This window comes from Pseudophryne corroboree, chromosome 1 (assembly GCF_028390025.1).
Source record: "Pseudophryne corroboree isolate aPseCor3 chromosome 1, aPseCor3.hap2, whole genome shotgun sequence".
NCBI classification, from domain to species: domain Eukaryota; kingdom Metazoa; phylum Chordata; class Amphibia; order Anura; family Myobatrachidae; genus Pseudophryne; species Pseudophryne corroboree.
The window spans coordinates 870,285,934-870,358,022 of record NC_086444.1 but is presented as its reverse complement, the minus strand read 5'-3'; positions in this window follow the sequence as shown (position 1 = coordinate 870,358,022).

Sequence of the window (72,089 nt, the reverse complement as noted above, 5' to 3'; positions counted from 1 at the left end):
CGCAAGGCCTGACATCAGTGACAACCCACTGGAAGATGTAGAACTTACGTTCTACACGGACGGTAGTTGTCATAGACAGTCAGACTCGGGAGACTTGTGTACTGGATACGCAGTCGTAGATGACCAAGGCACCATAGAAGCGGAACCGCTAGGCCCACCTCACTCAGCCCAGGTTGCTGAACTGGTCGCCCTAACCAGAGCATGTGAATTGGCTAAGGGCAAATCAGCCAATATCTACACCGATTCTAGATACGCATTCGGGGCAGTCCATGATTTCGGAGCCCTATGGCGCCTCAGAAATTTCATGACGGCAGCTGGTACACCGGTAGCGCATGCAGCTCACATAAAAAGGCTTCTAACAGCGATACAGGAACCCGACAGAGTGGCTGTTATCAAATGTAAAGCACATACATATAGCCAAGACCCAGTATCGCTTGGTAACAGCCGAGCAGACGAAGCTGCTAAATTAGCAGCTGGTACCCCCAGACAGACAGACACCACACAATTGATGGTATTTAATACCATCAACACACAGAAGTTGTGTGAAATGCAAAATTTGTGTTCCACACAGGAAAAGGCAGTCTGGAAGGCAAAGGGATATGGCCAGGAGTCCTCAGGACTCTGGACGGATGGACATGGTAAACCAGTGGCCCCCAGAGCATATCTTCCGTGTTTGGCTGAAGCAGCTCACGGGCTGACTCATCTAGGCAAGGAAGGGATGTGCAAGTTGGTAAGAGCATATTGGTGCGCCCCAGGATTCTCCTCTCATGCGAGTAAAAGAGCCATGTCATGCCTTACCTGTTTGAGAAAGAATATTGGAAAGGCAATACCTACAGAACCATCCCATATCCCACCTGCCGGCGGCCCTTTCCAGGTAATACAGATTGACTTCATTCAATTACCCCCTTGTCGAAATTTGAAATATGTACTTGTTTGTATAGATGTTTTCTCAAATTGGGTCGAAGCATTTCCGGCAGCCACAAATACCGCTATGTTTACTGCTAAGAAAATTGTGCAGGAATTTGTATGTAGATATGGTATCCCTAGAATTATCGAAAGTGATAGGGGTACCCATTTTACAGGTGTTGTCATATCGATTGGATTGATATTTAGATGCGGTCAGGCTTTAATGAAGTGCAAACATCGTACAAGGGTAATGAGTTTAAGGAGTGAGGAAACTGTAATTCCAATGGATTTGATTTATGACCCAACGGTAGAAACAATGATGTAATGAAAATGCGATTATACGGTCCGTTTCTTTCACCTGTTTTTTTCGTTTTCTCCAAGGTAAAAAGACCCACTTGGACGAGGAATTTGATGAGCCGGTATACAGACAACAGAGGGATTAAAGAAGAAGTTTTGACAACCTGATACACAGATTCTTGATGAACTATGCCATGGATCCCCAGTTTCCCTAGAAATTTTAAAATTACGCTAGCCCAACACTTTTGTAAATCTATGGACATTGACAGCTTTGCTCGCACCTTATGAGCAAAAGCACAAAGAAGACTGCATTCAACAGACACCAAACAAGACCTCAATCGACGAATGTACATTTACCTGACATAGAATACCACCGCATTTACCGTAATTATGTCTTTTCTTCATTTCTACAACCCTCAGGTAATGACACACATAGTCGATAGGGAATACAGGCACAGATATCAGCAATCACATATCTCCCCCATTCATGTATCATCTGTCAAAGTCAGAAAAATATCTCTATACACACTGCCATATTTGCACCTCACACTGGTCCGCGCTGCGCATGCGTGCGCTCTCCCGTGAAGGCGCATACCCGCTGTTGCGTGCACCCGCTGGTGCACGGTATGCGTATTTACGGTAAAGTTTGTGTAGTCGTAGCGTGCGACTCAATCGTTACATATTTTCACTAATAATGTATTTTATAGATCATGGTCCCTTTGATAGATTCTGAAAGTTTGGTTAACATAGCATGTTCCTGAACGGAGAGATTCCTCTTTGTATTGTACGAAGGGTCTAACAGGGGTCATACAGCAGTGTTTGGTACCCATCGGAAGAGTATTTAAATAGCAATATTCCGGTGTTGGTTTGGAGCGGATTAATCGCTCGTGCGAATAGTTATGGACATAAGAAGTTTATGTCCATTTACTATTATTTGTTCATACTTAATCATGCGGCGGGAAAACCAGTATCCCACCCACCCGAACAGTTGGAAACAGTCACAGCCCACCTGTATGAATCAACCTATGACCTTTTGTTATAATGCAGAGCCGAATTCCTGTGTCCAATGAACAATGAGATTGTAGGGACCATTGAATTGTATTGTGTGTGGGGCATAAATAGCGGGCCGACCATATCCAACTTCACTCTCATCAACGGTTCTCATTGCTGATAATCGGGAGCTGGATATCGAGGCGCATGCGATCGTTTCCCCTTGTGCGTAAGTTCTCTCCGTAATCATATTGTCTTACTGTGAGCCATTTCTCTCTCTCCCTCTCTTCTCTTTCTCTCGTATTTTCCCTTGATTAGACTTAATTGTATTGTATTGTATTTCCTGTGTAGTTATCTGGTTAGGTGGTTTATGTTATATTGTAGTGTATGCTTTGTACTGTGATTCTTTTTGCAAGTATAATAGTCATAATACATATAATAGGTTTCGGACCCTAAGCCCAGGTATCTGTGTATTCTTTTTAGTGTTAAGTATTCCCTGAGCGTCGGTGACGCTCAAGCAGCTTTTGTAGTTAATCAGGTTACACAAGGTTGCACTTACACTTTGTCTCTACACTAAGGTTTGCTGTGTATTTCATTGCCAAAGGTATAGATATAAAGGTTTAACGTTGTGAGCGTCTGCATCGCTGGTGATCTCCTCGTGGTCCCGAGTGCCGCTACGCTATAGCGAATCATTACGATAGCCAACAGCCAATAGCGTGCCTGCCTGTGATCACTTGGCCGTGAGTGAACGTGACGCCTGAGCGTCTCGATCACGGCTAAGCGATCGATACGCAACTTGCGTACCCTTACGGTACTTCTTACGTAGATAGCGTACAGTGTTCTAAGACCTCATATAGGGTTATATATACGATAAATATTTAGCTTCATCAATTGGCGGCTCGTCCTGTCCTTCACATATCTGCACTAGGTAGATCAGCAGACATTATCCCTCAGCAAAGGGCGGGAGGTTGTCTCGTAGTGCTGACGGGATAAGCGTCTGCTTCGCTTAGATAAAAGAGTGCTGAAGGAATCCGGGAACCGGAGGTAAGAACAAAACGCTAGTGTCTTTTAAAACTGTATTTTTCTGTCTTGCGTACACACGCACGCACACATATATATCTGCATTTCCTTTTCATTTTCGTATATCACTCTCCTGTCTGCCAGTTTTTTTTAGTTGATAAAAGTGCTAAAAGAGATTTGCTGTTATTTCATAGTTTAAGAATAGAGGTAACATAGTTAAAGTGTAGACAAACACACAGTTTTGCCTGGGAGATAAGGCGAAGTCAGTGTGGTGTGTGGTAGATGACCAGGGATCATCTACATTGATAAAAATATAAATTGTGTTACGGTGGATCTTTGCTTTGCGTACACGTGTCCCTAACAAAAGACTTGTGTACGCAATCCAAAGGCAGACGCACGCAGCGTACATTACGCAACGGAGCGTCCGGTTACGCCCACGTAGCTCAAGTCACGATAAGTTGATTTTTAACGCAACGCGATAAGTAACGCAAAGCGGTAAATAGCGCCACAGGCGATAAATAACGCAAGTCTATTTTTGGAAATCCGAAATTTAAATTAACAGATCCTGCTTCTAATTGGTAACACAGCTGGGCTAAAGAAAAATTTCTGCGCAGAAATAGAAATAGAAGCAAAAGTGTACATGTGATGAGTGAGTGTTTTTGTATTACATAAGTTTATATAACTTAGAGGTTGAACCAAAAAGAAAAGTCGAGTACTCGTGAGGGACATACGTGTAAGTGACGTGCACGGTGGCTAGGGAGGCATCCTTGGTTAAACATAATATTTGAGCATTAGAGTATAGCGGACCAGTATAGAACAAGACCAGGAGGTCGTACAGAACAAGACCAGGAGGTCATAGTAGACCAGCAGGTCCAGGTACAGTAAACAGGGAAGTCCGCTATACAGTTCAGAGGCACAACACCAAAAGAAGGGTTGGTGCAAGACCCATATAGGCCATACAAGCTCTGGCTGAAGGAATTCGCAGTCGTAAGTTTCGATTCCATTGGTCTTTCCGTACATAAGCTTAGTTGTTTGTGTACTGAACGACTGGACCGCACGTAATTGTGTACAGTAGTTAGTAATCTGACCTAGTACCATTAGAGTAAAGGGGTCACAAACGCTATTTGTACATTCTGACGTGATTTGTGTAATTTTTTATTTTTTCAAGAAGGGAAGTTCGCTGGTCACTCAGGAACTATCTGACAACCTCACCTTTACTGGAAAGAGTAAGTGTTCTGCGGATAACCCTCGCATGTTCCAGTAAACAAAGGTTTTTATAGGTGCCCTGGGTCGAGTGCGCCAGCACCATATCGGTGTGATCAGGTCGCATTGGTCGGCGTGGGCGAGTGAGTGGGGTACTCGGTAAACCGCCACCGTCAGCCTATTGTGAACAATCTGGTTTTCTGTAAGGGTTCGCTGAAGACCTTGATATAGAGATCAGAGGTAGAGCAAGCAACGCCTGCAGAGTTATGGGGGCCAGTTGTTCAGGTAGGGGGCGATCAACCTCGGTTCGGGTTGATCCTGTAAACCGTCCAGTAGGATCGGCCAGGTACGTAATGTGTGAGAAATATGGAAGTCACACAGAGGTTTTATGTGATGAATGGGAGAGAATGACGGTACAAGACCGGGAGAAATTCCCAAGAATAGGTAGCTTCAGCCCAGAGGTGTTACAAAATTTAAGGAGGAGGATATGTCTCATAAAATCAACAAAGAGACGAGTTCAGCATTATGATTATTTACAGTTGTGGCAACAGGAAGGTGAGATACAGAGAGGTTTGGCTCAGGCGGCAGGATCTGGCTCTAACAGAAAACTGATTGCCACGGCCCCGCCGCCACCATATATAGCAGGAGAGAAGTTGATTGCGGAGAAGGACGCACTAAGGTGTAACGCACAATCACTTAGTAACTGTGTAAATGTTAATGATAATGTTAACCCATTAACCCATACTAGTATTAACCCGTGCAAGTTGTACCCTGTTTTGAACTTTCCTCAGGAGTGTGATCAAGAGGACGAAGCGACAACGATTTCAGCGCTCTCTCTAGCAGCCACCATAGCAGAGACCACAGTAGGCACAGCTCTACCCACGAGATTAGTAAAGGCCCCTAGCGGAGGGATAGGTGAGGTCGTATCGACTGGTAAGTACGGCACCATGCATTATACTGAAACAATTTCACCACAAGCTGTAGAATCTACACAGAATGAGGTTGTTAGAATTACTCCTGTTAGGGTAATAGCAGTTCCCAATGGGAAAACAGATGTATCAGGAGCCACTCCCATAAGGAACATTGCCATGTACAGCCCATTTTCCCGAATGGAATTAAGGACCATAGTGTCTGAATTCCCTGACCCTAGAAAAGATTTAGTTGCCAGCCAAAAATACATCACAGACTTAGGAAACACTTTAGAGCCCAATAATAAAGATTGGCAGATATTGCTAAGAGCTTGTTTACCCTCCAATGTCGACTCAGCTCAATTTTTAGCTGATTGTGGACTAGATCTGGATGTACCTCTTACAGATGTGTACAACAAAGATAACGTAAAAAGGATAAACTTACAGTTAAAGGAGCATTTCCCAGCAGTTGTTAAATGGAACAAAATATTTTCCATTAAACAAAAAGAGTCAGAAACAGCTGCAGAATATTTTCACCGGGCACTATTAGAAATGGCAAAGTACACTGGTATAGAGGACATTAGGACAAATCCAAACCATCAAGAAGTAGCAGTATCTGTACTAATGGATGGTTTGAAGGAAACATTAAAGGCAAGGGTACAGACCACGCAACCATGTTGGCGAGGTCTGTCAGTGTCCACTTTGAGAGAGGCTGCTATTGATCACGACCGAAACATCACCAGACACAGGGAGTCGCAGAGTGATAAGCTAATGTCGGTAAGTATACAGGCCCTGACCACAAAGCAGCCTGCGTATGTACCACCAAACCCTGTGGGTAAGTCAACTATGGTAACATGTTATTCTTGTCAAAGACAGGGACACTATGCACGAGACTGTAGAGCAAAAAATTCGCAAAGATCATACCAACCCCCTAAACAACGACACAACACACGACATTGGGATCAGGGTCCACAGAGACGGAGTTATGAGCCACATACAGGGGAAACAAAAAGATATCCCCCGAACAGAGACTGGCATGCCTCTGGTAGTTCCCAGCTAACTCCCTCGCAAGTAGTTGCTGCCAGCGGGATACAGGCCGGTCACCATACCCAATAGGGGTGTGGCCATACCTGTAATCTGCAGCCAGTGAAATTGATTGCCAACCTTGGAAGTGAACCCGAGGTCGCAATTAATGTAGCTGGTAAAACTTTAAACTTTCTTGTAGACACAGGGGCGGCCAAGTCAGTGATAAATTCGACAGTGGGCATGAGAACCACTGGTAGAACAATTCCAGCAATGGGAGTAACGAGTAGTCCAGCACTACCCTGTTAGCAAACCAGCCGAGATTACAATAGGGCCTTTGCATACCAGGCATTCCTTTTTGCTGGCTGCATCGGCACCAACCAATCTCCTGGGAAGAGACTTACTGTGTAAAATGGGGTGCGTCATTTATTGTACTCCTGAAGGTGTATTCTTGGACATACCTGAGAATCACGCTCAGGAAGTGCGAGACATGTTGGACTCCCCATCAAAATTAATGTCACATACCATTATGACAAATAGGAATCCATCCCAAGTAGAAGAGATGACATCTCAGATACCAGAGTCACTTTGGACAAAAGACGGACAGGACACTGGATTAATGGCAAACGTAGCTCCAGTAGTTGTACAAGTAAAAGATGGTAGGATAGCTCCAAAAATCCCACAGTATCCTCTGAAGCCAGAGGTGGAGTTAGGAGTTTACCCAGTAATAGAGCGCTTGCTACAACAGGGCATTCTGGTAAGAACGTCCAGCACTGCCAATAGTCCCATCTTCCCTGTTAAAAAGAGTGGGGGGAGGGGTTACAGGCTAGTGCAGGATCTAAGGGGGATTAACAAAATAGTTGAGAGTCAGTTCCCCGTAGTGCCAAATCCAGCTGTCATCCTAATGCAAATCCCTCCCACTGCCAAATTTTTCACTGTTATTGACCTCTGCTCCGCTTTCTTTTCGGTACCTCTGCACCCTGACAGCCAATATTTGTTTGCATCCACATACAGAGGAGTCCAATACACGTGGACTCGACTACCCCAAGGTTTCATAGATAGTCCAAGTATATTTTCCCAGGCTTTGCATGATTGTTTACAGTCTTTCCAACCAGACAGTGGATCAGTATTGATACAGTATGTGGACGATTTATTACTGTGTTCAGATTCATTGGAAGCATCTCTGAAGGATACGAAACAGCTCCTGTTTCATCTTTCAGACACAGGACACAAGGTTTCCAAAGACAAGTTGCAATTATGCCAAACTAAGGTAAAATATTTGGGACACTGTCTAACACAAGGACTGAGACACCTGACCGCTGATAGAATCCAAGCAATTAGAGACATGACCCTGCCACAAACCCAGCAACAGATCAGAACGTTTTTAGGAATGTGTGGGTATTGCCGTAATTGGATCCCAGGGTTTTCCATTTTGGCGTTACCTTTGCAGGAAATGGTCTCCTCAAACAAACCTGATAGGATTTCGCATACAGACGAGTCCGAAACAGCATTTGAGAGACTCAAACAGTGCCTAACGCAGGCACCAGCACTAGGTATGCCAGACTATGGGAAACCCTTTGAACTATACGGAACAGAAAATGCTGGTTGCGCGGCAGGAGTACTAACCCAAAAACATGGTGATGCCAGCAGGCCAGTTGCATACTACAGCGCTCAGCTAGATACGGTAGCGCGATCCCTCCCCACATGCTTGCGAAGCATTGCTGCAATAGCATTGCTAGTGACAAAAAGCGAAGATGTCGTGCTAGGCCACAACCTCACAATCCATACACCACATGCAGTGTCAGCCTTATTGAATTCTGCCCAAACCAGACACGTCTCATCAGCGAGGTTTACAAGATGGGAATTAGCACTAATGGCCCCCGTAAACATCACCATAAGGAGATGCAGTGCATTAAATCCTGCAACATATCTCCCAGGTGTGCCTGGTCAGGCACAAAGGGTGGAAGGTGAGAGTGATGGGGAAGGAGGATTTAATACAAAGGAAGATACACATGATTGTATGGAATATTTGACCCAAAATTTTACCGCAAGGCCTGACATCAGTGACAACCCACTGGAAGATGCAGAACTCACGTTCTACACGGACGGTAGTTGTCACAGACAGTCAGACTCGGGAGACTTGTGTACTGGATACGCAGTCGTAGATGACCAAGACACCATAGAAGCGGAACCGCTAGGCCCACCTCACTCAGCCCAGGTTGCTGAACTGGTCGCCCTAACCAGAGCATGTGAATTGGCTAAGGGTAAGTCAGCCAATATCTACACCGATTCTAGATACGCATTCGGGGTAGTCCATGATTTCGGAGCCCTATGGCGCCTCAGAAATTTCATGATGGCAGCTGGTACACCGGTAGCGCATGCAGCTCACATAAAAAGGCTTCTAACAGCGATACAGGAACCCGACAGAGTGGCTGTTATCAAATGTAAAGCACATACATATAGCCAAGACCCAGTATCACTTGGTAATAGCCGAGCAGACGAAGCTGCTAAGTTAGCAGCTGCTACCCCCATACAGACAGACACCACACAACTGATGGTATTCAATACCATCAACACACAGAAGTTGTGTAAAATGCAAAATTTGTGTTCCACACAGGAAAGAGCGGTCTGGAAGGCAAAGGGATATGGCCAGGAGTCCTCAGGGCTCTGGACGGATGGACATGGTAAACCAGTGGCCCCCAGAGCATATCTTCCATGTCTGGCTGAAGCAGCTCACGGGCTGACTCATCTAGGCAAGGAGGGAATGTGCAAATTGGTAAGAGCATATTGGTGCGCCCCAGGATTCTCCTCTCATGCGAGTAAAAGAGCAATGTCATGCCTTACCTGTCTGAGAAAGAATATTGGAAAGGCAATACCTACAGAACCATCCCATATCCCACCTGCCGGCGGCCCTTTCCAGGTAATACAAATTGACTTCATTCAATTACCCCCTTGTCGGAATTTGAAATATGTACTTGTTTGTATAGATGTTTTCTCGAATTGGGTCGAAGCATTTCCTGCAGCTACAAATACCGCTATGTTTACAGCTAAGAAAATTGTGCAGGAATTTGTATGTAGATATGGTATCCCGAGAATAATCGAAAGTGATAGGGGTACCCATTTTACAGGTGATGTCTTTCAAGGAATGTGTAAGTTGATGGGAATTGATAGCAAGCTGCACACTCCGTACCGTCCACAGGCGAGTGCGAAGGTCGAAAGAGTGAACAGCACTATTAAAAATAAATTGAGTAAAGTGATGGCAGAGACAGGATTGACATGGCCAGAAGCTTTACCCATTGTACTGTACAGTATCAGAACCACTCCCAGGTCCCCTCTTAATCTGTCCCCCTTTGAAATCTTATTTGGTCGACAACCGCATGTCATGATTAACCCTCAGGATGATTTGAAATGTAACAATGAAGTAACTGTAAAGTACTTGATTAACATGAGTAAACAGTTAAGGAATCAAAATGATAATCTAAAGTTGGTGATTCCTGATCTACCTGATAGTAATTGTCATGACATTGAACCTGGGGATTATGTAATGATACGAAATTTTCTACGCTCAGGTTGCCTTATTGACAGATGGGAAGGACCATACCAGGTCTTATTGACTAGCACTACAGCATTGAAAGTTGCTGAGAGAGAGACTTGGGTCCATTCATCCCACTGCAAGAAGGTTGCTGATCCAGAGAAGTCCCGTGATAAGGAACAGACGGTAGAGGTTGTATCACTGGAGTGTCTGTTCCAGGAGGACTGAGGCGGCACCTGAGCCTTGAAGACCGAAAGCAGTTGTCGACTCCCCACTCCCTTTTATTGTTTTTCTCCACTTCCCATCCCCTCTCCCTTGAAAATTCTTTTTCCCCTTTCTCATTTTTCTTCGTTTCCTCCTCAAAGATGGACTTGCCCCAAGAGACTGTGATCCGGATTTTCCTGTTGACCATGATGTTGACCAGAGCAGTCTGTTCCGGCGAGAGTACCATGGAGGTCGAGAGAGGTTCTGGAATGGGTTCTGATGATAAAGATGGAGGCGTAGTTTTCCAAGATCAACCTAACCAACAAGCAAAGGCGAGTATCAGAAAACGATCTGATAGCATTGATCATAGAAGAAATTGTGACGGATTGTTAGCTGAAGAAAACTGTATCTGTAGGCTCTGTAACAATGTCATTGAGGATGGGTGCATAAAGAAATGCCAATCCAGTTTTAATATCCATATGGACCGGCATCCATTGAGTGATTATCACTCCTTAGTGGGTAATGTATTAAACAAAACAGATTGTTGGGTATGCTCTCAAGTACCTCAGGGTCATAGCAAATCAGGACTAGTACCATTTCCTTTAACGATAGGGGAGGTACTTGTGTTAAATGGTGGGAGACCGGTGGACCGGAGGTTTAATATCTCCAGCCCTCCTAGTTTGAAGCTCCACCAATACCACGTGGATAGGTCCCTATTATGTTTTAACATCTCCAATCCCAGAAAGCCGGGAAATTGGGAAGTATCATGGAGTAACCACACCATGACCTTTTCACATAGAGCAGATAGAATGCCTACAGATACAGAGCTTGTACGCCACATAGCCAGTAGAGGAAAATCTTTCCGGTATAGATACACCTTAGGAAATAGGATTACTAGAGTTGGAGAAGTATCACCAGGATACTGTGCACATATCGTACAACCTGATACGTGCATTAAGCAGATGGAAGAATTAGGGCTAGGAGATTTCACCTGGAAGGTGTGTAATATGGTAATGTCTTTCTCCGTCCCATATGTTCTCCCCGATGATGCATATTTCATATGCGGGAGAAAGGCGTACAAGTGGCTTGCCCCAAACTCGGAAGGATTGTGTTATATTGGAAAAGTATTGCCTGAAGTAATGACTGTAACACATGACAAAATGAAAGACATACACCGTGGTGCCCAAGCTCCTTATACTCACACTCATTACGAGCACCTCGTTAAAAGACAACTGTCAGAAAGGTTAGAGCATCCGGCCTCTGATCTGATCCATGAATCCACCGGGATTCAGGTTCTGGTGGCGTTAGATTTCACTCGCACCGCTCGAGGAGTGATGAATTATAGATACATTTCCGCACTCGCCAATTTGTTAGATAATATCACTGAAATGTATGATGACACGTTTAGATACACTGGAAGAGAACTTCAAGCTTATAAAACAGAACTGGTACAGCATAGAATGGTTCTTAATTACCTCACAGCAGTGACAGGCGGATATTGTGTTACATTGGCAACACAGTACGGCGTGAAGTGTTGCACGTATATCACAAATAGCACCGAGGATCCGGTCGAGGTCATAGACCAAAAGATGGACGATATTCTCCAATTGAAGTGGGAATTTCGCCGAAAACACAATCTCACTCTTGCTGCTGTAGGTAATGAGCTGACTGGTTGGGTGTCATGGTTGAACCCGCGAAATTGGTTCTCCGGTTTGGGAGACTGGGCTCAAGGAGTCATAATGGATGTTGGGAAGTTTCTACTATGTATCTTAGGTGTCGTTATATCGATTGGATTGATATTTAGATGCGGGCAGGCTTTAATGAGGTGCAAACAAAGTACCAGAGTGATGAGTTTGAGGAGTGAGGAAACTAATTAACCTGGATTTGATTTACGACCCAACGATAGAAACAATGATGTGATGAAAATGCGATTATACGGTCCGTTTCTTTCACCTGTTTTTCTGGTTTTTCTCCAAGATAACAAGACCCCCTTGGACGAGGAAGTTGATGAGACGTTATACAGACAACGGATGGACCAAAGAAGGAGTTTTTGACCACTTGAGATATGGACATTTGATGAACTTTGCCATGGATCCCCAGTTTCCCTAGAATTCTTAAAATTACGCTAGCCCAACATTTTTTGTAAATCTAATGGCATTGACAAAGCTTATTGCTCACGCCTAATGAGCAAAACAGCGCAAAGAAGACGACTTTCAACTGATACCGAACAAAACTTCAACCGACAGATGTACATTAACCTGACATAGAATACCACTGCATTTTCCATAAGTGTTCTTTATCTTCATCTCTACAACCCTCAGGTAATAACACACATAGTCGATAGGGAATACAGGCACAAATATCAGCAACCACATACCTCCCCTATTCATGTATCATCAACTAAAATGTGCTTCCCCATTTTGTTACAACCACAGCCGAAAAGAGCTCGGTAGAGTTTGACAGCCCATCCACAGACCCTTGATACGGGATAAGAAGGAATTCAAATGTATACTTCGCAATACCTCGAAGCTTGATTTACAACACGTACGGCACGATGATACATGACCCCCCAAACATGGACTCATACACACATGCTTCTGCTATCACACTAGGTCATACCCTCTTCACACCTACTCCTCTCTCCTCCCTCACCCAACCATGGAAATGAATTAACCCCTGACATATATTTTTCTCCTTTTGAAATGTTTTAGAAGGTGGCAGTTATTATTGACTGCCAAAGGGTGGACTGTCAAAGTCAGAAAAATATCTCTATACACACTGCCATATTTGCACCTCACACTGGTCCGCGCTGCGCATGCGTGCGCTCTCCCGTGAAGGCGCATACCCGCTGTTGCGTGCACCCGCTGGTGCACGGTATGCGTATTTACGGTAAAGTTTGTGTAGTCGTAGCGTGCGACTCAATCGTTACATATTTTCACTAATAATGTATTTTATAGATCATGGTCCCTTTGATAGATTCTGAAAGTTTGGTTAACATAGCATGTTCCTGAACGGAGAGATTCCTCTTTGTATTGTACGAAGGGTCTAACAGGGGTCATACAGCAGTGTTTGGTACCCATCGGAAGAGTATTTAAATAGCAATATTCCGGTGTTGGTTTGGAGCGGATTAATCGCTCGTGCGAATAGTTATGGACATAAGAAGTTTATGTCCATTTACTATTATTTGTTCATACTTAATCATGCGGCGGGAAAACCAGTATCCCACCCACCCGAACAGTTGGAAACAGTCACAGCCCACCTGTATGAATCAACCTATGACCTTTTGTTATAATGCAGAGCCGAATTCCTGTGTCCAATGAACAATGAGATTGTAGGGACCATTGAATTGTATTGTGTGTGGGGCATAAATAGCGGGCCGACCATATCCAACTTCACTCTCATCAACGGTTCTCATTGCTGATAATCGGGAGCTGGATATCGAGGCGCATGCGATCGTTTCCCCTTGTGCGTAAGTTCTCTCCGTAATCATATTGTCTTACTGTGAGCCATTTCTCTCTCTCCCTCTCTTCTCTTTCTCTCGTATTTTCCCTTGATTAGACTTAATTGTATTGTATTGTATTTCCTGTGTAGTTATCTGGTTAGGTGGTTTATGTTATATTGTAGTGTATGCTTTGTACTGTGATTCTTTTTGCAAGTATAATAGTCATAATACATATAATAGGTTTCGGACCCTAAGCCCAGGTATCTGTGTATTCTTTTTAGTGTTAAGTATTCCCTGAGCGTCGGTGACGCTCAAGCAGCTTTTGTAGTTAATCAGGTTACACAAGGTTGCACTTACACTTTGTCTCTACACTAAGGTTTGCTGTGTATTTCATTGCCAAAGGTATAGATATAAAGGTTTAACGTTGTGAGCGTCTGCATCGCTGGTGATCTCCTCGTGGTCCCGAGCGCCGCTACGCTATAGCGAATCATTACGATAGCCAACAGCCAATAGCGTGCCTGCCTGTGATCACTTGGCCGTGAGTGAACGTGACGCCTGAGCGTCTCGATCACGGCTAAGCGATCGATACGCAACTTGCGTACCCTTACGGTACTTCTTACGTAGATAGCGTACAGTGTTCTAAGACCTCATATAGGGTTATATATACGATAAATATTTAGCTTTATCACATCAACTAAAATGTGCTCCCCCATTTTGTTACAACCAAAGCCGAAAAGAGCTCGGTAAAGTTTGACAGCCCATCCACAGACCCGTACCACGGGATAAGAAGGAATTCAAATGTATACTTCGCAATACCTCGAAGCTTGATTTAAAACACGTACGGCACGATGATACATGACCCCCAAGCACGGATTCATACACACATGCTTCTGCTATCTTACTAGGTCATACCCTTTTCCTACCATCTCCTCTCCTCCCTTACCCAACCATGTAAATGTATTAACCCCTAACATATATTTTTCTCTTTTTGAAATGTTTTCAGGAAGTGGCAGTTATTGTTGACTGCCAAAGGGTGGACTGTCAAAGTCAGAAAAATATCTCTATGCACACTACCATATTTGCACCTCACACAGGTCCGTGCTGCGCATGCGTACGCTCTCCCGTACGTGCGCATACTCACAGTCGCGGGCACCCGCAGGCGCACGGTATGCGTATTTACGGTAGAGTTTATGTGATCGTAGCGTGCGACTCAATCGTTACATATTTTCACTATATAATGTATTTTGTAGATCATGGCCCCTTTGATAGATTCTGAAAGTTTGGTTAATATAGAATGTTCATGAACAGAGAAATCCCTCTTTGTTTGATACGAAGGGTCAGACAGGAGTAATACAGTGGTGTTTAGTATCCATCGGAAGAATATTTAATTAGAAATATTCCGGTGTTGGTTTGAAGCAGATCAATCGCTCGTGCGAATAGTTATGGACATAAGAAGTTTATGAACATTTACTTTATTTGCACTTTATTACCCATGCGGCGGGAAACCCAGTTTCCCTCCCACCTGAGCTGTTGGAAATAGTCACAGCCCACCTGTATGAATCAACCTATGACCTTTTGTTATAATGCAAAGCCGAATTCCTGTGTCCAATGAACAATGAGATTGTAGGGACCATTGAATTGCATTGTGTGTGGGGCATAAATAGAAAGGCCGATCACATCCAGCTCTCACTCTTCAACGGTTATCATTGCTGAAAATCGGGAGCTGGATGTCCAGAGGCGCATGCGATCGTTTCCTTTGTGCGTAAGTTTTTCTCCGTAATCATACTGTTTCTCTCTTGATATTATGGGCCATATCTCTCTCTCTCTCTTCTCTTTCTCTCATTTTTCTCTTAAACTTAATTGTATTGTATTTACTGTATAGTTACCTGGTTAGTTAGTCTATGTTATATTGTAGTGTATGATTTGTATTTGTATTAATTCTTTTGCAAGTATATCATTCAAAATATATATATTAGGCGTTGGACCCTAAGCTCAGGTATCTGTGTATTTCTTATAGAGTTAAGTATTCTCAGAGCGTCGGTGACGCTCAAACTGCTTTTGAGCTAGTAAGGTTATACTGTGTTGCATTTACACCATATCACTACACAAAGGGTTTACTGCATAATACACTGTTTATGGTTTAGATATAAAGGTTTTACATTGTGAGCGTGTGTGCCGCTGGTGATCTCTTCGTGGTCTCGAGCGGTCGCATCGCTATAGCGAATCATTACGGTAGTCGGCAGCCAATAGCGTGCCTGCCAGTGATCTCTTGGCCGTGAGCGAACGTAACGCTTGAGCGTCTCGACCACGGCTAAGCGATCGTTACGCAACGTGCGTACCCTTGCGGTACTTCATACGTAGTTAGCGTACAGTGTTCTTAGACCTCATAAAGGGTATTATATACGATAAATATTTAGCTTTATCATCAGATACACATTGCCCCACAGTGCCAGATACACAAATGCCCCACAGTGACAGATACACAAATGCTTCACAGTGCCAGATACACAAATGCCCCACAGTACCAGATACACATTACCCCACAGTGCCAGATACAAATTACCCAACAGTGCCAGATACACAAATGCCCCACAGTTCCAGATACATTGTCCCACCATGCCAGATACACATTGCCCCACAGTGCCAGATACACATTACCCCAAAGTGCCAGATACACATTACCCCACAGTGCCAGATACACAAATGCCCCACAGTGCGAGATACACAAATGCCCCACAGTGCGAGATACACATTGCCCCACAGTGCAAGATACACATTGCCCCACAGTGCGAGATACACATTGCCCCACAATGCCAGATACACATTAACCCACAGTGCCAGATACACAAATGCCCCACAGTACCAGATACACAAATGCCCCACAGTGCCAGATACACAAATGCCCCACAGTGCCAGATACACATTGCCCCACATTGTTAGCTACACATTGCCCCACAGTGCCAGATACACATTGCCGCACAGTGCCAGATACAAATTACCCCACAGTACCAGATACACATTGCCCCGCAGTGCCAGATTCACAAATACCCCACAGTGCCAGATACACATTACCCCACAATGCCAGATACACATTGCCCCACAGTGCCAGATACACATTGCCCCAGAGTACCAGATACACATTGCCCCACAGTTTCAGATACACATTACCCCACAGTGCCATATACACATTGCCTCACAGTGCCAGATGCACAAATGCCCCACAGTGCCAGATATACAAATGCCCCACAGTGCCAGATACACATTGCCCCACAGTGCCAGATACACATTGCCCCACAGTGCCAGATACACATTGCCCCACAGTGCCAGATACACATTGCCCCACAGTGCCAGATACACATTGCCCCACAGTGCCAGATACACATTACCTCACAGTGCCAGATATACAAATGCCCCACAGTGCCAGATACACATTGCCCCACAGTGCCAGATACACATTGCCCCACAGTGCAAGATACACATTGCCCCACAGTGCAAGATACACATTGCCCCACAGTGCCAGATACACAAAAGCCCCAGAGTGCCAGATATACAAATGCCCCACAGTGCCAGATACACAAATGCCCCACAGTGCCAGATACACATTACCCCACAGTGCCATATACACATTGCCCCACATTGTCAGATACAAATATGCCGCCACAGTGCGAGATACACATTGCCCCACAGTGCAAGATACACATTGCTCCACATTGTCAGATACACATTGCCCCACAGTACCAGATACACATTGCCCCACAGTGCCAGATACACAAATGGCCCACAGTGCCAGATACACATTACCCCACAGTGCAAGATACACATTGCCCAACAGTGCCAGATACACATTGTCAGATACACATTGCTCCACAGTGCCAGATACACATATGCCCCACAGTGCCAGATACACAAATGCTCCATAGTGCCAGATACACAAATGCCCCACAGTACCAGATACACATTACCCCACAGTGCCAGATACACATTACCCCATAGTGCCAGATACACAAATGCCCCACAGTGCCAGATACATTGTCCCACAATGCCAGATACACATTGCCCCACAGTGCCAGATACACATTACCCCAAAGTGCCAGATACACATTACCCCACAGTGCCAGATACACAAATGCCCCACAGTGCGAGATACACAAATGCCCCACAGTGCGAGAAACACATTGCCCCACAGTGCGAGATACACATTGCCCCACAATGCCAGATACACATTAACCCACAGTGCCAGATACACAAATGCCCCACAGTGCCAGATATACAAATGCTCCACAGTACCAGATACACATTACCCCACAGTGCCAGATACAAATTACCCCACAGTGCCAGATACACAAATGCCCCACAGTGCCAGATACATTGTCCCACAATGCCAGATACACATTGCCCCACAGTGCGAGATACACAAATGCCCCACAGTGCGAGATACACATTGCCCCACAGTGCGAGACACACATTGCCCCACAATGCCATATACACATTAACCCACAGTGCCAGATACACATTGCCCCACAGTGCCAGATATAAATTATACCACAGTGCCAGATACACAAATGCCCCACAGTGCCAGATACACATTGTTCCACAATGCCAGATACAAATGACTCTACAGTGCTAGATATACAAATACCCCACAGTGCCAGATACACATTGCCCCACAGTGCCAGATACACAAATGCCCCACAGTGCCACCCCCATCCCCTGCTGCTCACCGCTGCCTCTGCTATGTGAGGGGAGGAGAGCGAAGCACCCCTCCTTCCCCTCAATGCTCCGAGAAGTCTTGTCTCTGGCGGCGGGTATCTTAAATGAGCCGCCAGTTCATTAGCCAATCAGAGCTCGTGGACCGGCAGCCAATCAGGATCTGGGGCTGTTGGTCCACGAGCTCTGATTGGCTAACAAACCAATGAAATTTGCCTTGCTGCCGCCTCCAGAGACCAGACATCACTGAGCATATTGAGGGGCAGGAGAGATGCTGCGCTGCACTCTCCTCCACTCACATAGCAGCGGCTGCAGCACTCGCCACCGGGCCGGATGAAGAGACTGTGCGGGCCTTATCCGGCCCGCGGGCCAGACTTTCCCCACCCCTGCTTTAACTGTATCTGCTCCTGCCTCTAAATGAGGCCCCATAACTATTTCCATTTCATTTAAATTTAAAAGCAAAAGATTATTTCATCTTTATGGCAAAAGGATTAAAGCTTATGGTTTGAGCAATAACCACTTGGATTTAAAACATGATTAGTTCAGCTTCTTTCATAGAAAGCTATTTTTTTTCTAGTAGCTTAAATAAACATGGACACAATTTTGCTGATGTTTTCTAACGGAATCGTCTACTGGCTGCTCAGCTAGGAAATCAATATAGTGTAATTAAATGTTTAAGTAAGAATGCAGATTATTTTATTTGTTTGCATTAACAATGTCTATTCCTCTTCTATGCCTTTTGATTATCGAAAGAGAATAAAGCTGCTCATACCATTTTAGCAAACTATCTAAAGGACTTGGAAATTGGATATTTTCATTTGGAATCAGTTGACTGCACCTCTAGCAAGTTTTAATTAAATATACTAAAGAGTGTACTTTGTGCCCAGATACAGTTTCCAAGACATGGCAATATTTCCATTATTCTTTATTGTGTTTTGCAAGCACTGTTGTTTTGAAAACATTTTTGCATACATAATGCACTGTTTATATATGTATTATTAGTAGAGATGTGTGGCGGACACTTTTCGTGTTTTGTGTTTTGGTTTTGGATCTGTATCCTCGCTCGTGTTTTTGATCTGGATTGGTTTTGCCAAAACCACCCTTTCGTGTTTTGGTTTTGGATCTGGATGATTTTGGGGAAAAACACAAAAACAACTAAAATCACAGAATTTGGGGGTACGTTTGATCCTACGGTATTATTAACCTCAATAACATTCATTTCCACTCATTTCCAGTCTTTTCTGAACACCTCACGATATTGTTTTTAGGCCAAAAGGTTGCACCGAGGTAGCTGGATGACTTTACTAAGCAACACAAGTGTGCGGCGCAAACACCTGGCCCATCTAGCAGTAGCACTGCAGTGTCAGACAGGATGGCACTTTTAAAAACTAGGCCCCCAAACAGCACATCATGCAAAAAAGAAAAAGAGGTACAATGAGGTAGCTGGATGGCTAAACTAAGCGACACATGTGTGCGGCACAAACACCTGGCCCATCTAGGAGTAGCACTGCAGTGTCAGACAGGATGGCACTTTTAAAAACTAGGCCCAAAACAGCACATCATGCAAAGAAGAAAAAGAGGTACAATGAGGTAGCTGGATGGCTAAGCTAAGCGACACAAGTGTGAGGCACAAACACCTGGTCCATCTAAGAGTGGCACGCAGTGGCTGAATGTCGAAAGTGGGCAGCAATTTTTTGGGCCACCAACAGCATTTCCTGCACGCCCGTCATTTTTTTTTTTAAATCTGCACCACCAAATTAATTGTACGTGCAAAACATGGGACGTGCTGGAATTTGCCCATATGTAATACACGCACAATATTGGTGGACTTATATGGCAGTACCCCTGAACTTATACGGCTGCACGACTGGACTGGATTTATACGGCAGTACCACTGGACTTATACGGCAGTACCCCTGAACTTATACAGCAATACCTCTGGACTTATACGGCAGTACCCCTGAACTTATACGGCTGCACCACTGAACTGGACTTATACGGCAGTACCCCTGAACTTATACGGCTGCACAACTGGACTTATACGGCAGTACCACTGGACTTATACAGCAGTACCACTGGACTTATACAGCAGTACCCCTGAACTTATACGGCAGTACCACTGGACTGGACTTATACGGCAGTACCACTGGACTTATACAGCAGTACCACTGGACTTATACAGCAGTACCCCTAAACTTATACGGCTGCACCACTGGACTGAACTTATACGGCAGCAGCACTGGACTTATGGCAGCACAGGACACCACCACTGGACTGATGCAGCACAATACAGCGCCACTTCACTGGACTTATACAGCAGCAGCACTGGGCATATGGCAGCACAGGATACCACTAGGGTTGCCACCTCTCCCTGATTTCCTGGATTCTCCAGGATTTGGTGGCAACCCTCCAGGAGGCTTTTCCCTTCACCCATATTCCTGGATTCTCCAGGAATAAGGGGACCCTGGGAGCACCAGCAGTGCTCCTTGGCAGTCGAGGAACTCAGTGAACTACAGTGACTGTCTTGCGATATGATGACATCAAATCTCGCAAGACTGTGTTCAGCCCAGACTGAGCCAAAGCTGCCGTGATGCTGCCACCAGCAGCTCTTCCTCAGCGTTTCCCCGGGCTGCGGTGGTGAAGTAACGCCGGCCCGGATCATGTTAAAAGAGCAACGAGAGCTGACAGGCATGTCACACATACAGGGCCGGTGCTACCATTAGGCAGCTTTAGGCAGTTGCCTAGCGCGCCGGCCACTGGAGGGCAGTGCTTAATCAGCAGCACAACTGTAAAATGAGGGATGAGCGGTGCCACTTTCCTCCCACAACCCACAGCACCATTTTTATTTCATATATTTTTGTGGGTTATGGAGGGGGTGATTTGAGGACAAGTGACAGCATTTAGGCAGCAACCGCCCGCCCCTCGCCAGCAGCAGCCGCCCACCCCTCGCTAGCAGCAGCAGCCTCCCGCCCCTCATCAGCTGCCGTGCACTATGAAGCCGGCGGCAGCAACAGTAGAAGTGACTCCCCGTCAGCAGCTGCGCTAACCCGGGCTGAAGATGGTGGCAACAGCTGGGCGCAGTAACCCCTCCACAGTATCCTGGCCAGCGGTAAGATGCCACCCCTTTGTTATGGTGGGGAACCCGGACTAGTGGCTGCCTGAAGTCACACCCTGGTGAAAGTGTGCACTGGCTGGGGAGGAGGGGTATTGGATTTATGTATGTATGTACAGTATGTATGGAGACAGTGTGTATAACTGTATATATGGATATATGGATGTATATATATATATATATATATGTATGTATGGAGACAGTGTGTATATATGGATGTATGTATGGAGGCAGTGTATGAATGTATATATGTGTGTATGTATGGAGCCAGTGTATGGATGTACAGTATATATATGTGTGTGTGTATGTATGGAGGTATGCATGTATGGAGACAGTGTGTATGTATATGTATATATATATATATATATATATATATATGGATGGATGGATGGATGGAGACAGTGTATGGATGTATATTTGTGTGTATGTATGGAGCCAGTGTATGGATGTATATATGTGTGTATGTATGGAGGTAGTGTATGGATGTATATTTATATGTGTGTATGTATGGAGGCAGTGTATGAATGTATATATGTATGTATGTATGTATGTATGTATGTATGGAGACAATGTGTGTATATATATATATATATATATATATGTATGTATGTATGTATGTATGTATGTATGGAGGCAGTGTATGGATGCATATTTGTGTGTATGTATGGAGGCAGTGTATGGATGTATATATGTGTGTATGTAAGGAGGCTGTGTAAGGATGTATATATGTGTGTATGTATGGAGACTGCATATATGGATGTATGTATGGAGGCAATGTATGGCTGTATATATGTGTGTATGTATGGAGGCAGTGTATGGATTTACATATGTATAGATATATGGAGGCAGTGTATGTTTATGTATGTATGGAGGTAGTGTATGGATGTACGTACGTATGTACGTACGTACGTACGTACGTACATTTACAGAGGCAGTGTATGGATTATATATGTGTGCAGGGATGCAGTAATGCCAGCGCCGGCTTCCCGAACACTGATTGGCATGCCAACCAACAGGGACTATTCCCACTCGAGCGTAGCAAGCCCACAAAGGGCTTTGTTGTGCTCGCGCCCCCCGCTGGCCATCTGTCAGATGGGATCCCAGCGTCAGTATGGTGACTGGTTGTCTCCCAACCGCCGGTCACCCAATACCAACCCTGTGTGTATGTATGGAGGCAGTGTGTGTATGTATGGATGTACAGTGGGGCAAAAAAGTATTTGGACAGCCACCGATTGTGCAAGTTGACCCACTGAAAAAGATGAGAGAGGTGTGTAATTTCCATCATAGGTACACTTCAACTGTGAGAGACAGAATTTGAAAAAAAAACTAGGAAATCACATTGTATGATTTTTAAACAATTTACTTGTAAATTCTTGTGGAAAATAAATATTTGGACACCTACCAAGCAGCAAGATATCTGGCTCTCACAGACCTGTTGTCACTGACCTAGGTTGGGGGTGTTGTGAACTCGGGGGTTCTCCCGATGGTAGGGGAGAGGAACCAGAGTTGGGTCGGAACAGGGATGGCTTGATATAGGTCTTCCTCATACAGGACTCTGACAGTAAAGCTTGGTGAAAATATTAAAGGACTTTATTGCAGGAAGAGAGCAACACAATGTCACATAACAGAGAAGGACCATATGGAGAAATGTCCAGGGAGTACCCGTGAGCGATGGCAAAAGACACTGGTGACTAAAGTACTTGAGAGCGGTGGTTAAGACTCTGATAATTTGAAGAACTTGAGAGCGGTGGTTAAAGACACTGATGATTTGAAGAACTTGAGAGCGGTGGTTAAAGACACTGATGACCTGAAGAACTTGAGAGCGGTGGTTAAAGACACTGATGATTTGAAGAACTTGAGAGCGGTGGTTAGAGACACTGATGACCTGAAGAACTTGAGAGCGGTGGTTAAAGACACTGATGATTTGAAGAACTTGAGAGTGGTGGTTAAAGACACTGAGGATTTGAAGAGCTTGAGAGCGGTGGTTAGAGACACTGATGATTTGAAGAACTTGAGAGCGGTGGTTAAAGACACTGATGATTTGAAGAACTTGTGAGCGGTGGCTAAAGACACTGAGAATTTGTATAACTGGAGAGCGAGGGTTAAAGACACTGAGGACTTGTATAACTTGAGAGCGAGGGTTAAAGACACTGAGGACTTGTATAACTTGAGAGCGAGGGTTAAAGACACTGAGGACTTGTATAACTTGAGAGTGAGGGTTAAAGACACTGAAGACTTGTATAACTTGTGAGCGACGTTTAACCTGCAGCCCACACTGACTCCAAGAAGCACTGGTGACTAAAGCGCAGTGGAACCCAGCAGCGGCTGGGAACGCTGGAAGCTGTGCAACAACTGACACCTGGAAATGCCGGAGACACTGGGGTATGCTGCAGAGAGATCCGCCGAGGACAGAAGCACTGGCATCCACTTCAGGGGAAAAGATGATACTCAGGCGCCGAGGCGCTGCCCGGCGTCTGCCTTTGAATCTCCGGCCTCCGCTGGATTGGCGAAACAGTCTGATGACGTCACCTGCTCCCCGCCCACGTGATGCCGGGTGTCATGGCGGCACCCCTGCCCCGGGGAACCGCCAGGAGCCGCGCCAGCCATGCGCCGGAGCCCGTGGACCACCGAAGGCGGAGGCCGCAACACAGACCAGCAGGCACGCAGGGGTAAGCGCGGTGAACGCCGCCTATGGCGTGTGACAGTACCCCCTCCTCCAGGAGTGGCCCCCAGACACTTTCCAGGTTTTGTTGGATGTCTGGAATGGAAAATCCGCACCAGTCGGGGAGCCATAACTTCAGTAGCCTTGACCCAGCTCCTCTCCTCGGGGCCAAAACCTTTCCACTCCACCAAATACTGTAGATTCTTGTGAAGATAACGAGAATCAAGAATAGCTTTGATTTCAAAGTCTGTTCCAGCTTCAGACTCTGCAGAGGTTGGCCTCGGGGACTTTAAATGGAACCGGTTTAAAATAAGGGGGCGAAGGAGGGAGACATGAAAGGAGTTTGGTATCCGGAGTTGGGAAGGCAATCCCAATTTGCAGACAACTGGGTTCAGGACTTGTAACACGGGGTAAGGACCAATAAACTTTGGGGCAAACTTCATAGTGGGCACCCTTAACCGGAGGTTGCGGGTGGAATGCCATACCCTGTCACCAACCTTGTATTGGGGAGCTGCTCGTCGCTTCCTATCCGCAAAGAATTTATAGCGACCGGAAACTCTCTTGAGATTAGCATGAACTCGACTCCAAATTTGGCTGAAGTGCCGAAGAGTAGAGGCTGCAGCAGGAACATCCTCCGGAGGACAAATGGGTAATTCAGGAACTTGAGGATGGAACCCATAATTAATGAAAAATGGGGACTCACCAGTCGAAGAGTGGTACAGATGATTATGGGCAAACTCGGCCCATGGCAACAGTTCCACCCAATCATCTTGCGAAGGAGAAAGATAAACACGGAGAAAAGTCTCTAAATCTTGATTGACGCGTTCAGTTTGCCCATTGGTTTGTGGATGGTAAGCGGATGAAAACTTGAGTTTTATTTGTAAGGCCGTACAGAAAGCTCTCCAGAATCTTGCAGTGAATTGTACCCCCCGGTCAGAGATGATTTCCTGAGGTAAGCCGTGCAGGCGGAAATGTTCTCGAATAAATAACAAAGCCAACTTGGGAGCTGATGGTAACCCAGTCAAAGGTACAAAATGTGCCATTTTAGAGAAACGGTCGATAATTACCCAGACAGTATTGTGACCCTTGGAGAGGGGCAATTCGGTGACAAAGTCCATAGAGATATGGGTCCAAGGCCTCTGAGGAATGGACAGTGGTTGCAACAACCCTGCAGGAGGCAAACGAGGAATATTGTGCTGAGCACACTGAGGACAAGAGTTGACATAAGCTTGAATATCCTTCTTCATAGTGTCCCACCAGTAAGACCTTCGTAGAAACTCCCACATCTTTTGAACTCCAGGATGACCGGAAAACTTGGAAACATGAGCCCACTGCAACAACCTCGGTCGAAATTTAGCTGGCACAGACATTCTCCCAGGAGGAGGACCCAAAGCAGTGGGAGCCGCTGACATAGAAACTGGACTGAGAATCAAAGCCTTCTCAACTGAATTCTCCTCATCCGAAGCTGTTAAGGAACGGGATAAAGCATCAGACTTGGTGTTAAAAGTCCCAGCCCGGTACTTAATAACAAACGAAAACCGGGTAAAGAAGAGCGCCCATCTAGCCTGACGGGGATTCAAGCATTGGGCCGTCTTGAGGTACAGCAAATTCTTATGATCAGTGAAAATTGTAATTAGGTGTTTAGCACCTTCCAAAAGATATCTCCATTCCTCCAAGGCAGATTTTATTGCCAAAAGCTCTTTGTCTCCAATGGTGTAATTCTGTTCCGCAGGAGAGAATTTGCGAGAATGGAAACCACATGGATGTAACTTCCCATCTGGAGCGTACTGTGAAAGCACGGCACCTATGCCTACCGAGGAAGCATCAACCTCCAAGAAGAATGGTTTTGAAAAATTTGGTTGTTGAAGTACTGGAGCAGACATAAAGGCTGCCTTTAACTGAGCGAACGCTGCTACAGCTTCGGAGGACCAATGACTTGGGTCAGAACCCTTCTTGGTTAGGGCAGTAATAGGTGCCACGATGGTAGAGAATCCCTTTATGAATTTCCGGTAGTAATTTGCAAAGCCCAGAAATCATTGTACCACTTTCAAGGAAAGAGGCTGAGTCCAGTCCCGGATGGCAGCGAGTTTCTCTGGATCCATACGAAGCTCCGTGCCCGAAATTATGTAACCAAGAAATGGAATAGAAGGAACCTCAAAAGTACATTTGGAAATCTTGCCATAAAGATGATTCTCTCGCAATCGAAGAAGTACCTCTTTGACTTGTATTCTGTGCTCTGTGAGATTTTTAGAAAATATCAGAATGTCATCCAAATATACCACTACACTTAGGTATAGCATATCCCGAAAGACTTCGTTAATGAATCCCTGGAAGACGGCAGGGGCGTTACTGAGGCCAAACGGCATTACCAGATACTCGTAATGCCCGTCCCTGGTATTGAAGGCCGTCTTCCATTCGTCCCCCTGTCGGATACGTATCAAATTATAAGCTCCCTTTAAATCAAGCTTGGTGAAAACTCGGGCTCCGCGAACTCTATCAAAAAGCTCCGTAATGAGCGGCAAAGGATACTTATTCTTAATGGTGACATCATTTAGACCACGCTAGTCAATACATGGTCTCAGCCCTCCGTCCTTCTTCTTCACAAAAAAGAAACCCGCCCCCGCCGGGGAAGTAGAGGGGCGGATGAATCCTTTCTGTAGATTAGACTTGATATAGTCCGACATAGCTTGGGTCTCGGGCAATGATAAGGGATAAGTGCAACCCCGAGGTGGCATTTTCCCCGGAATGAGCTCAATGGGGCAATCCCAGGGTCTATGCGGTGGTAGCTGATCGGCCGCTTGCTCCGAGAACACGTCAGAAAACTCCCGATAGGCCTCCGGAATGAGCCCTTCATCTGACTTGGAAGATACACGGAGCGGATAGACTGGGGTGAGACAATTTGAATGACAAAAAGAACTCCAAGATGTTATTTGTGTCGAACTCCAGTCGACGTGAGGGTTGTGAAGTTTAAGCCAAGGAAGGCCAAGAACCAGATCGTGGGGCATCTCCCGAATCACTAGGAACTCTAGGTGTTCTTGATGCAGAGCTCCCACTTGCAGTTTGATTGGTACTGTACAACTTGAAATCAGACCGTTGGAAATTTGGGTATCATTGATAGCAGTCAACATAATAGGTCGTTCGACTGACCGTAGCTGACAACCCAGATCCGGGGCACAGGAAAGGGAAATAAAATTCCCTGCAGCCCCTGAGTCCAGCAGAGCCTTAACGGGTTTGACTATTGACTCGGAGAACAGAGACACGGAGAGTAAACAGTCCACTGGTGGAGAAGGTTTAGAAGAAACTCCTAGCTCGACTCCTCCGGAAAAAAAAGCTAGGACTGCCCGTTTCCCGGGCGAGACTTGCAAAACTTGAGAAAGTGATCCGCGGCTCCACAGTAGAGGCAGAGTCTACCCTCACAACGACGCTGACGTTCTTCTGGGGACAGCCGGGATCGATTAATCTGCATGGGTTCATCAGAACTTGGAATAATCGTTTGCTTAGACGGAAGAGATCGGATCCTTGATCGATCTGACCGACTACGTTCGCCACCTCGTTCCTGCATGCGAAGATCCACCTTTACACAGAGCAAGATCAACTGTTCTAAAGAGTCCGGCAAATCTCTAGTGACCAACTCGTCCTTTAGACGATCGGAGAGCCCGTTCCAAAAGGCAGCCCGAAGGGCATCATTATTCCAGCGCAGTTCTGAGGCTATGGTCTGAAAATTAATCACATACTGTCCCACTGAACAAGAGCCTTGTCGAACACGAAACAAGTCTGCAGAGGCAGCGGTCGTCCTGCCGGGCTCATCAAAGATCCTCCAGAATGACGTAATGAAATTGGTGTAACTAGAAACCAATGGATCAGATCGCTCCCATAACGGAGACACCCAATCCAACGCTGAACCCTCGAGCAAAGAAATAATGTATGCCACCTTGGACCGATCAGTAGGGAAGTTATGTGAAAGCAGTTCAAAATGTACCTTGCACTGATTGAGAAAACCACGGCAATTCTTTGGATTCCCATCATAGCGAGAAGGAGTAGGGAGCTGAAGGCGTGACCTGGTTCCAGAGGAGGATGGAATATTACTAGAGACAACCACTGGAGCGGGTACTGGAGCTGGGGCCGGTACTACTGAAGTCAGAGAAGTCTGAATTTGATCCAGCCGGCCAGATAATTCCTGGAGATAATGCATCACCTGGCCCTGTGCTGCTTCCTGACTTTGTACTCGAGAAATCAAGTCCTGGATGGTACTTGCCTCTGGGCTCCGATCCCCCGGGTCCATGAGGCCTGAGTATACTGTCACTGACCTAGGTTGGGGGTGTTGTGAACTCGGGGGTTCTCCCGATGGTAGGGGAGAGGAACCACAGTTGGGTCGGAACAGGGATGGCTTGATATAGGTCTTCCTCATACAGGACTCTGACAGTAAAGCTTGGTGAAAATATTAAAGGACTTTATTGCAGGAAGAGAGCAACACAATGTCACATAACAGAGAAGGGGCATATGAAGAAATGTCCAGGGAGTACCCGTGAGCGATGGCAAAAGACACTGGTGACTAAAGTACTTGAGAGCGGTGGTTAAGACTCTGATAATTTGAAGAACTTGAGAGCGGTGGTTAAAGACACTGATGACCTGAAGAACTTGAGAGCGGTGGTTAAAGACACTGATGATTTGAAGAACTTGAGAGCGGTGGTTAGAGACACTGATGACCTGAAGAACTTGAGAGCGGTGGTTAAAGACACTGATGATTTGAAGAACTTGAGAGTGGTGGTTAAAGACACTGATGATTTGAAGAACTTGAGAGCGGTGGTTAGAGACACTGATGACCTGAAGAACTTGAGAGCGGTGGTTAAAGACACTGATGATTTGAAGAACTCGAGAGTGGTGGTTAAAGACACTGATGATTTGAAGAACTTGAGAGCGGTGGTTAGAGACACTGATGACCTGAAGAACTTGAGAGCGGTGGTTAAAGACACTGATGATTTGAAGAACTCGAGAGTGGTGGTTAAAGACACTGTGGATTTGAAGAACTTGAGAGCGGTGGTTAGAGACACTGATGATTTGAAAAACTTGAGAGCGGTGGTTAAAGACACTGATGATTTGAAGAACTTGTGAGCGGTGGCTAAAGACACTGAGAATTTGTATAACTTGAGAGCGAGGGTTAAAGACACTGAGGACTTGTATAACTTGAGAGCGAGGGTTAAAGACACTGAGGACTTGTATAACTTGAGAGTGAGGGTTAAAGACACTGAAGACTTGTATAACTTGTGAGCGACGTTTAACCTGCAGCCCACGCTGACTCCAAGAAGCACTGGTGACTAAAGCGCAGTGGAACCCAGCAGCGGCTGGAAACGCTGGAAGCTGTGCAACAACTGACACCTGCAAATGCCGGAGACACTGGGGTATGCTGCAGAGAGATCTGCCGAGGACAGAAGCACTGGCATCCACTTCAGGGGAAAAGACGATACTCAGGCGCCGAGGCGCTGCCCGGCGTCTGCCTTTGAATCTCCGGCCTCCGCTGGATTGACGGAACAGTCTGATGACGTCACCTGCTCCCCGCCCACATGATGCCGGGTGTCATGGCGGCGCCCCTGCCCCAGGGAACCGCCAGGAGCCGCGCCAGCCAGGCGCCGGAGCCCATGGACCACCGAAGGCGGAGGCCGCAACACAGACCAGCAGGCATGCAGGGGTAAGCGCGGTGAATGCTGCCTATGGCGTGTGACAGTACCCCCTCCTCCAGGAGTGGCCCCCAGACACTTTCCAGGTTTTGTTGGATGTCTGGAATGGAAAATCCGCACCAGTCGGGGAGCCATAACTTCAGTAGCCTTGACCCAGCTCCTCTCCTCGGGGGCCAAAACCTTTCCACTCCACCAAATACTGTAGATTCCAGCCAGGCGCCGGAGCCCGTGGACCACCGAAGGCGGAGGCCGCAACACAGACCAGCAGGCACACAGGGGTAAGCGCGGTGAATGCCGCCTATGGCGTGTGACACCTGTTACTTCTTCTTTAAGAAGCTTTTCTGTCCTCCACTCGTTACCATGTATTAATGGCACCGGTTTGAACTGGTTATCTTTGCAAAAGACACCTGTCCACACCCTCAAACAGTCAGACTGCTACCTCTCCACCATGGCCAAGACCAGAGAGCTGTCTAAGGACACCAGGGACAAAATTGTAGAGCTACACAAAGCTGGGATGAGCTACTCGACAATTGGCAAGCAGCTTGGTGAGAAGAGATCAACTGTTGGGTGCAATTATTAAAAAATGGAAGCAATACAAGATCACTGACAATCTCCCTCGACCTGGGGCTCCATGTAAAATCTCACCTCGTGGGGTATCAATGTTCTTGAGAACGGTGAGGAATCAGCCCAGAACTACACAGGGGGACCTGGTCAATGACCTCAAGAGAGCTGGGACCACAGTCACAAAGGTTACCATTAGTAACACACTACGTCATCATGGATTGAAATCCTGCAGCACCCGAAAGGTCCACCTTCTTAAGCCAGCACATGTCCAGGCCCGCCTAAAGTTTGCCAGTGACCATCTGGATGATCCAGAGGAGGATTGGGAGAATATAATGTGGTCAGATGAGAGCAAAATGTAACTTTTTGATATAAACTCCACTCGCAGTGTTTGGAGAGAGAAGAATGATGAATGGCATCCCAAGAACACCATACCCACTATGAAGCATGGGGGTGGAAACATCATGCTTTGGGGCTGCTTTTCTGCAAAGGGGACAGGATGACTGATCCGTATTAAGGAGAGGATGAATGGGGCTATGTATCGTGAGATTTTGGGAAAAAACCTCCTTCCCTCAGTAAGAGCATTGAAGATGGAACGTGGCTGGGTCTTCCAGCATGACAATGACCCCAAACACACCGCCCGGGCAACTAAGGAGTGGCTCCGTAAGAAGCATTTCAAGGTCCTGGAATGGCCTAGCCAGTCTCCAGACCACAGCCCAATAGAAAATCTGTGGAGGGAGTTGAAAGTCCATGTTGCCCGGCGACAGCCCCAAAATATGACAGATATAGAGAAGATCTGCATGGAAGAGTGGGCCAAAATACCTGCTACAGTGTGTGCAAACCTGGTAAAGAACTACAGGAAACGTTTGATCTCTGTAATTGCCAACCAAGGTTATATTATAAAGTATTGAGTTAAACTTTTTTATTGTCCAAATATTTATTTTTCGCAAGAATATACAAATAAATTGTTTAAAAATCATACAATGTGATTTCCTTGGTTTTTTTTTTTCAGATTCTGTATCTCACAGTTGAAGTGTACCTATGATGGAAATTACAGACCTCTCCCATCTTTTTAAGTGGGTCACTTGCACAATCGGTGGCTGTCCAAATACTTTTTTGCCCCACTGTATATATGAGTGTATGGATGTATATATGTATGTATGGAGGCAGTGTGTGTTTGTGTGTGTGTATATATGTATGTATGGAGGGTGTGTGTGTGTGTGTGTGTGTGTGTGTGTGTGTGTGTGTGTGTGTGTGTGTGTGTGTGTGTGTGTATATGTATGTATGGAGGCTGTGTGTGTGTGTGTGTGTGTGTGTGTGTGTGTGTGTGTGTGTGTGTGTGTGTGTGTGTGTGTGTGTGTATGTGTGTGTATGGATGTATATATGAGTGTACAGATGTATGCATGGTGGCAGTGTATGGATGTATGTTTTGAGGCAGTGTATGTATGTATGTATGTATGTATGAGAGAGACAGTGTATGTATGTATGAGAGTCACTGAATGTATATATGTATGTATGTATGTATGTATGTATGTATGAGAGAGGCAGTGTATGGATGTATGTATGGGAGAGGCAGTGTATGGATGTATGTATGTATGGGAAAGGCAGTGTATGGATGTATGTATGTATGAGAGAGTCTGTGTGTGTGTGTGTGTGTGTGTGTGTGTGTGTGTGTGTGTGTGAGAGAGGCAGTGTATGTATGTATGTATGTATGTATGAGTCAGTGTATGTATGTATGTATGTATGTATGTATGAGACAGGCAGTGTATGTATGTATGTATGTATGTATGAGAGAAGCAGTGTATGTATGGATGTATATATGTATGCATGAGAGAGGCAGTGTATGTATGGATGTATGTATAAATGAGAGAGGCATTGTATGTATGTATGTATGTATGTATGTATGAGAGAGTCAGTGAATGGATGTATGGATGAGAGACGCAGTGTATGGATGTATGTATGAGAGAGGCAGTGTATGTATGTATGTATGTATGAGAGAGTCAGTGAATGGATGCATGTATGTATGTATGTATGTATGTATATATGTATGAGAGAGGCAGTGTATATATGTATGTATGTATGTATGTATGTATGTATGAGAGAGTCAGTGAATGGATGCATGTATGTATGTTTGTGTGTGTGTGTGTGTGTGTGTGTGTGTGTGTGTGTGTGTGTGTGTGTGTGTGTGTGTGTGTGTGTGTGTGTGTGTGTGTCAGAAATAAAGGGAGACAATATATGTGTATAAGAGAGCTAGAATGAGAAAGACAGAGAAAAAGTAGAGAGATGTGAAGGAATGTGAGAAACAGACTATGAATGTATATATGAGAGAGGCAGTGTATAGATATGTATATATGTATGTATGAGAGACAAATGAAATAGAAAGAGATAGGCAGCTGGGTAGAATGCCAGGATCTGGGAAGGGGGTGCCACTGAGTGTACCCATCAAATAATTAAGGATGTCTTTGGGAGATATATCCTTGTTGTACTCAATGCAGTCAGACGTCTGGGAAACCTATAAGATGCCACCTATGCACTTTCACCTTAGTGACTAGAAAAGTGAGTAATTGATGGTGTTTGGGGGCAGTAGGCAGACACTTTGCCTAGGGTGCCAAGAAACCTTGCATTGGCCCTGCACTCATATATGTATACTATAATGAGCATGCATGAAACTTAAGCTCAAGTTATATATAGATAAATGTATATTTTTTAATCACTAACAGACACCTTTTAGTAGTGCATTTGTTTGTTTAACCTGTTGAAGCTTGATATTGATTAGGTTGTGTGCAACACTTACACTTCCATGGTTCCTCCCTCTTTCACACAATCTAGTTTTAAGGCATCAAATGCCTGTAATTCATCCAAGTGGCGACTATTATATTCCTATTAATATAGATACACTGTTTCATTTAGATTGTTTGTACTAGAGATGAGCGCCTGAAATTTTTCGGGTTTTGTGTTTTGGTTTTGGGTTCGGTTCCGCGGCCGTGTTTTGGGTTCGAACGCGTTTTGGCAAAACCTCACCGAATTTTTTTTGTCGGATTCGGGTGTGTTTTGGATTCGGGTGTTTTTTTCAAAAAACACTAAAAAACAGCTTAAATCATAGAATTTGGGGGTCATTTTGATCCCAAAGTATTATTAACCTCAAAAACCATAATTTACACTCATTTTCAGTCTATTCTGAATACCTCACACCTCACAATATTATTTTTAGTCCTAAAATTTGCACCGAGGTCGCTGTGTGAGTAAGATAAGCGACCCTAGTGGCCGACACAAACACCGGGCCCATCTAGGAGTGGCACTGCAGTGTCACGCAGGATGTCCCTTCCAAAAAACCCTCCCCAAACAGCACATGACGCAAAGAAAAAAAGAGGCGCAATGAGGTAGCTGTGTGAGTAAGATTAGCGACCCTAGTGGCCGACACAAACACCGGGCCCATCTAGGAGTGGCACTGCAGTGTCACGCAGGATGGCCCTTCCAAAAAACCCTCCCCAAACAGCACATGATGCAAAGAAAAAAAGAGGCGCAATGAGGTAGCTGTGTGAGTAAGATTAGCGACCCTAGTGGCCGACACAAACACCGGGCCCATCTAGGAGTGGCACTGCAGTGTCACGCAGGATGGCCCTTCCAAAAAACCCTCCCCAAACAGCACATGACGCAAAGAAAAAAAGAGGCGCAATGAGGTAGCTGACTGTGTGAGTAAGATTAGCGACCCTAGTGGCCGACACAAACACCGGGCCCATCTAGGAGTGGCACTGCAGTGTCACGCAGGATGTCCCTTCCAAAAAACCCTCCCCAAACAGCACATGACGCAAAGAAAAAAAGAGGCGCAATGAGGTAGCTGTGTGAGTAAGATTAGCGACCCTAGTGGCCGACACAAACACCGGGCCCATCTAGGAGTGGCACTGCAGTGTCACGCAGGATGTCCCTTCCAAAAAACCCTCCCCAAACAGCACATGACGCAAAGAAAAAAAGAGGCGCAATGAGGTAGCTGACTGTGTGAGTAAGATTAGCGACCCTAGTGGCCGACACAAACACCGGGCCCATCTAGGAGTGGCACTGCAGTGTCACGCAGGATGTCCCTTCCAAAAAACCCTCCCCAAACAGCACATGACGCAAAGAAAAAAAGTGGCGCAATGAGGTAGCTGACTGTGTGAGTAAGATTAGCGACCCTAGTGGCCGACACAAACACCGGGCCCATCTAGGAGTGGCACTGCAGTGTCACGCAGGATGTCCCTTCCAAAAAACCCTCCCCAATCAGCACATGATGCAAAGAAAAAGAAAAGAAAAAAGAGGTGCAAGATGGAATTGTCCTTGGGCCCTCCCACCCACCCTTATGTTGTATAAACAAAACAGGACATGCACACTTTAACCAACCCATCATTTCAGTGACAGGGTCTGCCACACGACTGTGACTGATATGACGGGTTGGTTTGGACCCCCCCCAAAAAAGAAGCAATTAATCTCTCCTTGCACAAACTGGCTCTACAGAGGCAAGATGTCCACCTCATCTTCACCCTCCGATATATCACCGTGTACATCCCCCTCCTCACAGATTATCAATTCGTCCCCACTGGAATCCACCATCTCAGCTCCCTGTGTACTTTGTGGAGGCAATTGCTGCTGGTCAATGTCTCCGCGGAGGAATTGATTATAATTCATTTTAATGAACATCATCTTCTCCACATTTTCTGGATGTAACCTCGTACGCCGATTGCTGACAAGGTGAGCGGCGGCACTAAACACTCTTTCGGAGTACACACTTGTGGGAGGGCAACTTAGGTAGAATAAAGCCAGTTTGTGCAAGGGCCTCCAAATTGCCTCTTTTTCCTGCCAGTATAAGTACGGACTGTGTGACGTGCCTACTTGGATGCGGTCACTCATATAATCCTCCACCATTCTATCAATGTTGAGAGAATCATATGCAGTGACAGTAGACGACATGTCCGTAATCGTTGTCAGGTCCTTCAGTCCGGACCAGATGTCAGCATCAGCAGTCGCTCCAGACTGCCCTGCATCACCGCCAGCGGGTGGGCTCGGAATTCTGAGCCTTTTCCTCGCACCCCCAGTTGCGGGAGAATGTGAAGGAGGAGATGTTGACAGGTCGCGTTCCGCTTGACTTGACAATTTTGTCACCAGCAGGTCTTTCAACCCCAGCAGACCTGTGTCTGCCGGAAAGAGAGATCCAAGGTAGGCTTTAAATCTAGGATCGAGCACGGTGGCCAAAATGTAGTGCTCTGATTCAACAGATTGACCACCCGTGAATCCTTGTTAAGCGAATTAAGGGCTGCATCCACAAGTCCCACATGCCTAGCGGAATCGCTCCCTTTTAGCTCCTTCTTCAATGCCTCCAGCTTCTTCTGCAAAAGCCTGATGAGGGGAATGACCTGACTCAGGCTGGCAGTGTCTGAACTGACTTCACGTGTGGCAAGTTCAAAGGGCATCAGAACCTTGCACAACGTTGAAATCATTCTCCACTGCACTTGAGACAGGTGCATTCCACCTACTATATCGTGCTCAATTGTATAGGCTTGAATGGCCTTTTGCTGCTCCTCCAACCTCTGAAGCATATAGAGGGTTGAATTCCACCTCGTTACCACTTCTTGCTTCAGATGATGGCAGGGCAGGTTCAGTAGTTTTTGGTGGTGCTCCAGTCTTCTGTACGTGGTGCCTGTACGCCGAAAGTGTCCCGCAATTTTTCTGGCCACCGACAGCATCTCTTGCACGCCCCTGTCGTTTTTTAAAAAATTCTGCACCACCAAATTCAAGGTATGTGCAAAACATGGGACGTGCTGGAATTTGCCCATATTTAATGCACACACAATATTGCTGGCGTTGTCCGATGCCACAAATCCACAGGAGAGTCCAATTGGGGTAAGCCATTCCGCGATGATCTTCCTCAGTTGCCGTAAGAGGTTTTCAGCTGTGTGCGTATTCTGGAAAGCGGTGATACAAAGCGTAGCCTGCCTAGGAAAGAGTTGGCGTTTGCGAGATGCTGCTACTGGTGCCGCCGCTGCTGTTCTTGCGGCGGGAGTCCATACATCTACCCAGTGGGCTGTCACAGTCATATAGTCCTGACCCTGCCCTGCTCCACTTGTCCACATGTCCGTGGTTAAGTGGACATTGGGTACAACTGCATTTTTTAGGACACTGGTGAGTCTTTTTCTGACGTCCGTGTACATTCTCGGTATCGCCTGCCTAGAGAAGTGGAACCTAGATGGTATTTGGTAACGGGGGCACACTGCCTCAATAAATTGTCTAGTTCCCTGTGAACTAACGGCGGATACCGGACGCACGTCTAACACCAACATAGTTGTCAAGGACTCAGTTATCCGCTTTGCAGTAGGATGACTGCTGTGATATTTCATCTTCCTCGCAAAGGACTGTTGAACAGTCAATTGCTTACTGGAAGTAGTACAAGTGGGCTTACGACTTCCCCTCTGGGATGACCATCGACTCCCAGCGGCAACAACAGCAGCGCCAGCAGCAGTAGGCGTTACACGCAAGGATGCATCGGAGGAATCCCAGGCAGGAGAGGACTCGTCAGAATTGCCAGTGACATGGCCTGCAGGACTATTGGCATTCCTGGGGAAGGAGGAAATTGACACTGAGGGAGTTGGTGGGGTGGTTTGCGTGAGCTTGGTTACAAGAGGAAGGGATTTACTGGTCAGTGGACTGCTTCCGCTGTCACCCAAAGTTTTTGAACTTGTCACTGACTTATTATGAATGCGCTGCAGGTGACGTATAAGGGAGGATGTTCCGAGGTGGTTAACGTCCTTACCCCTACTTATTACAGCTTGACAAAGGGAACACACGGCTTGACACCTGTTGTCCGCATTTCTGGTGAAATACCTCCACACCGAAGAGCTGATTTTTTTGGTATTTTCACCTGGCATGTCAACGGCCATATTCCTCCCACGGACAACAGGTGTCTCCCCGGGTGCCTGACTTAAACAAACCACCTCACCATCAGAATCCTCCTGGTCAATTTCCTCCCCAGCGCCAGCAACACCCATATCCTCCTCATCCTGGTGTACTTCAACACTGACATCTTCAATCTGACTATCAGGAACTGGACTGCGGGTGCTCCTTCCAGCACTTGCAGGGGGCGTGCAAATGGTGGAAGGCGCATGCTCTTCACGTCCAGTGTTGGGAAGGTCAGGCATCGCAACCGACACAATTGGACTCTCCTTGTGGATTTGGGATTTCAAAGAACGCACAGTTCTTTGCGGTGCTTTTGCCAGCTTGAGTCTTTTCAGTTTTCTAGCGAGAGGCTGAGTGCTTCCATCCTCATGTGAAGCTGAACCACTAGCCATGAACATAGGCCAGGGCCTCAGCCGTTCCTTGCCACTCCGTGTGGTAAATGGCATATTGGCAAGTTTACGCTTCTCCTCCGACAATTTTATTTTAGGTTTTGGAGTCCTTTTTTTACTGATATTTGGTGTTTTGGTTTTGACATGCTCTGTACTATGCCATTGGGCATCGGCCTTGGCAGACGACGTTGCTGGCATTTCATCGTCTCGGCCATGACTAGTGGCAGCAGCTTCAGCACGAGGTGGAAGTGGATCTTGATCTTTCCCTAATTTTGGAACCTCAACATTTTTGTTCTCCATATTTTAATAGGCACAACTAAAAGGCACCTCAGGTAAACAATGGAGATGGATGGATTGGATACTAGTATACAATTATGGACGGGCTGCCGAGTGCCGACACAGAGGTAGCCACAGCCGTGAACTACCGCACTGTACTGTGTCTGCTGCTAATATATAGACTGGTTGATAAAGAGATAGTATACTCGTAACTAGTATGTATGTATAAAGAAAGAAAAAAAAACCACGGTTAGGTGGTATATACAATTATGGACGGGCTGCCGAGTGCCGACACAGAGGTAGCCACAGCCGTGAACTACCGCACTGTACTGTGTCTGCTGCTAATATATAGACTGGTTGATAAAGAGATAGTATACTCGTAACTAGTATGTATGTATAAAGAAAGAAAAAAAAACCACGGTTAGGTGGTATATACAATTATGGACGGGCTGCCGAGTGCCGACACAGAGGTAGCCACAGCCGTGAACTACCGCACTGTACTGTGTCTGCTGCTAATATATAGACTGGTTGATAAAGAGATAGTATACTCGTAACTAGTATGTATGTATAAAGAAAGAAAAAAAAACCACGGTTAGGTGGTATATACAATTATGGACGGGCTGCCGAGTGCCGACACAGAGGTAGCCACAGCCGTGAACTACCGCACTGTACTGTGTCTGCTGCTAATATATAGACTGGTTGATAAAGAGATAGTATACTCGTAACTAGTATGTATGTATAAAGAAAGAAAAAAAAACCACGGTTAGGTGGTATATACAATTATGGACGGGCTGCCGAGTGCCGACACAGAGGTAGCCACAGCCGTGAACTACCGCACTGTACTGTGTCTGCTGCTAATATAGACTGGTTGATAAAGAGATAGTATACTCGTAACTAGTATGTATGTATAAAGAATGAAAAAAAAACCACGGTTAGGTGGTATATACAATTATGGACGGGCTGCCGAGTGCCGACACAGAGGTAGCCACAGCCGTGAACTACCGCACTGTACTGTGTCTGCTGCTAATATATAGACTGGTTGATAAAGAGATAGTATACTCGTAACTAGTATGTATGTATAAAGAAAGAAAAAAAAACCACGGTTAGGTGGTATATACAATTATGGACGGGCTGCCGAGTGCCGACACAGAGGTAGCCACAGCCGTGAACTACCGCACTGTACTGTGTCTGCTGCTAATATATAGACTGGTTGATAAAGAGATAGTATACTCGTAACTAGTATGTATGTATAAAGAAAGAAAAAAAAACCACGGTTAGGTGGTATATACAATTATGGACGGGCTGCCGAGTGCCGACACAGAGGTAGCCACAGCCGTGAACTACCGCACTGTACTGTGTCTGCTGCTAATATAGACTGGTTGATAAAGAGATAGTATACTACTAATATTATATACTGGTGGTCAGGTCACTGGTCACTAGTCACACTGGCAGTGGCACTCCTGCAGCAAAAGTGTGCACTGTTTAATTTTAATATAATATTATGTACTCCTGGCTCCTGCTATAACCTATAACTGGCACTGCAGTAGTGCTCCCCAGTCTCCCCCACAATTATAAGCTGTGTGAGCTGAGCAGTCAGACAGATATATAATATATATAGATGATGCAGCACACTGGCCTGAGCCTGAGCAGTGCACACAGATATGGTATGTGACTGACTGAGTCACTGTGTGTATCGCTTTTTTCAGGCAGAGAACGGATATATTAAATAAACTGCACTGTGTGTCTGGTGGTCACTCACTATATAATATATTATGTACTCCTGGCTCCTGCTATAACCTATAACTGGCACTGCAGTAGTGCTCCCCAGTCTCCCCCACAATTATAAGCTGTGTGAGCTGAGCAGTCAGACAGATATATATAATATTATATATAGATAATAGATGATGCAGCACACTGGCCTGAGCCTGAGCAGTGCACACAGATATGGTATGTGACTGAGTCACTGTGTGCTGTGTATCGCTTTTTTCAGGCAGAGAACGGATTATATTATGTACTCCTGGCTCCTGCTATAACCTATAACTGGCACTGCAGTAGTGCTCCCCAGTCTCCCCCACAATTATAAGCTGTGTGAGCTGAGCAGTCAGACAGATATATATAATATTATATATAGATAATAGATGATGCAGCACACTGGCCTGAGCCTGAGCAGTGCACACAGATATGGTATGTGACTGAGTCACTGTGTGCTGTGTATCGCTTTTTTCAGGCAGAGAACGGATTATAAATAAAAGTGGTGGTCACTGGTCACTATCAGCAAAACTCTGCACTGTACACTACTGAGTACTCCTAATGCTCCCCAAAATTAGTAAATCAAGTGTCTCTCTAATCTATTCTAATTCTAAACGGAGAGGACGCCAGCCACGTCCTCTCCCTATCAATCTCAATGCACGTGTGAAAATGGCGGCGACGCGCGGCTCCTTATATAGAATCCGAGTCTCACGATAGAATCCGAGCCTCGCGAGAATCCGACAGCGTCATGATGACGTTCGGGCGCGCTCGGGTTAACCGAGCAAGGCGGGAAGATCCGAGTCGCTCGGACCCGTGAAAAAAAACATGAAGTTCTGGCGGGTTCGGATTCAGAGAAACCGAACCCGCTCATCTCTAGTTTGTACGTAAAATATTTTATGAATATGATACATCATTTTATTTACATGAACACTGCTTGGAGCCGCGCGGGGGGGGATTGGAACTGCGGGGGGGGGGGGTAAGAGGGGGGGGGTGGATGGAGTGAATCTCCAGGAATCAATGATGCATGAGGTGGCAACCCTAGACACCACCACTGGACTTATGGCAGCACAGGACACCACCACTGGACTGATGCAGCACAACACAGCACCACTGCTCTGCAGAGCCGGATTAAGGCTCCGGGGGGCCCGGGGTACTTAAGACATGGGGGGTCCCTAGGGACTAATATATATATGGTATATGGCATTCACTTCAAATAACTGAACACAAGAGTCTCCTTCACAATCAACGTTTTGGTATTATTATTCTTCGTCAGGATCCTGGCGAAGCTTAATAATACCGAAATGTTGATCGTGAAGGAAATTCTTTTGTCCAGTTATTTGAATTGAATGCCAGTCCCGTGAGTGCCACCCGCACTGCTGATATTATATATATATGTATATATATATATATATATAGATATATATATATCATAGAAACATATATATATATATATATATGTATAAACGAAGCAGCGGCGGCACTCGTACAGACTTGCTCAAAAGTTTAAGAAACTTGTAAATTTATTTTCCAACGGCGTTTCGGGGATAAACCCCGTCGTCAGGGACAGCACATCACAAACAGACATTACAAACAATACGTTTATATAGGCAAGACAATCCTATCTAGAATTGAATAATCATACTCACCTGTCCTTAACCGCTGACCGCCCGCTCTCCGCTACTGGCATAGTGGGAACTCAAAAATGACGTGTACAGACGGCGCCGGACAGGCGAGTTGACGTCGTGACGTTGGTTGCCATAGTGACGTACTATAACAGAAAACAACAACAGTATATAACGCTGAAGAATACTAACGATCATCAACGTATATCTAAACAAGACTAACTAGTGAAACACAACCAACACCAGACATAACAAAAAATAAATATAAAAGACATGTCCATTTACCTCTAGATTTATAACAGGATACTGGTATTAAAATAAGTATCATATATCCTATAATTTCTTATCAAAACATACATTGTAATCCCAGATTCTCGTTCAATCCGCCCGGTGCTATTGAATTTAATTTGAATATCCATTTGGTCTCTAACTGTAATAAAGTTTTTCCCCTATTACCTCCTCTATGTGAGATAGGGACATGATCAATCAGCATGGCCCTAACACTAGTGGGGATATGTCTAGCTGTCAACCAGTGGCGTGCCACTGGCTGGTCACTGACTCCCTTTTCTAGGGCTTGTTTGATGGCACTTCTGTGACCTGCCATCCGGTCCCGGAATTGCCTTTGGGTTTTCCCAACATACGCTAGTCCACACGGGCACTTGAGCATGTATATAACGTGTGTTGTTGTACATGTGAGACGATGATGAATATTATATTTCCTGCCCGTGGAGGGGTGATGGAACGTAGGTCCCGTCATCAGTATATTGCAGGCTGAACATCCGAGGCAGCGGTAACAACCCAATTTAGGTCTTAAGAAATGCATCTGTTCCATCTTAGTTAAGGGGAACACATCCAATTTAACTAATTTATCAGCAAGATTTCGACCTCTAGTGTAACTAAGGAGGAATCTACTTTTATTCAAAGCTGGTAACTCAGTATCAGTTGATACTATGGGCCAATATGATTTAGCTTTTTTGGTAGTAAAATTAGTGTTGACAGTATATTTATTCACCCAAGGGATGACTTTAGTATCCTTAGTTAGTCTATTCTTGGGATTTGTCTGCTTCCCCTTTAATGCTTCATCCCTAGAAATGTTAAGTACTTTCTGCTTTGATTTATTCAGCTCTTTTCTGGGGTACCCTCTCTCTATAAATTTCTCCACCATCAAATCGATGGTTTCTACTGTCTCCATTGGATCTGAGACAATTCTCCGTGCTCTTAAAAATTGTGAATACGGTAATCCCTTTCTTAATGGGAGCGGATGAAAACTATCATGTGCCAGCAGTGAATTCTTATCTGTTGGCTTGACAAATAACGAAGTTCCTATTATGCCATCCTGCTGTTTAATAAGCACATCCAAAAAATGGATGGAACTTTTGCTATGCTCAAAAGTAAATTTAACACAACTATTGGATTTATTGTGTGTTTCAAAAAATGACTCTAGGTTCTCCGTTGGACCCTGCCAGAAAATCAGTAAGTCATCTATATATCTCTTATAGTAGAGGACTTGATCCCTCACTAGTACATTGTCATAAATACAGTCTTGTTCAATCTGATACATGAACGAGTTAGCGTACGAGGGGGCCACCGGGGACCCCATCGCACACCCCCTTAGTTGACGGTAATATTTACCATTGAAGGTAAAGTAATTTCTGGTCAAAATTAACAACAATAATCGTAAAAACAATTCTATTGAAGGACCTTTGTACAATTCATTATCAGTTATTAATGTCTTAACAGCCTCCACACCTGCCTCGTGCGGGATGCAGGTGTAGAGGCTGGTCACATCAGCACTACACATAGTAAAAGCCTCAGGCAATGGACCTAGTTGTTGTAATTGTACTAGTAAAGCAGTTGTATCTTTTAAATGAGAGGGTATGGCCTGTACACATGGATTTAGATAAGCATCTAAATAAGCGGAAACCGGATGGAACAGTGATTCCCTGGCAGACACTATGGGTCGACCCGGTGGCTGTTGAAGTGATTTATGTATTTTCGGGACCGTATAAAATAAAGGTACCCGGGGAAATTCTACCCTCAAGGCTGTATAAACCTCTGATGTAATGTCACCATCTGTGACTGCCTGCTGCAAAATTGCATCCAGTTCCCGCTTATATATCAAGGTAGGGTCTTTAGGGAGCAACTCATATGTGCTCTCATCTATCAGTTGTTTATTACATTCTGAAACATAATCACTTAAGTCTTGGACCACTACAGATCCCCCCTTGTCCGCTTTACGTATTACTAGATCAGTCCTCTGTGCCAAATTTTTGAGAGCTTCTCTCTCATCTCTAGACATATTGGAATGATATGAAATCTAGAGGTAAATGGACATGTCTTTTATATTTATTTTTTGTTATGTCTGGTGTTGGTTGTGTTTCACTAGTTAGTCTTGTTTAGATATACGTTGATGATCGTTAGTATTCTTCAGCGTTATATACTGTTGTTGTTTTCTGTTACAGTACGTCACTATGGCAACCAACGTCACGACGTCAACTCGCCTGTCCGGCGCCGTCTGTACACGTCATTTTTGAGTTCCCACTATGCCAGTAGCGGAGAGCGGGCGGTCAGCGGTTAAGGACAGGTGAGTATGATTATTCAATTCTAGATAGGATTGTCTTGCCTATATAAACGTATTGTTTGTAATGTCTGTTTGTGATGTGCTGTCCCTGACGACGGGGTTTATCCCCAAAACGCCGTTGGAAAATAAATTTACAAGTTTCTTAAACTTTTGAGCAAGTCTGTACGAGTGCCGCCGCTGCTTCGTTACTACATGGGGTTTGTGCTAATAACCTACGGAGGGCACCGCAGCAAGTATTGTCTCTAATCCCTTAGTGGAGTGCCGGGTAACCAAGATATTCTACATAGACCAGTCTGAGCTGGGAACCATTGCCTCAGCAGGAACTGGCCATACCAAGGCACCGTTGGATACTTTTACTATTGAGCTGGGACTTTTCATCTAGAACTGAAGTCAGTTTCACGTTGGTGTAATAGCTGCCTGGAACGGGTTTCAGGCAGCCGACATGTCACAAATACGGATGAATGTTGATAAGGATCTGGATGAAGCACTGGAGCTCCTTCATATGGATGCTCGTGAAAGATTCAGCTATTCTGATGCAGAAGCACAATCCATCCTGGTGACTACTACATGGGAGAATGACCCAGCATTAAACACGGCAGAAGATCTGCATAGACAACTGCTACGCTTAAAGCAACGTGAATGTGATTATACTTATCACGGTATAAGCCTCTCTGATTATTATCGGTAATAACCAGATTCCAAGAGGTTTCCGGATCAAAAACACACCCACGATAGGCAGATATAGTGTCCCGTTCTGCCGGCGCTGGGTGGCGATACTCAACAAATGCTCAATGGACTTGTTATTGCTCGTGGTGGAAGAATCCACTAAAGAGCTTAATGCAACAAAATAATTAATTAAGGAATTTGAGACACAGCATCGGGAAACCTTGTCTAAGGATACTACCACCAACTGGTCCGAGAAATTAAATTCTCAGATGGACCAGTATAGGAAGGACTTGATCAAATTTAAAAAAGAAAAACTACTCAAAGTCCAACAGGATTACCAGCAAAGGAGAGTGTACCCATGGTTGGGCAGCACATCTAACTTTAATGAGCGGCCATACCCTAACAGACCCCCCAGAACATGCAGAAGACAATGGGATAATACCGCCTCAGGCACGTCCAATAGTGACTCTGATAATTATAATTCTTCAGTACCTTCCACCAGTGGTCATCTCCCTTTAGGGGTACAGACCAGATCGGACGTAAGCCCCAGACCAGGAAGAGGATGCGGAGGGCGGGGCAGAATGAAAGACAACAAGGGCACAAGACCCCCCAGACGATGACGGACATTGTCTACAATTTATCATCAGCTCCTCTAACAGATAAAGAGATAAAAGTTCTCTCAAAGGGCTTATCATTTATACCTACCACGGAACCTGATCCCCTACAGTGGAAAGTTGATGTGGCTCGACTTAATAGGACATTACGTTTGAAGGAACACTTTGGGTCAGGAGGTTCAAATTCTAGTTCTAATTCAAGTTCAATTCCCGCTTGTGCCAACACAACTCCTAAACTTTCTGGTGGGGAGCAGCCACTGAGAAAAGAGAGACCGATAGGCCTGATTCCAAGACTTTATCCGGTACTTACAGTACATTCACGTGTCCATAATTTACCCATTTATTTGAATTACTACACCATATGGCGCTTGTTCTTCTCCCCTACCTCCACAGAATCGCATGACTGAACCTACCCAGGTCATTTCTTGAGGAACTGAGCTGCCACCAAAGAAGTTTGGAAGGTGTCTATAGAGCACGGGGAAATTTGCTAGACGGCTTTGGATGCGGATCCAATACGACTAATTAAGTCTCAGCATAGTGACATCCGGCGACCTTTTTGGAAGGAACTTTCGAACGTTAGATAAGCGCACTGATCTATAAAAACACTTTCTGCATATGTGTATATATATATATATATATATATATGTATACAGTCAGTGCCATAAATTTTGGGACATCGACACAATTCTCATATTTTGGCCTCTATACACCACCACAATGGATTTGAAATGAAACAAACAAGATGTGCTTTAACTGCTTTCCGCTTTAATTTGAGGGTGTTTACATCCAAATCAGGTGAACGGTGTAGGAATTACAATGGTTTCTATATGTGCCTCCCACTTTTTAAGGGACCAAAAGTAATGGGACAATCGACTCAAAAGCTATTTCATGGACAGGAGTGGGCTATTCCCTCGTTATTTCATCATCAATTAAGCAGGTAAAAGGTCTGGAGTAGATCCCAGGTGTGACATTTGCATTTGGAATCTGTTGCTGTCGACTCTCAATATGAGATCCAAAGAGCTGCCACTATCAGTGAAGCAAGCCATTATTAGGCTGAAAAATCAAAATAAACCCATCAGAGAGATAGCAAAAACATTAAGTGTGGCCAAATCAACTGTTTGGAACATTCTTAAAAAGAAAGAGTGCACCGGAGAGCTCAGCAACACCAAAAGACCTGGAAGAACACGGAAAACAACTGTGGTGGATGACAGAAGAATTATTTCCCTGGTGAAGAAATTCCCCTTCACAACAGTTGCCCAGATCAAGAACACTCTCCAGGAGGTAGGTGTATATGTGTCAAAGTCAACAATCAAGAGAAGACTTCACAAGAGTGAATATAGAGGGTTCACCACAAGATGTAAACCATTGGTGAGCCACAAAAACAGGAAGTCCAGATTAGAGTTTGCCAAACAACATCTAAAAAAGCCTTTACAGTTCTGGAACAACATCCTATGGACAGATGAGACAAAGATCAACTTGTACCAGAGTTATGGGAAGAAAAGAGTATGGAGAAGGTAAGGAACTGCTCATGATCCAAAACATACCACCTCATCAGTGAAGCATGGTGGTGGTAGTGTCATGGCGTGGGCATGTATGGCTGCCAGTGGAACTGGTTCCCTTGTATTTAATGATAATGTGACTGCTGACAAAAGCAGCAGGATGAATTCTGAAATGTTTCGGGCAATATTATCTGCTCATATTCAGTAAAATGCTTCAGAACTCATTGGACGGCGCTTCACAGTACAGATGGACAATGACCCGAAGCATACTGCTTTAGCAGCCAAAGAGTTTAAGACAAATAAGTGGAATGTTATGCAATGGCCAAGTCAATCACCTGACCTGAAGCCGATTGAGCATGCATTTCACTTGATGAAGACAAAACTGAAGGGAAAATACCCCAAGAACAAGCAGGAACTGAAGACATTTGCAGCAAAGGCCTGGCAGAGCATCACCAGGGATGAAACCCAGCGTCTGGTGATGGCTATGCGTTCCAGACTTCAGACTGTAATTGACTGCAAAGGATTTGCAACAAAGTATTAAAAAGTGAAAGTTTGATTTAGGATTGTTTAGTTTGTCCCATTACTTTTGATCCCTTAAAAAGTGGGAGGCATATATAGAACCCATTGTAATTCCTACGCCATTCACCTGATTTGGATGTAAATACCCTCAAATTAAAGTGGAAAGTCTACAGTTAAAGCACATCTTGTTTGTTTTATTTCAAATCCATTGTGGTGGTGTATAGAGCCCAAAATATGAGAATTGTGTCGATGTCCCAATATTTATGGACCTGACTGTGTATTTATATATATATATATATATATATATATATACACACACACACACACACTGATATCTCTGGGGGCCCATGAGGCACCACCTTGACCTCCACCTACACGCCCCCTTGACCACCGAGAGAGAGAGAGAGAGGGGGGGGAGAAGGAGAGGGGGGAAAGAGAGAGAGAGAGACAGAGAGAGAGAGAGAGAAGGGGGGAGGAGAGAAAGAAAAAGACAGAGGAGGGGGGATTTCATAAGAATGGAAATAAAGAAGTAGTAAAATCATGCTGACACTTACCACACTGTCAGCTTCCTCATTGGTCAGCTTCGTCTTGGTCAAGGCCTGCAGCTCATGGGGGACTGATGGGCTCTGCTGCTGAGGGGTGTGCTGGGCATAGTGTGAGCCAAGCTGGGGCGGGCACAGTGGAATGACCCAAGTTGGGTGGGCACAATAAAATGAACCAAACTGTAGGATGACACTAACTGGAGTGGGCACCCCAGTCCTGGTGCCCTGCACGTCCTCATTGACATTGCATAGGGCGGCTCAAAGCAGGGACACGGCGAGCACCAGCACTGCCAGCAGCTGCACCAACATCTCCCTCATCCCGGGATAATGGAGGCACTTCCGGGTGTGGGACGCATGTCTCTCGGCACTCCAACTGCTCCTTGCGAATGTACTATACTGTACTGTACATAGAACAGGTGAGGCAGGCAGGGCGGGTGCAGAGTAGTGCGAAGCGGGGCGCTGGACGTCAAGAGATGACTTCATGCACAGGCAGTGAGGTGACGGAGGGTATGTTGGCAGGTGCAATCAAGAACACGGGGGCCCCTAAGAACTGGAGGGGCCTGGAGGTATCGTGGTCTATCGAGCGCAGTAATATCTGCTTGTCTGATTCATAGAAAGATATTGAAATATAAGTACCCACTTTTGTCCATACTTAAAATAACTGAAGCTCAACAATACAAAATGTGTTTGCTTATTTAAGTAAGCCGCATTCATATTTTAAGTGTGTATTCCACCAGTTGAATCTTTAGCCGAGGCATTGCTATAGCTTATTTTATCATTTCATTTACAGCAGATTCTGTGCTTTTACAGAATACTGCTATTACGTTCTCTCCCTTTTTTGTAGGCTGTTTAAATGCAGGATAATGGAAATCTGAGCAGAAGCTGTTGTAAAATTTAATTTAAAAGAGTTTTGCGCATTCTAGCATGTGTGACCCTAGCACATACACATACTGTTCTCTCCTGGTGTAACCCAGGGGCATACACCTACTGTTCTCTTGGTGTAATCCTGGTGCATACACCTACTGTTCTTTCCTGTTGTAACCCTGGTGCATACACCTACTGTTCTCTCCTGGTGTAACCCTGGTGCATACACCTGCTGTTCTCTCCTGGTGTAACCCTGGTGCATACACCTACTGTTCTCTCCTGGTGTAACCCTGGTGCATACACCTGCTGTTCTCTCCTGGTGTAACCCTGGTGCATACACCTACTGTTCTCTCCTGGTGTAACCCTGGTGCATACACATGCTGTTCTCTCCTGGTGTACCCCTGGTGCATACACCTACTGTTCTCTCCTGGTGTAACCCTAGTGCATACACCTGCTGTTCTCTCCTGGTGTAACCCTGCTGCATACACCTACTGTTCTCTCCTGTTGTAACCCTGGTGCATACAACTATGTTCTCTCTTGGTGTAACCCAGGCGCATACACAACTGTTCTCTCCTGGTGTAACCCAGGTGCATCTACTGTACTATTGTGGTCTCCTGGTGTTTACCCAGCCACATATACTACTTACTGGTCTCTCCTGGTGTATCCCAGCTGTACATACTACTGTTCTTTCCTGATGTAACCCAGCCGCATGTACTACTGTTCTCTCCTGGTGTATCCCAGACAGATATACTACTGTTCCCTCCTGGTGTAACCCAGCCGCATATACTAATGCTCTCTCCTCGTTAGAAAGTCAGCTCATTTTGCATATTGCAGGAATATTTGGCACGATTCAAAACAACGATCTTGTCAGTGTGTATGAACAACCACTATCTGCAGATATTTCTTTAGCTGTGTACCCACCTTTACTATTTATCTGCACTATAAAGAATGATACAGTAGAATGATACAACTTTAACTATTATTCAGCTGTATGGTTTATGTTCATTTGCAGTGAATTCACTCACATGAATATCATTCTATTACTCCTCTTTAACGGGCATATTTATTAATCATTTAAATAAAATAATGTGAAAAAGGGTGTTTTCACACCCTTTTTATTTGTCACCTGGGAAAAACTGCTCCAAACCCTTTAATTCTCAAGTTTTTAGTAACCAGATTACATTTCCCATACTTATAATGGGAAACATGATGTGGCTGAATTTACTAAAAAAAAATACAGTATTGAGCACTGTAATAACTATGCCAGCTTCAGGCCAAAAGATCCCTGGCACCATCAGACAGGCAGGCAGGCAGGCCCCCAGCACAGGCCGCAAGACCCCCGGTGCCATCAGACAGGCCAGCAGGAGCAGGCAAGAAGACCTCTGGAGCCCTCAGACAGGCCAGCGGGTCCTCAGCGCAGGCCAGAAGACCCCCAACATCATCAGACAGGCCAGCAGGCACCCAGTGCAAGCCAGAGGACCCCCAGCAACATCAGACAGGCCAGCGGGCCCCCAGCTTAGGCCAGAAGACCGTGCGCCTTCAGATAGGCCAGCAGGGCCCCAGCGCAGACCAGAAGATCTCCTCCCTTTATCAGACATGCACGCGGGACCCCAGCATAGACCAGAAGACCCGCTGCGCCATTAGACAGGCCAGCGGGCCACCAGCACAGGCCAGAAGCCCCCCAGCACCATCAGACAGGCCAACAGGTCCGCCAGCACAGGCCAGAAGCCCCTGGCACCATCAGACAGGCCAGCAGGGCCCCAAGCGCAGGCCAGAAGCCCCCCGACAAAATCAGGACTGACCCCCGCCCCGGCATGAATTTATTGTATACCTGTGAGTGTGTGTATTGGGGGGGGGAGGAGGGCTGCAATGGTGAATGAAACTTCTATATTTTTCATGTGAGGATGGTCCATGATTATGTATATTTTTGGATTCCTGTGGCATGAAAGTTATTTTTATTCCTGTGGGGGGACTGGGGCCGGGATGGGCCGTGAATGTTATTTTATTTCTGTGGTGTTGGGGCCTGGCTGGGGGCCATGAAAGATAATTTTCTATGTGGGGAGCCTGTGCTGGGGTATGAATGTTATTTATTTTATACCTGTGTTGTTGGGCCCCCAGCCGGGTCCTAACACCACAGGAATAAAATAAAATTTTAGTCCCAGCACAGGCACACAAGAAAAAAAATAGTTGTTTGGAGTTTTGTTTTCTGTTGTCCCGTGCTGGTGTTTTGTTTTTTTTATTCCTGTGTTGTAGTGGCCCTGCTGGGGGCCATGAAATTTTTTGGGTTTCCTGTGGGCCTGTCCCAAACCATTCACCAATCTGATGATACTTGAATCACTTAAATTAGCCTTTCAAGGCTTTAAGATTTGTACTGTATTTTGAAAATGTCACAAAAAAACAAGTAATTTTCACACTTTTATTTGTACTAATCACTAATTTTTATCTTAGAAAAAAGTACAGAAAAAATTATATTTTCAATCCCAATTCCCAAGATTGAAAAGAATGACCAGGGATTGGCTGTACTAGTTTGAACTCTCAGCCTTGCTCCATCTTGCCATTTGTACTCTTGCTCCTAAGAAGCTTACTGTTATTTCCTGTTACCACAGAGACTCTTGTGTTTTACTGGGCACTCTCAGCAGTCGTCTAAATTTTAATTCAATTTGCCAGCCTGCCGGTAATCAGAGACTTTCCTAGTGCCTATTGTATATTGTTTACTATATTAAGTTCAATAAATCATCTTATTATTTGACTTACATGGTTAAACCTCAATTTTTGTATTACATGGCCTCCAACACAACATTCTCAGCTACTGCTTTGCATTCAGACATATACAGTCCCTGACAAGATCTATCCACAGACCAGCTGTTGCACCAAAAGAGTGGCTGATTAGGTGAGCTATCCACGCTTACCAATCAGGACAAGCATCACAACTGTATAGCCATTTATATTTGTCCTCCCAACTGTGATGTCAGTTTCAGCGGTCCTTGCAGCCAGTGTACAGGCTGTCAGTGGGATGCCTGTACACACATACAGCTTTGCTGGTCCGACCTTAAGTTTGAATTATGTCATTCACAGACATATTGGGTGTATACACCCGCCAATCCATTTGCGATGTATTGTTCATCAATATAACGTATGATATATTGGGGGTGATTCAGACCTGATCGTAGATGTGCTAAATCCAGGAAGTTGAGATCTCCACACACTTCTCCAGAAGAAACCGCTGGCTCTGGAATAGCGGAGAAACCTGTAGAGAGTGAGCCGACACAAGCAGGAGCCGCTATAATACAACTGGACATCCTGGCCAATTCACTAAATCCTGGGTACGCCCTCCCTCATAAAAACCTCTTACCAATCCTGGACAGTATTATTATACAAAGGCCACCTGCGTCCCAGGCCGCACGGTGGACAGTTATTGCGAGAGCCGGACATCAGCATTGAACGGCAGTTTGTAAGTGCTGCTGTGAACTAAGCTCCCTGACGCCGTAACCCTTTCACACCGTGGACGGCACTGAATGCGGATGGCCAAACAAAGGGGCAGATGTATGAAAGTTCGCTGTGGTTTCTACTGACCACAGTGCACCTTAAGCCATCATTTTGCTCAGCACCCTAATGTATGTACGGCGTGCTAACGCCGTGTGCAGTGTCTGCCGCACGACCCCGCCGCTTACCATTACCCTGCAATCCTGAATGGAAGACGAAGTGCAGAGGCAATGTATGATTGCCTCTGCTGTCACTTTTCGTCTCTTGTAGTCGCCGGGCCGTAACGCCTCCCCCAGGCAGGCGATGAGTGCAAAATGTGCACTCGCTGAGTTAATTAGTTTTTTGTTTTTTTTCAACAAACTTTATTGTTTGTGGCCAGTAATCTGCTTGTCCACAAAGCATCATCGCGCATGCGCCGGGGGCCTCCGGCGGTGCACACAGGAAACAGGGGAGAAGGGCGCATGCGCACACATTGCGGGACCAAGCCGATGTGGAAGGTGCGCTATCGCGGGACAGGTAGGATAACGCCCTCCCACATCGGCGGGGGCCTCAATAATACATTGTGGCGGCGGCTGCGGGCGTATCACCACGATAATGTGGTGATACGCCCCTGGACACATAACGTGCGTTAGGACGTTTTTTCATACATCACCCCCCAAGTCCTGTGGGTGAGAACTGTGTATAAGTCAGGGGTAGTAGCATAGCGAACCCGTTTATCATCAGTAACAACTTGGAAGTTGCATCTGTGAGTTTTTATCCAGGAATGCTTATGATTGACTGTTATAGAAAACATTTTTTTCTGGACTTAATTCAGTCATATCGACAATAAGGGTATTAACCCTATGTTTATGGCAACTGCTTGTGGTTTAATATTGCTATTCTGAAAGAATTTGTTATTTTTAAAGAATTTTTTTTTAATGTTATTAAATGTTATTCTATTTTTAATCTAGAGCGCTCCTTGTTGTGACTTATTTATTTATTAAATAAGTAAAACAAAATTTCCTTCGTTAGCTTATTAGTCTTTTCTATAGTTTTAGCAGATATGGTAAAAACAAAAATGTAAGGGCAAAGTATTTAATACTTTACACGTATAATGTGAGTTTTTGTAATTTATCACACATTGGTCGTTTCAGCAAAATCAATGACTATACACAGCTAATCATGGGACACTAGAGCAATTTGTATCCTTCACTGCACAATTAGTAATTAGCTGAGCTCTGCTAGGCAATAATCTTGGCAGGAGAATTTTAAGCACAACTGCGATCTACACTTACTGTATTGGTTACTCTTGCAAATTTTTAAATTGTGGCTATCTAATTAATGGCTGTAATGTCACAAGATCTACAGTTATCACAAATAATTAAGTTCTCAAGTTATTAATATATTTAAAAAATCAATAGAGTAGTTTAAAGGAAAAAGTGTAAGTAAATTACAAATTATATTATACAAGTTTTTTTGTATAAATAACAAATATAAAGTCTCTGAATTACTGTCCATAATTTGAACCCATATGCAAAAAACTAGGGGGAAGATGTATTAACCTGGAGAAGGCATAAGGAAGTGATAAACCAGTGATATGTGCACGGTGATAAAGGCACCAGCCAATCAGCTCCCATATGTAAATTAACAGTTAGGAGCTGATTGGCTGGTGTGTTTATCACCTTGCACATATCACTGGTTTATCACTTCCTTATGCCTTCTCCAGGTTAATACATCTGCCCCTAGATTTCATTTTGCGGAATGAAATTATTTAAAGAAGATATAGTTTGTGGAGAATCCACATTTATGGGAATATCTACATCGAAGGAGGGCTCACAACCCTTTTTCTCATACGTCCTAGAGGATGCTGGGGACGACATCAAGACCATGGGGTATAGACGGGATCCGCAGGAGACATGGGCACTCTAAAGACTTTTCATTGGGTGGGAACTGGCTCCTCCCTCTATGCCCCTCCTCCAGACCTCAGTTTTAGAAATGTGCCCAGGTCGACTGGATGCACTCTGAGGCGCTCTACTGAGTTTCTCTGAAAATACTTATGTTAGGTTTTTTATTTTCAGGGAGATCTGCTGGCATCAGACTCCCTGCTTCGTGGGACTGAGGGGGCAGAAGTAGGAACCAACTTCCTAAAGAGTTTCATGGCTCTGCTTTTGGCTGACAGGACACCATTAGCTCCTGAAGGGAACTGAACGCTAGCCGTACCTAGATGCTCACTCCCACAGCACACCGTCACCCCCCTCACAGAGCCAGAAGTCAGAAGACAGGTGAGTGTTAGAAGACAGATCTTCAATCAAGAAAGTGACGGCTAAAGGTACCACGCGGCTGGTGGGAGCGCAGCGCGCCATGTTGCCCACACATACACAGGCACTGCAGGGTGCAGGGCGCGCCCTGGGCAGCATGAAATCTATGGAAACTGGCATAAATAAGGGGCATAAGTTGATGAGGCACAGTCCTACCCCCACCAGTATAAAAAATTACCTCATAAAAGCTGAGGAGAAACACACCATTGAAGAGTGGAGCTTCCTCCTCAGTCAGCCAGCACACTGCTCAGCGCCATTTTCTCTCTCTCCTCAGGCTGCAGAGACAATGCTGGTCCTCCTCCACTACTGAACAAGTATCAGGGTGCAAAACAGGGGGGGCCACAGTGAATTTGGTGCTATATAATTGTGTGATTAACATTATAAAAGCGCTGAATGTCAGTGGGCATTTTGTGTTCACAGACATTGTGTTACTGGCGCTGGGTTGTGAACTGGCAAATCCCATCTGTGTCCCTCTGACAGATTTTACTGTGGGTCTGTCCCCTATAAATCCCGGAGTGTCTGTGGTGTGGTTCTGCACGTGTGTGACATGTCTGTGGCAGGGAACTCTGTGGAGACATGTTAGGGACACAGAGGTGTAATATGACACCAAGAGCCTGACTGGGTGAAAGGTTACATGATAGTGTGAATCATATCAGTAAGAGGTTGGACTGAATCTCATACAGAAAATGAAAATAATCTATTGAAGATGTGATTTTTAATAGTTCTGCCTTTCATCCACAGGGACCTTTCGGGGTCACATACAAATTTGCACAAGTAGTACAAACTGATACCGACACGGACTCTGATTCCTGTGTCGACACTAGTGATTCCAGGGGAATAGGTCCTAAGTTAGCAAAAAAGCATTCAAAACATGTTTTAGCTATAAAGGAGGTGTTAGAAGTTACGAAGCCCCCTCTTTTACCACAAGGAGAGGGTTTACTTTAGTAAAGAAGTAATGTAATTTTCCCTCCACCTCAGGTCTGATTTAACCTGAAAAGAAATTTCAGATTCCCAAAAGGAATTCAGGCAGCTTACCTTTTCCCAAAAAAGGTGGGAGTCACCCCGCATTTTAGACAGGGCCCTGTCATAAAAGAGAAAAGGTGTTTCTCCCTGCGCCTGGAATGGCTTCACTTAAGGAGCCGACAGACCGCAAGTGAGTGAGGTGATTTATTGATGTGGCCAATGGGACACTACTCAGGCCTACCATTGTCTGTGAGTGGGTGAGTAGTGCTATTGAAAAGTGGTCAGAAAACTTGTCATTAGACATTGACACAATAGATGGAGACGAGATACTCCTAATGTTAGGTCATATCAAAGACGCTGCTGCGTACGTACTAGAATCCATGAAATATATTGGTTTCTTGGGATCAAGAACCGCTACCATGGCAGTATCGGCTCAGAGAGCGTTGTGGATTCGCCAGTGGAATGCTGATGTAGATTCCAAAATAAAATATGGAGGCTCTTCCGTATAAAGGTGAGGCCTTGTTTGGTGATGGGCTAGATGCGTTAGTCTCGGCGGCTACCGCAGGTAAGTCAACATTCTTGCCTTATGCTCCTACATCGGCGAAAAAGACACATCACTCTCACATACAGTCCTTTCGGCCCAACAAATAGAAAAAGGCTAAAGGTCTCCCCTTTTTTTGCAGGTAGGGGAAGGGGAAAAGGAAAGAAATCTGCAGCGTCTCCCGGATCGCAGGAGCAGAAGTCCACCCCTGCTTCTGCCAAATCTGCAGCATAACGCTGGGGCTCCCTTGCCAGCTTCTCTTCCGGGAAGAGAGGCAGTAACAACGGCAATTCCAAAAATTATGTCAGGATCAGGTCATTGTCCTGGTACCCTTGGCACAGTAAGGAGAAGGTTTTTTTTATTCAAGCCTCTTCGTAGTTCCGAAAAGGTTCAAGTTCAAGATGGAATCCCAGAGGGTAGTGATTTCCAGTCTGGAAATGGTGTCAGTAGACATAAAAGATGCTTACTTGCATGTTCCCATTTATCCTTCTCACCAAGCTTATCTGAGATTTGCAGTACAGGATTGCCATTACCAGTTTCAGACGTTGCCGTTCGGACTCTCCACGGCACCAAGGGTATTCACCAAGGTGACGGCGGAGATGATGGTCCTCCATCGTTAAAAAGGAGTCAATATAATTCCTTATCTGGATGATCTCCTGATAAAAGCGAGATCCAGGGAACAGTTGGTGCAGAACATCGCACTCTCCCTGTCAATACTCCAACAACACGGTTGGATCATGAATTTTCCAAAGTCGCAGTTGGAACCGACGACAAGATTGTCCTTTTTAGGGATGATTCTGGACACAGAAGTACGGAGAGTATTTCTTCCAGTGGAAAAGGCTCTGGAAATCCAGAAAATGGTCAAACAAATATTGAAACCAACAAGCGTGTTGATCCATCAATGCATTCGGTTGTTGGGGGAAAATGGTAGCAGCCTACGAGGCCATACAGTTTGGCCGATTTCATGCCAGAGTATTCCAGTGGGACCTGTTGGACAAGTGGTCCGGATGCCACCTACACATACACCGAAAAATAATCCTGTCCCCCAAAGCCAGGATTTCACTCCTGTGGTGGTTACACAGTTCTCACCTACTAGAGGGACGCAGGTTTGGGATTCACGACTGGGTCCTAATAACCACGGATGCAAGTCTCTGAGGCTGGAGAGCTGTCACACAGGGGGAAAGCTTCCAAGGAAAATGGTCAAGTCAGGAAGCCTGCCTTCACATAAACATTCTGGAATTGAGAGCCATTTACAACGGCCTTCTACAAGCGGTACATCTTCTTCAAGATCCCGTGCAGATCCAGTCGGACAATGTAACAGCAGTCGCGTACATAAACAGGCAAGGCGGAACGAAAAGCAGAGCGGCAATGGCAGAGGTGACAAGGATTCTCCTCTAGGCAGAAAGACATGTTAGAGCTCTGTCAGCAATTTTCATTCCGGGAGTGGACAACTGGGAAGAAGACTTCCTCAGCAGACACGATCTCCATCCAGGAGAGTGGGGCCTCCACCAAGAAGTCTTCGCAGAGGTGACAAGTCTTTAGGGAGTTCCTCAAGTAGACATAATGGCATCTCGTCTAAACAAGAAGCTTCAGAGATATTGTTCCAGGTCGAGAGACCCTCAAGCAATAGCAGTGGATACATTGGTGACTCAGTGGGTGTTTCGGTCGGTATATGTTTTCCCCCCACTTCCACTGATTCCAAAAGTTCTCAAAATAATAATAAGAACAAGAGTTTGAGCAATCTTCATTGCCCCAGACTGGCCAAGGAGGGCTTGGTATCCAGATCTTCAGGAGTTGCTCATAGAAGATCCTCGGCCTCTTCCTCCTCGAGATGACCTACTACAGCAGGGGCCGTGTGTGTATCAAGACTTACCGCGGCTACGTTTGACGGCATGGCTGTTGAGCGTCGGATCCTAGCCCGAAAGGGTATTCCCAAGAAAGTCATCCCCACTCTTATTCAGGCCAGGAAAGGAGTAACGTCTAAACATTACCACCGTATTTGGAGATAATATGTGTCTTGGTGTGAATCCAAAAAGGATCCTATGGAAGAGTTTGAGTTGGGATGTTTTCTCCATTTTCTGCAGGCTGGTGTGGATGCGGGCCTTAGATTGGGGTCAATCAAGGTCCAGATTTTGGCCTTATACGTTTTCTTTCAAAAACAATTGGCCTCCTTTCCAGAAGTTCAGACGTTCGTGAAAGGGGTTCTGCACATCCAGCCTCCATTTGTGCCTCCAGTGGCACCATGGGACCTTAATGTGGTGTTGCAGTTCCTTCAATCGGGTTGGTTTGAGCCTCTACAAGAAATAGAGTTGAAGTTTCTCACTTGGATAGTGGTGATGCTTTTGGCGTTGGCATCCGCAAGGTGGGTGTCTGAATTGGAGGCCTTGTCCCACAAGAGCCCTTACCTGATCTTCCATGAAGATAGGGCAGAGTTGAGAACTCATCAACATTTTCTTCCAAAGGTGGTTTCCTCTTTCCACATAAACCAACCTATTGTGGTGTCAGTTGCTACTGACACGTTCGCTGAGTCAAAGTCTCTAGATATGGTTAGAGCTTTGAAGATTTATGTCGCTAGAACAGCTCGAATACGGAAAACAGAGGTTTTGTTTGTCCTGTATGCTCCCAACAAGATTGGGTGTCCTGCTTCCAAGCAGACTTTTGCGCGCTGGATCAGAGGTACGAATCAGCAAGCTCATTCTATGGCTGGATTGCCGTTACCGATGTCAGTGAAGGCCCATTCTACTAGGAAGGTGGGCTCCTCCTGGGAGGCTGCCTGGGGGTCTCAGCATTACAACTTTGCTGAGCAGCTACTTGGTCAGGGTCAAACACACTTGCAAAATTCTAAGTTTGACACCTTGGCCGATGAGGACCTAAAGTTTGGTCAATCGGTGCTGCAGGGTCATCCGCACTCTCCCGCCCGTACTGGAGCTTTGGTATAGACCCCATGGTCTTGATGTCATCCCCAGCATCCTCTAGGACGTATGAGAAAATAGGATTTTGATAACCTACCGGTAAATCCTTTTCTCCTAGTCCGTAGAGGATGTTGGCGCCCGTCCCAGTGCGTCCTTTACCTGCAGTTTAGTTATTACAGTTACACAAGTTGTGTTATCTTGGTTTCAGCATGTTGCTGCAATTAGTTCATGCCTGTTGGTGTGTGTTATGTTGAATGCCATGTGTGCGGCATGGTTGAGGGTGTGAGTTGGTAGATATCTCACCACTAGTTAAGTAATTCCTTTCCTCGAAATGTCATTCTCCCTGGGCACAGTTCCCACAACTGAGGTCTGGAGGAGGGGCATAGAGGGAGGAGCCAGTTCACACCCAATGAAAAGTCTTTAGAGTGCACATGTCTCCTGCGGATCCCGTCTATACCCCATGGTCTTGATGTCGTCCCCAGCACCCTCTACGGACTAGGAGAAAAGGATTTACCGGTAGGTTATCAAAATCCTATTTTTTCCGAAAAAGAACCTGAATGCTCTATCACCACAGATCAATTTTTGTCCCTACATTAAAAAAATATATATTTTGTGTTTTGAGCAATAAATGGGAGGGCTGGATACGAAAGAGATTTAATGTATGGGGTGGGAGTGGAAAGGCATAAATATACAACTTAGAGGGCCAATAATAGCTCATAATTAGCACACAAAGTACAGACTACCAAATGTCATGTATTAAAAAGTGGTTGCTTATGTGCAAGTCTTTCCACCAAATGTAGGGCAAGACACCCTCTTCGCTACATGCTCACTATCAAAAGTGTTAAGAAGTTGGATAGATAGCTTGTAAATGGCATGGCACTAGGTACCTTCTAAAGAGAAACTTGTAAGAATTTTCCTTAACCTATTGCTTCCCTGATTTGAGACAAAACCTCCAGCTCAAGCATCTCCCCTGTGGGGATGCGGTCAAGATGCCGACTGTCGGGATCCCTGCAGTCAGAATGCAGACTCTGGAATCTGAAAGCCGAATCCAGTGCAACAGGACTATTCCCACTCGTGTGGATACCCACAGGGCCGGATTAAGCCTTCAGGGGGCCTGGGGTACTTTAGATAGGGGGGCCCTCTTATCAGAACTACCCCCCTGGTAATGTCCATTATAAGTGTGCCTGCTCCTCCCACTACAGCAATTCGCTGTACCCACATCCAGAGCCAGATTTAGACCATCAGTGTAGGTCCCCCCTCCCTCGATTGAATGCAGTTTCACACACACACACACACACACACACACACACACACACACACACATACTGCCCCCATAGCTGAACACATACATACTGCCCCCATATCTGCACACACACACTGCCTTACTGACATGGACACCTCTTACTGACAGATACCACTTACTGACATGTCACAGACGCATCTTACTGATACAAACACTGACACACATACACTTAATGACACAGACACCGCTTACTGACAGACACCCTTACTGACACAGACAAACACACCTTACTTACACACCACTTACTGGCATATGCATACTGAGAGCCACCCCTTAGTGATACAGATACAAGTTACTGATACAAACATTTACTGACACCCCTTACTGACACAAACACTTACTGAAACACACACTTATTGACACAGAGTCCACTTACTAACAGATATCCCCTACTGACACTATTTACTGACACATTATCATACATATCTACAGGCACACCTTACTGACAGAGAAAACTTACTAACACAGATACCCCTTACTGACACACACAACACACTTATTCACACAGATACGACTGACTGACTGTCTGACATAGACACCACTTATTGGCTGATACCTCTTACTGACACACAAACCTACTGACATGCACACACTAACACACTTACTGACACAAATACACACACTGACACACTTACTGACATACACACTTCATGGCATACATTCAGTAGCGGATCTTGCCACGGGCAAGCAGGACTTTTGCCCGGGGCGCCGCCTTCCGCTGGGAAGGGAAACTAGACGCGTACGCGTCTAGTTTCCCTTCGTGGAGAGGTCCTTTACTGTGCGGTGCGCGATGACGTCATCGCGCACCGCGCATCATTCCAGTCTGTACAGGGGGCGTAAATGACCACGCCCCCTGTATGAAGCCACACACCCCCAATGCCGCCCGGGGCGCCAGAAGCCCCGGAACCGGCCCTGCATACATTCACACAGAAGATGACACTGTGTGGGATTGGCACTCGCCTTTTCAAAATCCAGATTTCTTTACTTGTTTGACCTTTGCCACTTTTTATCAGCTGCAGTCAGAGGTCTGTTCATTCTCTGCTTCAATCCGCTTGGTCTGTCTCTCCTCAGAGAGACGCTGGGAGGAGGTGTGGTCTGCTACTGCTGTACACTGTACAGTAGCTGCGTAACCCTTCGTGCTGCCACTCAGCGATGCAGAATGACTTCAGTGTGCAAGACAGCAGGGGGCGGTTGTGTCAGAGGCAGGACAGCTCTAGCTGGGGCAGTGGCAAACGCAGGATTTTTGTTGGGGGTTTCCGTACATGTATGTACTGTAGGATATAGATATATATATATATATATATATATATATATAGTTACATACATATACAGATGCAGCAGTGCCCGGCACTCTCAACAATATTTACAATGGCCCATAAGGATTTAATAGCAGACATAGTGGAGGCGGCACTCAACGGACATCATGAGGCAAACAAAAATCACTGTACCAACCACATGTACAGCACTAACGTTTTGGAACATTAAGCCTTCATCAGTGAACTCTGATGAAGGAATAAAGTTCTAATACGTTAGTATTTGCGTTATGAAGTCCATTGAGTGCCGCCCCCACTATATGATAGATAGATTTTACTTTTTTTTTCCCCCTGGTAAAAAAAAAGGCAGGGGCAATCAGATTTTATTTAAAAAAAAAAAAAAAAACTATATACAAGGTCACGGTATACCAATGTGTCGAAGCTACGGGCTCCTGACTTTTTTAACCGGATTACAATTAAATAGAGAAGCACCTGAGTATCAGACCACTGCACACATACATTATCATACTTAAACACACGCAGCACACACAGCATACATACATACATACATACTGTGACAAGAACACTGGGATAGTGTTTGAGGGCAGGTATATTTGTCCCAGGTTCTTGTCTTACATGTTTTAGAAAATGTTAACTTCTAGGAAAAATGCTTTTTGTTTTGTCTGAACCTTTTCAGTTTGCTGTAAAAGCTGGGTAAAGGCTCTGAGAGAGAGATAAGGCGAGTTCTAGACATTGGGCCCAGTTCGGGTCTTTGGCCTCACAGAGGGCTAATCAGGGTTTCAGCTGTGTAAGAGTGTTATAGTGCTTCTAACCTGATTAGTATGGGCAGACTGCCTGGGAAGGCTGCAGGATCTGTGTGTGAGAGACACGTTTTCTGATGCAAGTAAGCTATACAGTATGTACTGAAGAACTCTGTGTTTTGTTTAGTGACAGTTAGGAATATCTTATGTTTAGTTAGTGCCGGACAGGCAAGGTATTTTTATTTTGGGGTTTGTTTTATTTTCTGTTTCAATAAAACTGGCCGGGGTCAGTTGTACCAGAAACTGGACTTGTGTTGTTCCTCAGCTGCTGCGTGCGGCCATATTCCCCAGGAAAAGGCGCCTTGCACCCCTACAGTGTTACAACTTGGTGGAGAATGCGAGCACACCGTTCTGCGCATAAGTGAAAGCAGCAGCTTTGTGAGGCCTGCAGAAAACGGTGGTTTATGCAGATACAGCCCAGTGGGAAGTTACTGAGACTCACCCCTGAGGGTTTGATATATGTCCTGGGTGAAAGCAGCTACAAAGCCGCCTGAAAAATCTGTCGACATGGAGGATCTGCTTAAAGCCTTGCTGCAAGCTACAGCGGCTCAGCAGGAGGCCAACCGACAGCAGCAGGTGGCAATGGAGGAAAATAGGAGACAACAGCAGGTGGCAATGGAGGACAATTGGAGACTACAGCAGGAGGCCAACAGACAGCAGCAGGTGGCAATGGAGGAAAATAAGAGACAACAGCAGGCAGTTGTTGATGAACTTTACAGGCAACAGCGTCAGGATAGAGAGGCCTTAGCAGAAGTGGTGCAGAGACTTGCAGCTCGGGTTGGAGATGTGGCCGTCAGTGCTCCAACCAGCTCTAGTTCTATACGGGCCAGTCACTTCCTGCAGAAAATGACAGAGGCTGATGATGTGGAGGCCTATCTGACCACGTTTGAAAGGACTGCCGAGCGTGAGAACTGGCCGAAAGCACAGTGGGCCAGTCTGCTGGCACCTTTCCTGTCAGGTGAGCCCCAAAAAGCTTACTTTGATTTAAGCCCTGCTGAGGCTCGGGACTATGATAAACTAAAGACTGAGATCCTGACCCGCCTGGGAGTCACGCTGTCAGTACGAGCACAACGGGTGCACCGTTGGCTGTACGCCATGGAGAAGCCTCCGCGCTCCCAGATGCACGACCTTATTCAGCTAACAAAAAAATGGCTACAGCCAGAGACATTAACTGGTCCCCAGATGGTGGAAAGAGTCGTCATGGACCGCTACTTGAGATCTTTGCCCATGGTCCTGCGCAAGTGGGTGAGCCATGGAAACCCGGGTACTGCTGACCAATTAGTGGACATGGTAGAGAGGTATTTGGCAGCAGAGGAACTACTGATGACCACCCAGCAACCCATAGATCCTCGACAGCGCCCTTCAGTAAAGACTGGTAAGACTGTTCCGTGGGAAAACGTTGCTGGGCGGTTAAGAGAACGCAAGGCTGGAGAGACTGTAAACACTGGCCCTGGAAACAGGCCAATGGGGCTAGAACGGTCTATGCTGCCCAAACGGGTTGATAATCGTGTGATTAAATGTTTTAGGTGTGGTATGCCAGGTCATGTTATTGCCAATTGCCCAGTCACGCAAGAACCCATGCAATGTGATGCTGCCTTTGAATGTCGCAGAATGTCTTTCTTTGCTAGGTTAGCCTGTACTGTGGTACCTTCACCTGAGCTGGAAAAACAAATGTGTGATGTGTTCTTAGAGGGTAACCGGGTAGAGGCCTTGCTAGATTCAGGAAGTTTAGTTACCCTCGTGAAAGCTGGGTTAGTGAACCCCTTAAAGGTCCAGCAAATACCTATTGGGGTAACTTGCATACATGGGGATACCCAACATTATGCCACTGCTGAGGTGAATATAGAAACTTGTTGTGGGTCAGCAATAGTTAAAGTGGGACTGGTCCCTACCTTGGTGCATGAGGCCATAATAGGGAGGGATTTTCCTCATTTTTGGAAACTGTGGGAATCACGGTTATCTACAGATGTGAGAAGTAAAAAGCCAGTTGATAATACCGGTGATTTTATGGATGTACGTGGGTCTTCGGAACTTTCTGGCCCTTTGCCTTTTGCTAGTTTGGCTGGGGAAGTGACAGATGGGGAGTCCAGTGAGGACCCTCTTGCTGGGAACAGAGACATAGTAGTTAGAACTGAAAGCGTGCCTGACCTGGAGGTAAAGAAGGATCTGTTTGCGTCTGAACAGTTAAAGGATCCTACCTTAATAAAGGCTAGAGAGAATGTTAAGATTGTTAATGGGGAACCTGTGGTACCAGGTGACAGGGTTACGTATCCCCACATGGCCATCTGTAATGAGCTCTTGTACCACATTGTCAAAAGGGGTGAGGATGTGGTGGAACAGTTGGTAGTTCCCCAGCCTTATCGGAGAACGGTACTAGATTTAGCTCATAGTCACGTTACCGCAGGACATTTAGGGGCAGAAAAAACCACTGAAAGAGTTTTACAAAGGTTCTTTTGGCCAGGGGTTTATAAAGAAGTGTCTGAATATTGTTCTTCCTGTCCTGAATGCCAGTATCATGCCCCTAGACCCCATTTCAGGAGCCCACTAGTTCCCATGCCTATTATAGAGGTCCCGTTTGACAGAATAGCCATGGATCTCGTGGGGCCCTTGTTAAAGTCTGCTCGGGGCCATCAGTATATCCTGGTAATTATGGACTATGCCACTCGATATCCTGAGGCTGTCCCTTTACGCACTATCACAACCAAGGCGATAGCTAGGGAGCTGGTGCAGGTATTTAGTAGAGTGGGAATACCAAAAGAAATTTTGACTGACCAAGGTACTCCATTTATGTCAAGGATCATGAAAGAATTGTGCAAGTTATTTAAGGTCACTCACCTCAGGACGTCCATCTACCATCCCCAAACTGACGGGTTGGTGGAAAGGTTTAATAAAACATTAAAAAGTATGTTAAAAAAGGTTGTTGAGAGAGATGGGAAAAACTGGGATTGTTTGTTGCCCTACTTGTTAATGGCCATCAGAGAAGTTCCTCAGTCCTCTACGGGGTTTTCTCCATTTGATTTGTTGTATGGTAGACACCCCAGAGGGCTGTTGGATATTGCCAAAGAGACGTGGGAAGGACAGCCCACTCCTTATAGAAGCGTTATTGAGCATGTAACACAAATGCAGGATAGGATTGCAGCCGTGGTACCTGTTGTCAGAGAGCACATGGAACAGGCCCAAAGTGCTCAACAGAGGGTCTATAACCGGAGTGCCAAGATACGGGAATTTGCTCCTGGAGATAGAGTTCTTGTTTTGGTACCCACTGTGGAAAGCAAATTCCTAGCTAAATGGCAGGGTCCATTTGAGATTAGGGAAAAAGTGAATGAGGTTAATTACAAAGTATACCAGCCGGGAAAGAGAAAACCCGAACAGATCTACCATGTTAACTTAATCAAACCCTGGAAAGATAGGTTGTCTCTGTCAGCGGAGCCTTGCCCTTCGGTGTCTTCACCCCGGTTGCTTCCCGCAGTGAAGGTGTCAGAGACATTGTCAGCTGATCAGAACAATCAGGTTAAAGAATTTCTCATCCAAAATAGGGAGGTATTTTCAGAGCTGCCTGGCCGAACGACCATAATAAAACATGACATTGTCACAGAACCAGGGGTCAGGGTTCATTTAAAGCCATATAGGATTCCTGAAGCTCAGCGAGAAGCTATTTCTAAAGAAGTTAAAACCATGTTAGAACTTGGAGTCATAGAGGAGTCTAACAGTGAGTGGTCCAGTCCCATAGTGCTCATCCCGAAGCCCGACGGTAGCATACGCTTCTGTAATGACTTTCGTAAGTTAAATGAGGTGTCCAAGTTTGACGCATACCCCATGCCCCGTGTGGATGAGCTTGTAGAAAGGCTGGGAACAGCCAGGTTTCTCACCACATTGGACCTGACCAAAGGTTACTGGCAAATACCTTTATCTGATAGCGCCAAAGAAAAAACAGCCTTTTCGGTTCCGGAGGGGCTGTACCAGTATAAGATGTTACCCTTTGGGTTGCATGGGGCTCCAGCAACCTTTCAACGGGCGATGGATAAAATTTTGAGGCCCCATAGAAAATATGCAGCTGCCTATTTGGATGATGTGGTAATTCACAGTAAAGACTGGGGGTCCCATTTGGTTAAAGTACAAGCAGTACTGGACTCAATCAGAGAGGCAGGGTTAACTGCTAACCCAAAGAAGTGCTGCCTCGCAATGGAGGAGGTCAAATACTTGGGCTTCACCATAGGCAGAGGTCTGATTAGGCCCCAATTGAATAAAGTTGATGCTATTCAAAACTGGCCTCGTCCAGTGAATAAAAAACAGGTAAGGGCTTTTTTGGGAATTACTGGGTACTATAGACGGTTTATTCCCAATTTTGCGACCACAGCGGTGCCGTTGTCAGACCTTACCAAAGGGAAGCAGTCAAATGTGGTGAAATGGAACCCTGATGCAGAAAAGGCGTTCCAAGCGTTAAAAGTGGCTTTGTGTTCACAACCGGTGTTGATAACACCAGATTTTTCAAAAGAATTTGTGGTACAGACAGATGCCTCAGAGGTAGGGATAGGTGCTGTGCTGTCCCAAACCAGAGATGGGGACGAACACCCTATCATTTATTTGAGTAGGAAACTCAATGAGCATGAAAAAAGGTATGCCATTGTGGAAAAGGAGGCTTTGGCCATTAAGTGGGCACTAGATACCTTGAGATATTACCTCTTGGGTAGACAATTCAGACTAGTGACGGATCATGCCCCTTTAAAATGGATGTATGTAAATAGAGGCAAGAATGCTCGGGTAACTAGATGGTTTCTAGCGTTGCAGGATTTTAAGTTTACTGTTGAACATAGACCGGGAACACAATTGGCCAACGCAGATGCATTGTCTCGCATCTTCTGTTTGGGGGCTACAAGTGTTCCGGCCCCTAGGTCGAAACAGGGGAGGGGGATATGTGACAAGAACACTGGGATAGTGTTTGAGGGCAGGTATATTTGTCCCAGGTTCTTGTCTTACATGTTTTAGAAAATGTTAACTTCTAGGAAAAATGCTTTTTGTTTTGTCTGAACCTTTTCAGTTTGCTGTAAAAGCTGGGTAAAGGCTCTGAGAGAGAGATAAGGCGAGTTCTAGACATTGGGCCCAGTTCGGGTCTTTGGCCTCACAGAGGGCTAATCAGGGTTTCAGCTGTGTAAGAGTGTTATAGTGCTTCTAACCTGATTAGTATGGGCAGACTGCCTGGGAAGGCTGCAGGATCTGTGTGTGAGAGACACGTTTTCTGATGCAAGTAAGCTATACAGTATGTACTGAAGAACTCTGTGTTTTGTTTAGTGACAGTTAGGAATATCTTATGTTTAGTTAGTGCCGGACAGGCAAGGTATTTTTATTTTGGGGTTTGTTTTATTTTCTGTTTCAATAAAACTGGCCGGGGTCAGTTGTACCAGAAACTGGACTTGTGTTGTTCCTCAGCTGCTGCGTGCGGCCATATTCCCCAGGAAAAGGCGCCTTGCACCCCTACAGTGTTACAATACATACATACATACATACATACATAGAGTATACTTGCACACACAGTAAACATACATACAGGAAGTATACACACACACACTATACATGCACACAGCATGATACATACACATAGTACACATGCACACAGCATACATACATACATACATACATACTTATATTACATGCACATAGCATATATACATACTTATATTACATGCACACAGCATATATATATACATATATACACACACTGTGATGACACACACCATTAAGAGGAAGCATGCCACTCATTCAATCACATGCTACTCACCACACAAACTGTTGCAGTATATGGGACAGCATGCCACATGGCCTACTGGCCCTTTCTTCATCTGGCTGCTTGCATAGTCAGTGGAGAGAGAGACAGCAGCAGCCGCTGCCTGCTCTCACCCGGAGGGCTGTTTCAAAGAAGACTCAGTCAAGAGGAGTCAGGCACGTTCATGTACAGCCTGTGAGGAACTGCTCGTTATCGCTGCAGCTCCCCCTACAGACAGCCAGCCGCCTGACAGTGTAGGGAGCTGGAGCAGCCGTGTATTGTATACACGCAATGGAAAAAAAAAAAACATCTTTCAGCAGCGCTGATGATCGTCGGTCAGGGGGGCCCCCTAAGATTAGAGGGCCTGGGGTACTGACCCCCTGTGACCCCCCCTTAATCCGGCTCTGGATACCCATAGAGTTGGAACAGAGCCTGTGGTGAGTGCAGTGAGTCACCGAACCCGCAAGGGGACTCTTTTCGCTAGCCCCGCTGCTGGCATACTGAACCCGGTTAGGGTTAGCGGGTAGCGTAGAGCAGGGAACTGTCTTACCTCCCCTCTGTCAGGATTTACACTATCGGGATGCTGTTGTTGGTATTCTGACTGCCGGCATCCTGTCAGCTTGGATATCATACTGAATTTTTCCACGTGTCCTCTTCCCATTGGAGCTTATTTAAATCCCTTACAGGATGAGAATACCTAGAGACTAGACAATTTGCTGTCATACAGGTGATGGACCTGCACATTACCGTTTTGTCTCTGCACTTTTCCCTGTCCCTAGACTCTTCCACCTCCTCCGTTTCATAGTACTCCGCTCGGTGGGGGGGGGGGGGCGGGCCGGGCGTTGTTTCGTGGAATGACACATTTGCATCGTGACGTCACGACGTAACGCATAATTTCATGAAACTCCGCCCACTGAGCAGAGTACTATGACAGGGGGAAGAAGAAGGTGCTGCTTTTCCTCCTTGTACACCTTCCGGGTTGGTGCGCTCACGCGAGATCCCGGCTTTCCTGCGGTGAATGGGCCACAACCTGCAAGGATGGGAAATTCCCATCCCCCAGCTCCGCAGCACTGACTAACCTACTGTGGGCACTCGCGGTGTGCTCTGGCAGCTTTCACTGGGGTGGCCATGCTCCCAAGGTCATAAAGCCCTTTAGAAAACGGGCTTTGCAGGAGCTCTGTTGCAGCGTGGCTGCCTTGGTTGCCAGCCAAGCAACTCCCCATACAAACACCTGACAATGAGCATTACACATCCCTGGCAATGAGCATTAACCCTGGCAATGAGCATTACACACCCCTGGCATGACACCCATCCCAGAGCATGAAATCCTTGGCAACGAGCATGGATCCCAGAGCATGAAACCCCTGACAACGTGCAAGTCACCCAGCTCATGAAACCCCTGGCAACGAGCATGACACCTAGCACGTGAAGCCCTTCGCAAAGAGCAGGTAATTTAAAAGTAATTAGAAGCTTTACTGTAGGGCATAATTTATCATGGATATTGTGGTGTGTGGCATAATATGATGCAAGGGGCATTACTGTGTGGGGCTTAATATGGTGGATTTTTTTTCCCCTGTGGTGGCCGAGGTCTGTTGGTGCAGGGTCAAAAGCTGAGGTGTAGGGGGCGTGGCTTGGCCAGCAACGGAGGCAGCAGCATACTCATTGGGCTCCCCCCTATAAGCCCCTAAAAGTCCCCTTTTCAGCCTCTCACAGCCATATTTGTACCTCTGCCTCACTTTACCTCTCCCTGCCGCCTGACCGTGAGCCCCTTGGTGTGGACCGCGGAACCGGCAAGCGGCGCTGCCATTTTCACAGGTTGTGGCCTGGACCTGCATCCGGAGCTGGGACCTATTTAAAACTCAGGCCGAGATGCGGGAGGGGCCGCCGCCGCCCGCATCAGCGTGTGATCTGCGGCTGTACTGGTGACTGGAGACCCAGGACCATCCGCCCAGCCCTCTATTACCTTGGGCAAGATGCAGCAATCCGCAGTGGGGCCAGCCAGAGACCTCCTGCAGCAGCATACAACCCACGGCCAGTACAAGCTCAGGTGGGAGAGTGCAGTAGCAGCAGCCCTCTCATACAGAGAGGTTCTGCCTACCCTGGAGTTTTTTTATAGCCCCTGCTCCCATGCTATCTGACTGTGCTATTTATACTCCGCAGGGGTGCTCTCCTATTGTGCCCCCCCCCCCCGTTACCCGAATTACACGTTTGCCACATTTGCAGTTTCCTGCCCTTGCTTAATTTTATATATCTCTGCAGCCACATTCCCTGGGATTAATAGTTATATTCAAGCTCTGCAGCTGGACTTTTACATTGTAATATATTTTTTCTGTGTCACTCAGTATCTGCTTTTCAGGCTTGAGACAGGCCTTGAGTTCCCCCTAGTGGCTTACAGTGCTACGTCATACCTGCTAGATTTATAATCTGATTTCTACCAGCTTCTCCGCTCCCCGTGAATTATACAACGTCCAAAACTCCGTACTAGGGCTTGGCTCTGTCCGCAGTTGGAGTGCTGCTCTCCTCCACTATTGCTACAATGTGATGTCCTGTCTTTGACATCACCACCCATGTAACACATACCCACGTATACCTTGTTGATCAAGTTCCAGCTCCTTTACATCGGCATTGGGGCGCTATAGTTAATTTCTGAATATCCGCTCCCTGGATGGAGTTCACTGCTAGTATGCCTCCTAAAAAAACAAAAGGGGTTCTTTCCTGCGCCGAAGAAACCGAATGAGGCCTCTCCTCTAACTAACGCATCAACCCCTCACAAGCCTGATGCTGCCCATGCCAGCTACCCTACAAGTGCCTTTTCTGCTACGGGGGTGGATTGTGACTTGGATGCTCCACTCACGGTCAAATCTTTATGCCAAATCCTCTCAGCATTCAAAGCTGATTTAACTAAAGAATTGAGTTAGTGGTTATAGGTGATTGCACGGACCACCTAGAACCAAAAATGGAGGAATTGGTGACGTCTCACAATGACTTGATTTCTTTGCACGACCAACTGCAAACCGAACTGGAAGCCCTCAAGAATAAAACAGCGGATCTTGAGGACAGAAGAAATAACATCAAAATCAGAGGCATACCTGACTCCGTCTCCAACTCCGAACTGGACGACTATGTGCTAAACCTTTTCCGTAAGCTATTGCCTAGAGAGAGACCTCATGATTGACCGCATCCACCGTCTCCCCAGATCTCGCACAGTCTTGTCCCCCCTAACAACGGACACATTTCTCCGTGTGCACTTCTTCATGATCAAAGAGCGCATTCTTTGGGCTGCACGATCTGCTGGAGACTCTGATGCTTTAGGAGGCCTACAGGTATTACCGGACTTCTCCACCCTTACCATTGCTAAAAGAAGGTCATTTGCTGCGGTTACGACAGCTCTCAGGGCCCATGACATTGCCTATCGTTGGGGTTTTCCAGTGAAGCTTATCGTCTCGTATGAGGATTCTACTTATACCCTCTCCTCATTGGATGCCGGGATTAGATTGTTAATGGACTGGGACATCTCGGTTAAGCAGACTATCGGCACTAAGCAGAAATCTGCTCCCTCTGCCGAATGGTCTACTACTTGAGTCGCTGTGATCGCTTTTGTGATCCCCCTCTCGTCTGCTATGAGCTGACCCCTTATGAAGCACCATTTCCCAGCTGCCATGAACTGGACGTGCTGATAAGTATTGATTGCCATGTTTTCTTCTTTGCCTCACTTTATGCTCTATGTTTTTCTCTTAAGGCATATTGACATGGTGCAACTTACGTATCTTCATGATGATTTGATTTTCTTATCGTTTTCATGAAATGTTTGTTTTGTTTCTCTCTATGGTGCATTCGTGATAGTAACATAGAAATGTGGGTTTACATGTTTACTTGTTCTTGTTTGCTATAACTGTTATATGGGTGGTGGCGCCAAGCCACATACAATCCCCCTTTTCCTCCAATACTACTGCAGGGTTGTTAGGTTTCTGCAGTAATTATTCAGGCCTGATATATTGGGCCATTTTTTTTTCTTTCCTCTTCTCCCTATATTCTTCTGATTTTTCTCTCTGATTCTACCTCCTTCCCTCTTTTATTCTCCCTGTTTTCAAATTCTACAGGCATCTTATTGATAGAAATTCTTTTTTCAGAATGTACGGTCATAGTTGTTTATCATCTATATCTTTTAGGATATTATGCCCAGAGTCTTGTTACTAAATGTTAAAGGCCTGAACTCCCCTAACAAGCGTCGGTTGGCTCTTTCTGTTTTGCCAAGCAAAAAGCCTCGGTTG